This window comes from Onychomys torridus, chromosome 10, assembly GCF_903995425.1.
Source record: "Onychomys torridus chromosome 10, mOncTor1.1, whole genome shotgun sequence".
NCBI lineage: Eukaryota > Metazoa > Chordata > Mammalia > Rodentia > Cricetidae > Onychomys > Onychomys torridus.
Window position 1 is genome coordinate 84,099,597 of NC_050452.1, and position 71,516 is coordinate 84,171,112.

General features: G+C 44.5%; 2 protein-coding genes and 1 non-coding gene across 5 annotated transcripts; 1 reads left to right on the top strand and 2 right to left on the bottom strand.

Moving 5' to 3' along the window:
- The first annotated feature begins 2,637 nt into the window (after positions 1-2,637).
- Positions 2,638-21,354, top strand: Nup54 (nucleoporin 54). 2 transcript variants are annotated; one of them, XM_036201261.1, is made up of 13 exons: positions 2,638-2,824; positions 3,421-3,582; positions 6,458-6,541; positions 6,624-6,776; positions 9,436-9,662; positions 12,127-12,314; positions 13,240-13,436; positions 13,997-14,051; positions 14,443-14,536; positions 17,249-17,356; positions 19,001-19,120; positions 19,412-19,522; positions 20,757-21,354. In XM_036201261.1, exons 1-13 carry the CDS (start codon positions 2,758-2,760, stop codon positions 20,883-20,885), a joined length of 1,695 nt encoding a protein of 564 aa, XP_036057154.1. In that variant the 5' UTR covers positions 2,638-2,757; the 3' UTR covers positions 20,886-21,354. The 2 variants fall into 2 exon arrangements, with proteins under 2 accessions (XP_036057154.1, XP_036057155.1); XM_036201262.1 differs by lacking the exon at positions 3,421-3,582.
- On the bottom strand, positions 7,536-7,666 carry LOC118592636. The gene has a single exon (XR_004946102.1).
- A 1,180-nt stretch (positions 21,355-22,534) lies between the features above and the next one.
- Art3 (ADP-ribosyltransferase 3 (inactive)) lies at positions 22,535-51,809 on the bottom strand. 2 transcript variants are annotated; one of them, XM_036200193.1, is made up of 9 exons: positions 51,754-51,809; positions 45,709-46,417; positions 34,820-34,852; positions 33,103-33,135; positions 32,308-32,337; positions 27,595-27,627; positions 25,595-25,648; positions 24,498-24,530; positions 22,535-22,899 (listed from the first exon to the last, which is right to left on the bottom strand). In XM_036200193.1, exons 1-9 carry the CDS (start codon positions 51,799-51,801, stop codon positions 22,766-22,768), a joined length of 1,107 nt encoding a protein of 368 aa, XP_036056086.1. In that variant the 5' UTR covers positions 51,802-51,809; the 3' UTR covers positions 22,535-22,765. The 2 variants fall into 2 exon arrangements, with proteins under 2 accessions (XP_036056086.1, XP_036056087.1); XM_036200194.1 differs by lacking the exon at positions 24,498-24,530.
- Between the last annotated feature and the right edge of the window lie 19,707 nt (positions 51,810-71,516).

Sequence of the window (71,516 nt, forward strand, 5' to 3'; positions counted from 1 at the left end):
GAGTGCTGGGATTAAAGGCGTGCGCCACCACCGCTCGGCACTTGGTGAGTTCCTAACCTTCATATGGCAGCTCTTCTATAGAATTTTTCATGTGGTGCAGCGGTCACTGGGCATGCAGGGAGAAGACAGCAGCCCACCGCTCCCCCATCTACTCACACAGGAACCAGGGAGGGTCCTTGTGTCCTCACTTCTCAGTCCTGAAGCAGTGGAGCAGCAGATCCTATGCCGTTTATTCTCTCTCTGGAATTTGTTCCCCTAACGTCACTTGCCAGAGCTGTAAAAGTCTTTGCCATCTCTTCATTATCCTTCACCACCTCTGAAAGCTCTGCTTCCTCCAGATATGCAGATCCCTTTCAGCTTCCCTTGAAAATCAAAATCTTAGGAACAGTCACTGCAGTAGGATTAGCTGGAGAGCTGGCTCAGCAATGAAGAATAAGCACTGCTCTTGCAGAGGACCCAAGTTCAGTTCTCAGCACCCACACCATGGGGCTCACACCTTACTGTAACTCCACCTCTAGGGATCCAATACCTTCTTCTCTGTATTCTGAGGGCACCCGCACTCGCACAGGAACATACCCACACATACACACAATTAAAAACAAAATAAACCTAAGCATTTTAAAATTATTTGGGGGGACTGAGGAGATGATTTCGTAAGAAAGAGAACTTCCTATTCAAGCATAAGGACTGAGTTTGGATTGCATGTAAAAAGCTGGGTGTGGCCATACATGTGTCTAACAACAGTGCTGGTGGGCATACAGAGTGGAAGATCCCCGGGACCCACTGACGGAAAAGCCACAAACTCCACGTTCCATGAGAGACGCTGTATCCAGGGACAAAAGTGGAGAGTAAGAGAAGGAAACACCAGATGCCCTCCTATGGCCTCCACATACATGCATGAGCACACACACCTGTGCATGAAGGTACACACATGCATACACCACATTCACACGCACATCGAAAGTGTGAGATACTTCCACTGTATATCCTGGGCTGGTCCCCAACTCAGTCCTCCTGCTTGTGCCTCCTGAATGCTGAGATTATAGGCATGGATGTTTGGTTGTTTTTAATTCCCTAAATTAAAAATTAAAGTCAGATCACAACATTATTTGGTCTAAAACCTCTTCAAAGATTTTCTTATCGCTCCCAGGGAAGAATATGAAACCCTAACGATCATCCACAGGGAAACAAAATGTAATGGTAATTTTTAAAAACTGGGGCTTGGGAGACCTGTGCAAGCTTGAGGGTGGAAGCCCAGCCTTCAGCATCCAGATTTAAAACCAAGCCTAGCACTGGCACAGTGGTAGTCCCCTATAACCTGGCCCTGGGCACGCAGAGTCCCCTGGGGATTGCTGGACTGCCACTCTTGCCAAATTGATAGATTCAATGAGAGATCTCATCTCAAAAACAAGAGTAAGTTGGGAGGACACCCATGTCAATCTCTGGTGTCCACACACACATGTGCAACATATGCATACATGCACCTTCCCAACATGCTCACACACACACATACACAGAAATAAATAAATTGGGGCAAAGAGGTTCCTCACAAAAAGTAAAACTGGATGTATCACGTGACTCAGCTATATGTTTATGCACATCAATGTCTACTGCAGCACAACAGTTAACAGACCAACTGCCCAACAACGGAGGGATGTGTACACAGAGGAATTTTCAACCATAAGGAATGAAGTTAAGTCATTTGCACAAAAATGAGATGACTGGAGACAATCGTATTAAATAAATTAAGCCAGTCACACAAGGGCAAATGTTTTCTCTCATTTATGATTCCTAAGTTTAAATATATACATAAAATCATATATTTACAAAACTGCTAGGGAGACAAAGGAAACTAATGGGAAGGGAGGGGTAAGAAAAATTTAGAGTGTAGAAATATACGTTCAAAATACAGCGTATACTTGTATGAAAATACCCTGATGTAACACAGTACCGTGTACAATAAACATTCTTAAAAGAAAAAAAGGATCCAGATAAGTCGAGAAAATCCTGTTCCAAACTAGATTCCAGGACGCACCAGCGACACCAACTTTGGGGATGCTTCCATCTCAAGACTCTAAAAATCAGTCAATAACAGAATCTTCTCTGTGGGGTTGGGGATTAAATGTTCCCGAGAAACGCGACTCGGGGCACTGACTTTAGCTGTTAGAGGGCTCATTGGCTTCATTCGGGTCAGCCCTCCCTCTTGTTCAAGGACGAGAGTGGCAATGTGAAAATACAGCCGGAGATTAAACTCTGCAAAAACGAGGACTGGAGTGCGTGCCCCATAGCAACCACACGTGTGACTACTAGCCCCATTATCTTCCCATCGACTCCAAAAAGCCTCTTTCCCAGCAGCTTCATCTACCCCAACCTCACGTCCTCCCGGAAGCCCCACTCCTCTCCTCGGTGGCCAGGGTCGCACCGTCACACCCTAGTGCAAGCAGCCGTCCCCTCGCTAAGACGGCTTCTCAGAGCTGCCAGGAGACCCTCCACGCCCAGTTGCCCCTCATGTCCCCTTTGTTGTGACGCCCCACGCCACGTGAAGCCACCACACACCCCCGGAAGTGAGCGGGCCGGAGGCGTTCCCGTTCTACCCCGCCCACTCCAGCCTTGGTTGGTTCCTACCTCCTCCGCTTAGGCCAGAAAGGAGGCGGAACTAATGGTCCGGGCCGACGTTTCCCGGCCGGACGGAAGAGCGGTGAGCACTGAGCATCGCGCCGCGGGAGCCCGGGACAACCTCAGCGCTGCTCCCGCGACATGGCTTTCAATTTTGGGGCTCCTTCGGGCACTTCTGGCACCTCTGCAGCTACCGCGGCACCCGCGGGTGAGTCAGCCCCTGGACCTTCTTCCTGCGAGGAACGGAAGCCCTGGGCCCGCCCCCTGGGTCCGATCCTGGCGGGCTGGGGATCCCGGGTTGCCCTGGCACGCGGGACACCTTGGGGGGGCATTTGGAAAGGGCGGGCGAGGACGGGAGGGCCGCGGGCTGCTCACGCTCGCCCTGGGGCTCGCCCGGCGCGTGCATCCCGCGTGGCCCGGCCGCCGCGTCGCTTCCCGCCACCGGGGACTCCGCCCGGGAGAGGCCGGAGGCTACGCCCCTCTCCCTTCCCGGGACCCCGCGACCCCTTGTCCGCCTCTGTCTCGCGGCCCAGAGGGCTAAGGCTGGAGCCAGGCTACCCGCAGCTCCCTCCGTCCCCTCCCCAGGCAGGGAGGATGCTCGACCCCGGCCCCTGGTGCCCTTAGCTCCTCTCCCTGTCCCTGCCTCCTCCGTTTTCTTAACCGGTTCCGGCGCCCGTCAGGTTTATTCCCGCTGTGAAACCTCTTGCTGATTCTTGTAATTTCTTATCTTGCTTTCTTCTCCTTTTCTCTTCCCCTCCTCTCACCCTTTCAAATGTTTTGTTTCTCTGCCTCCATGTCTATCAGGATTTGGTGGGCTTGAGACTGCCAACTCCACCGCCACTGGGTTTAATTTTGGGGGTTTCGGATTAACTGCTAACCCTGCAGTGAACTTTAATATTGGGAATTTCGGTGTTTCTACCACCTCGGCGACTCCGTTCAATTTTGGTAACAGTCTGACAAGTGCAGGTAGATACTGCGGGTCGTGTGTGTAACGAGGGTCGGGGGCTGGAGTCCAAGAATGTTCCAATGTTCCTAGAGTTTGGGGGGAAATGGCACTTGTTTAATAAGGGAAGGGGTTCTTTTCCTGAGGTCAAATTAAGTGTATATCAAGTTTTGACTGTCTTAAAAGATTTTTTTTTTTTTTCTGGAAAGCCTGGAAGAGTTAGAATACTCATTTGTTGGGTTTGCATTTAATCATACAAGAGTACAGCTTCAAAATGATAAGAATTTGGAATGAAATTTAAATAGAACGTTTTTTCAAATTTTTAGCTGTAGTATAAGCTCAGAATTCCCCTGGGATTCTTGGACTCCTGCAGTCATTTTTCATTTTTTATACATATTTCATCGAGATTTCATCTTATTGTCCTTGTGTTTCAAGAGAAACAAGTCTTATACGAACAGCGGTGACCAGTCTTGGTTTTCAGTCCATATGACAATGTTTTTCTTTGATCAACTCTACACGTTAGTATGTATTTCTGTAAAAGATGTAATTGTAGACTCTCCAATTCTTTGCTGCATTTTTGGAAAATTCTCGACGAGCAGTTTAATTTACCAGATGACATTGAGTTCTAAAAAGTAGGCTAGATGTCTTTGCATTCAAAAATAGAATTATGAGGATTTTTTCTTTAATCTGCAGGTTGTTTGAAGATCATTAAATTTTTTTCAGAACACAAATACAGTGGATGTGTATGTCCCAATTTAAAATAGGCTTATGTGAGCACAACATAAAATGACCCTTGGCGAAATCTTGACCCTCAGCTGCTCGTATATGAATTTACTGGCTATAGTCTATGTTATACCACTTCTGCCCATGCCAATTATATGCATCTGGTAAACATTACTTCTTAAACTTACTTGGAAAGTCGGGTCTTTTGTCCATTCACTTGGTTATGCATTGTTTATGGTGCCTTATTAAGTCACCTATTCTGAGTTGAAAATAATGTGAAATATACTTGAAAATTCCAAAGATAAAGTGACTCATTATTAGAATTGTTTACATATCCCTGCCCTTGTGTGTTTGCTTTTCCTACTTTGCTTAAAATTGGCACTGGGCAAAACAAACCTTATTTTGAAATTTATGTTTCAGAATAAAGCAAACCACATAGTTCCACAGCAACAAATAAACCTGTTCGTATTTGCTTGATTTCATGTCCATTTGTTGAGTTTTGAGTTGTACAAATATAACTGTGTTTTGCTTGCTTTCGATATGTTAATTAACAGCCTCAGCAAAGAGCTTTAAAAATTACATTTTTTTTTTGTATCCATGCAGTAATAATAGTATTACTAATAAAGCACTTTTGGTAATTTGAAACAAGATAAGATACTGACTAGTGTTTTTATTGTGTAGCCAATTCAGATAACATAGTTATTCTTTGAAATTAGGAACTTAAAAGGAGACTAAAGACAGTACTTCTTATTTTAGGTGTTTCATCAAAATGTTTACCTGGCAGTATCGCAGTAGAATCTATAAGTTACATGTGCGCAATAGCCTATGCACTAATTTTCCAAATCTGCAGTATAGCCTAGAGTTAGAGTACTTGCCTGCCTAGCATGTTCAAGGTCCCGGATTTAATATCCAGCACCACAAAAATGATTAAACCTATTTTTTTTTTTTTTTTTGAGATGGCTTTTCATAGTTCATTCTCATTTAGAAGTTGTAATCCTGCATCAGCTTCTCTCTCGATGGGATTGCAAGCAAGCACTACCACACCCATCCTATATTGCAGTCTTGATGAGGCTTATCCAGTTACAAGGTATATACGAGGTTCGAGTGGGAATCTCAGACAACCTGCAGTATAACTCAGCATTTATGGCTCAGATGTTTTGAAAGTCTTTGACAGCATATTTATAAGTAGATAACTAGTACCAATACTTTTTTTAAAAATTGGGTTAACAACATTTCATTCTATTCATATAGTGTTAGATATGTTAAGATTATTTTTGTTCCTAGACTTACTTAAAAATAAAATGTCAGAGTTGCCACCATGTGCTGCCGAGGCCACCTTTCCTGCCAGCCCACTTTTTTCCCCTTTTCCTCCTTCTAGAAAGACATTCTTTCTTTACAGAGGTAAGCCTATCAGTTTGTTTCCTTTGAAAAGTTGGCTCCTGGGTTGGGGATTTAGCTCAGTGGTAGAGCGCTTGCCTAGCAAGCGCAAGGCCCTGGGTTCAATCCTCAGCTCAGAAAAAGAAGTTGCTTCACACAGACTGAGGAGCCATGTAGGGTAGTGTAGACGTGAGTGATTCATGAAATTAAGGTTGCAAGGTGGCAAAGCCGTCCTCTGCAGTTACTTGCCTGCTGCTACTTTTTTTTTTTTTTTCCCATTTTGTTTGTTTTTCCAGAGTCTCAAACTCACAGAGATCCGCCTGCCTCTGCCTCTGCCTCTGAGTGCTGGGACTAAAGGTGTGTGCCACCGCCTGACTTGGAGCTGCTTTGTAAACAGAATTCACTTTAAACAGCTCCCCTGTCAGTAAACACCTAGTCTCATTAATTTGATTAGTCTAAATCATAGAGACACTTGAATTTGTAATAGCTAGTCGAAAGACACATACATATATTTTAGAGGTAGGGCAAAAGTCTTAATGTATTTTTTCAATCATATTACCCAATTAGTTAAAGGACTATGTATTGTATTGTGTTATTTCTATTTAAAATACTTCATCATTTGTTTCTTGCAGTGTATTAGTAATAGTGTAGAATTTTTTTAATGATGTTGAAAAAAGGGAAAATTTAGATCAGTCTGTTCTTTGTATTTAGCAACTACTTACAAAAGCATTTGGAGATGAAATTCCTTCTATGTGCATATACAAACGAACCTTTATGTTTTATCCTTTTTTTAATTAGGTGGGTTTGGAGGCTTTGGAACAACCACCACAAGTGCAGGCTCTGCATTCAGCTTTTCTGCCCCAACTAACACAGGCAGTACAGGTAAGAAGAGGCTGTCTGCCGTCATCGGGAGCTGGTCAGAGTGCTGTTCTTAGCTTACGCAACTCTGCTTTCTCATTGAAAGGCCTTCTCGGTGGCACTCAGAACAAAGGTTTTGGCTTCGGTACTGGTTTTGGCACAGCGACGGGAACTGGTACTGGTTTAGGTACTGGTTTGGGAACCGGCCTGGGATTTGGAGGATTTAATACGCAGCCACAGCAGCAGCAGCAGCAAACTAGTAAGTGGGATTTTTATCTTGAGATGTAAAAGTGTAGCAGTAGCAGCCAATACCATTGCTTCACATGCAGATTGTCTGTTTTAAGACAGTAAATAGGTTCCGAAGAATTCCAAAAGCTGCTTTTCATACTTATGCTTGATAGGAATTGGAGAAAAGCCTGAATGGCATGATTAGAACTGTAAGGGCCCTGTGTTTGAGGTCATTCCATTAAAGTTTTGTTGTTTCTAAAAATAGTACATATAAATGGGGAAATCTGTGTAAGGTATAATTTATCATATTATACATAGGGCCACACCCTTGACATGTCAGGACAGACCCTGAGCAGACTCCTGGGCACCGCTCCATTGGAAGAACTCTTGTCCCATCTTTACAAGCGTCTTCATTCCCTGTAGTTCTGTCGCTCACGGCTCTTAGATCTCCGCAGGCTTTCTTTCCTATTATCGATTCCAGAAGAAATCCAGTCTTGTATCCTTCAGAGGTTTTCAGTCAGTTCTTTACTGGTCACTCTTACCTCGTTTAATGGAGTACTTGTCATCTGGATCTCAGTTGTTGAATGGGATCTAGGGGCTTATGTATATGGATAGATTTGTTTTTTTATTTGTCAGACTGTCGTAGGATAGCCTTTATCAAGAGGTATAATGTCTAATTTTTTTGGTAATCATTCCTTAGATCAGTTCATTTTTTATGGGTTAAGAAATAAGTTGATCGCAATTCATCTGTAAAGAGCTTCACCTCACTTACGTGGTTCTGATCTTTTTTAAATGTTGGGTGATACAGTCAGCTCTGTGACCCCCCCCCCCACAATAGGGCTTGTCTCTCCAACCCTTTTTTCCTAGGAGTATATCAGCAAAGTCTTGCTTCATCGGGCTCAGCCTTCTTGGTCCTTTGTTTTTTTTTAATTAGGTTGCCAGGCATTTTAACTTTGTTTATTTATTTACTTTGGTCCATTGTGAGTCAAACATGGGCCCTCTGGAAGAGCAACAAGCACTCTTAACTGCTGAGAACTGGCTGTTTTGGTTCATTCACTCATTTGCTGATTGGATTATTTGTTTGACTTTTATTTAATGTTATGAGGGTTTTTTTTATATATTTTTGGATGTGACTCCTTTATTGGATCAGTTATTGTCAAAGCTTTTCTCCTATTTTGTAGGTTGTCTGCACTCTTGTATTATTATTTTTGCTATACAGAAGCTTCTTAATGTCACATAATCTCACTTGTCAGTGTTTATGTGTATGTGTGTACATGCGTGTACATACACGTGGAGGTCAGAGGTCAGCACTGGATGTCTTCCTCTGTCATTCTCTACCTTAGTTTTTGAGATCAAGTCTCTTTGACTGGAGCTGGAATGTGCTGGTTTGGTTAGACCAACTGGTCAGCTAGTTCCTGGGGCCCCCGCCCCGCCTCCCCGGCACTGTGGCCAGTGTGTGCTCTTCCTTCTTATGCCCTCAGGTCTCTCTGCTTGTGCGGCAGCACTTTCTCCACAGCAGCCCCTCAGCCCTGGTCTGCATCTGCCTTCAGGAGAGAGAGAAGACTGTTTACATTTGTGGTCCTTACTGACAGTTACAGCTGGCTGAGCACTGTTTGCTAAAAGTCCGGTTGCTCCTGAGTCTCACTGACCGGTTCCAGCAAGAGCTATCAAGTGCCCCTGGGTCTTTGCTGGTCACTGAGCATTCTTGACTATTGCCTTAAGTGAAATCTGGTTACCCCTGAACATAGTGTTTGTTTGCTTGTTTTTTTCTTTTTTTCTTTTTCCTTTTTGAAAGACAAGGTCTCTGTAGCCCAGGTTGACCTGGAATTCACTATGTAGCCCAGGCTGGCCACAAACTGCTGGCCTATTTTTCAAGTGTTGGTATTATAGCTGTGAGCTACCACACATGATTGAACATAACTGTGTTCTGTTTAACCCTCTCAGATATAAAACTTGAAGAAAAAATTTCCAGGTTATTAAGGGTCTTAATTGCTAATTTAAAGGGTTTGAATTTCATTTGTGGATTGTGGCACTATTGTTTTATTTATTTATTTGTTTATTTGTTTGTTTTGTCTCCCTCCTCCTCAGATAGGGTTTCTCTGTGCAGCCCTGGCTGTCCTGCAGCTTGCTCTGTAGGTAGACCAGGCTGGCCTTGAACTCACAGAGATACGCCTGCCTCTGCCTCCCAGTGCTGGGATTAAAGGTGTGGCCACCGCTGCTGGCTTGTTTTCCTTTTGCAGCTCTGCTGGTCTGAGGTGCTGTCAGCTGAGTCTCTGAAGCGCCTGGTCTCCGCAGTCTGGCCTTTTTCCTAATTAATTATGCCATCAGTCTGAGTTAGCTGTGGCATCTGTAGAGCTGTTTACTCAGATAGCCCTGCCCTCTGCCCTGCACTCCAGAGGGTCCCTTACACTTGAGACCCTGACAGTATCTCAGGCAAGCTTCCCACAAGCTGTTGCTCATTTAGTGTGCCTTTGGGCTGTTTCCACTCTGGTCCTCTTTGACGTCTCAGGCTTTGGAGAGCTGACACTCATTTGCTTTACTTCTCAGTTCTGTCCTGTCTTGGCTGCACACCCCCTCCATATGTAAGAAACTACAGAAATCTGTTCCTAAGGTAGAATGTGGACAGCCGGGGAGGGCTTTGCTCACCATACCTGAATCTAAGTGTTCTGGGCTTGGTTTTCCTTGTCAAGCTTTGGGCGGGCTCTTCAGCCAGCCTGCGCAAGCTCCTGCCCAGTCCAACCAGCTCATCAACACTGCCAGTGCTCTTTCCGCGCCGACGTTATTGGGAGATGAGAGAGATGCCATCTTGGCAAAGTGGAACCAGCTTCAGGCCTTCTGGGGAACAGGAAAAGGATATTTCAACAACAACATTCCTCCCGTGGAGTTTACACAGGAAAATCCCTTTTGCCGATTTAAGGTACCAGTTGTGGCTTTGATCTTCAGTCAAAGAGTGAATATGAGAGAGACAGTGGTAACTTTAGGTGAAAATGACATTTAAAAGTGGTTTCATGGTTCTTTAGTAGTTCTTGCGAATGGTGTGATTACGCTTTTTATCTTAAACAAAAATTATAAAATTAAAGTGATGTTTGAAAAATGTTACGAGTTCAGAGTGGCCACACAGCCACCAAAGTAGGACTGAGGAAGGTGTGGGCCAAGAGGAGCAGTGGTAAGCTGACCCTCAGCTCGGGTGGACAGAGAGGGACCGGAAGTCAGTCCTCCCAGCCACAGTAGACCCTGTCTCAATACAAACAAACAAACAACCCAGGCCGGCAGAAGGTGCTTGCCTCTGAGCTGATGACCTGAGTTTGACACTCTCCCCAATGCACATGGCAGGAGACTGACCTCCCTGTGTGTGCCAAGGCATGCCCCCGTAAATGAAAGCAAACAAAACAACAACAAAAGAAGGCATGGGTTGCCTGTCATTTTAAGGGTACTAGACTTAGGTTGTGTTCCTTTAATGGTCAGGGAAGTGCCTCCCAGCCAGTGCACGGGTTCTCCTGGGCGTGTAGAACCCTGTTACTATTAGAGTTGGATGCCAAAGGCAAAAGAACATGGCTCTTTGCTTTGTTCCACCTCTTTGTAAACAGCCACCTCGTTGAAATCTGACTCCAGGTAGTCTGCGCTTTAGACCCTGGAGTGTCTCCTTGACTGTTTATTTTTCCTTCTTTGTTTCTGCTTTTTGTATACGTGTGGTCTCTTTTCTTTCCTCCCCCTCCCCCAAAGAAAAACTCGCAGAAGAGAGGCTTTTGCTGAAATTGTCCAGGCTGACCTTGAACTCATGTAGCCACAGTTGGCCTCAAACTCATGATCTATGGGAGGCCAGCTGGGAGACCAGCTCCCACATTTTACCCCAGGGTACTCTTGAGGAGAAGGGGATAAGAAATTTAGATAGAAGGAGAGAGGGGAGAGAAACAGGAACACAGGACAGCCTCGGGAGGGCCTGGGTCCTGATCCACTGGCCCTCTCGCTCTCTTTTTTGTAGGAAAGCCAAGGGTGGAGCAAAAGACCTCCCCCAGCTCAGCCAAGTGCAGACCTTTCCAATCACCTAGAAACCGTGCACATGGTCAAGCCATCCTCTAAGGCAGCTCTGCTGGGTAAAGCAAGTCAGATCTCACTAGGAGCCTTTGTGGGCCTCCATAATTATCCTCCTGCCTCAGCCTCTTGAGTGTTGAGATGGTAGGGCTGCACCACCACACCCAGCTGGCAGTGTATTTTCCACATAACAAATCAATATATTACAATCAAGTTTATACTTCATCCTGCCGTTTTTGGGGGGAGGGGTGATGCTTGGGAATCAAACCCAGAACTTCATGTGTGCTAGTCACATGCTCTGCCCCTGGACTTCACTCCGGCATCTCAGGACCAGATGTTAGACTTCTCAGATTTTTGGAGTATTTATCTCTATAATGACATACCTTGGGGAACTCTTCTAAACAGGAAATTAATTTATGTAGCTTTAGCTTGTCCATATAGTCTCAAGGTAATTTTATACAACATTTTTAGTGTGTTTGTGTGCTGTGACCCATCATACAGGGTCAGCTGTGGAATTTTTTGACTTGGACATCATATTGATGCCGGAAAGTTTCAGAATCTGGAACACTTTGCAGTTTCGTTTTGCACACAAGGGTTATTTTAATTTCTGTATCACCTGAGTGTATTAGTTGAAATTTTTAATATTGTTTAGCAATAAGATATGCAATAGTAAACATAGGTAGAAGTGTTGGCTTAAGTGTTTTAACTTTTCTTTGAAAGGTTGCTATATAATATACATAGTAAAATGTATAAACGTACATATGAATGAACTTAAATACTTTTATTAAAGTTGCATATAAGTGGTAACAAAGGATATAAGCTATTTTTAGCAATGTGTAATTCCTTGTATTTAATATTATGTAGTCTAACTCATTTAATATTACACTAATAACTTGTTTTATAAGTTTTATTATATGTAATCATAAAACAATAGACATTCTTTATATCATTAATATCTTGACAGTGTCATTGTACTTTAAACATAATTTATTTGTAAATTGTTTCTTTAAAATTTAGTTCAAGATTCATGAGTCAGCTCTATAGTGAAGTAAGTACATGCAGTCCATTACTTCTGCAGTTATGTTTATGACATAGGAGTTGCTCCAGTGTATCAGAAACCTCTGAAAATGAATAACTATCAAAATCTTTCAGGGAAAATTCTTTAGTTACTGTGTTGGAGAGGAAATTAAAATTTCACTGTTTATGTTTAGGGAAGTGAAGTTTATTTATACTATGTGATGACCCACAGATTGGTTACCATTTCCATCATTTTAGCAGATACTAAGCTATCTATTAAACATTTGGTATAAAATCTGCATTGATTTTTGATACTTTGGTTTATTTCACAGGCTGTAGGTTATAGTTGTATGCCCAATAATAAAGATGAAGACGGACTAGTGGTTTTAGTTTTCAACAAAAAAGAAGCCGATATTAGAAGCCAGCAACAACAGCTGGTAGAATCCTTGCATAAGGTTTTGGGAGGAACCCAGACCCTTACTGTCAATGTGGAGGGCATTAAGACACTGCCGGATGATCAGTAAGTATACAAGCGTCCGGCCTGTTCCCTTGTGGGTTTGGTTGCTGCTGAAACATAAATCTCAGTGGACTGTTCTCTCTAGGTGGTGATTATTACGTAGCTACGGAAATGTTGAAAGTTTTTCCTTCATTTTGGATTTCTTATCAGATGCTAGCTTGTAGATAACTTAGCATGTAGATTGTCATTCAGGAGCAGCAGGGTGCATTGTGGCTGTACACAGACTGAATGAAGCATTTTAATAACTGACTCCTTTTGCTTGTGTTGGGTTTCGTTGCTGTTGTTTTTGGTGGGTTTGAGATGGTCTTGCTGTGGAGTGCTGGTTATCCAGAATGCGTTCTATAGCCCAGGCTAGCCCTTGGAGTGTTTCTCCTGCCTCTTCTAGGTGCTAGAGTTAGAGAAGGGCAGCGCCATGTCCAGCCCGATCACTGCTCCCTCATGGACAGTGTGACAGCTCCCGTCCTGTCCTTCCGTCTTTTCTTCTCATCGTGGGACTTGACTTTGATATTTAAGGTTGGATGGGTTTAGCAATATCCGGTGACTGACTCAGCTTGTACTTCTGGGGTCTTGTCTGCAGTGAGCAGCCCATAAATTTTGGCAGAACCATGAGAGTAAATAGGGGTGGGGAACAGTAAGAGACATTTGATATAGAAATATACTGCTGAGCACATCTTCTCAGAAGATAAATTCTATCTTATTTAGCCACCTATTTTTGTTTTTGGTTTTTGGCATTAAAGTTAATTTACAAATGAGCCTAACATACAGGTTTGCTTTCAAGATAAAAAAAATTTAAAAAGTTAAAAAAAAAAGACTTCTTGTAAAAAAACTGTTTCAGACAGCAGTCTTTTAAAACATCATTGTGCTGTGTTTGTATTTGTGGCCGTGGGTCATGATGTCGGTGTGTTATAAATTGGTTGTTTTCCCTTAGGACAGAAGTTGTCATTTATGTCGTTGAGCGGTCTCCAAATGGTACCTCGAGAAGGGTCCCAGCAACGACGCTGTATGCCCACTGTGAGCAAGCCAACCTCAAAACACAGCTGCAGCAGCTCGGGGTGACACTTTCCATGACCAGAACAGAGCTGTCTCCTGCGCAGATCAAACAGCTCTTGCAGAACCCCCCTGCTGGTGTGTGCTGGAGTTTGTCACATGTCTGCTTATTTGGAATGTATTCTTGCATGTTGTCTTTTAGTCAGTTGTAAGTTTAAATTGTATAGCTAATACATTTATTAGAAATTTGGGGAAATGATAAAAATAATTCATAATCCATCTGCTTGTAGATAATTCACTTGAAATGTTTTGGGTTTGTTTTAACTATTTAAGTAAGCAAATTTAACTATTTAAGCAGCAAATTAAAGAATTACTGCTTAGTCTGTATTTTCCTCATGAGCAGGTTGAATATCTTTTCACACTTGAGAATCGCCTTTTTATGTCCTTTGCTCATTTCCTGTTCAGTTCATTCCGCTCTTTGTTATGTGGGCTCTTCCTGTGTTCTAGAGGTAGATAGATATGTTATACTGTTGGTTGCAGATACTTCCTTTCAATCCATATTGACAAAGTTAGTTTTGCAATGATCATTTTTTAAAGTAATTCCTCACTATGGCTTCTGAACTCAGTGTCTAGTTTTAAGAAAGTGTTTCCCATACACAGAAAATTATGTTTTAAAAGAATATTTTTGTTTGTGGTAGGTGTTGATCCTATTATTTGGGAACAAGCCAAGGTGGATAACCCTGATTCTGAAAAGTAAGTGTATTACTGTCTTACTTGATATACAAACTGACACTTAGCAGAAAGGAAGCAGACAGGGCTATCAATTGTATTCTCACATTTGAAGAGTTATTTTCATTGTGTTTAAAAACAGTTCTGCCGTGGTAAGGCAGCATGATGAGGTGAAACTAGGTAGAGATGGAGAGACCTGATTCCTAGTCAGCTATTACATGTTCATTTATAATGAAAGTTTTTAAACTGAACTGTATTTCCTCATTGGTAAAATAGGGAGGTGGAAAATAGCCTGGTAACTGTTGATCTCAGTGCTGTGGATTTAGAAATTCATTGTAAGATTACATGAGGTCTATAATGAGATACGTCTTGTTGGCTTTAGTAATAGGTTCTGAAAAGTAACCTTGCATTTTAGATTAATTCCTGTACCGATGGTGGGTTTCAAAGAACTGCTTCGAAGACTGAAGGTTCAAGACCAGATGACTAAACAGCATCAGACCAGATTAGATGTAAGCATTCCATTTGCATTCTCTGTCCTGACAGTGGGGGAAAGTTAGAGATGTCTTTACCATGTCTGCTGGTTTTTCTGATAGGGAGCTAGTATGCTGGAGATCAATAGTAGCAGCTTTATGCACCTGCTTTCTTTATGGCAGTAGCCCCTGCACGTACACTTTTTTTTCTTTAATTTTATGTGTATGACTGAATACCACATATGACTGTATACACCACATATTGTGCAGTACCCTTGGAAGTTGGAAGAGGGCGTCAGATCCCCTGGAACTGGAATTACAGACTGGTGTGAACGTGGAATTGAACCTGGGTCCTCTGGAAGACTCTGCCAGTGCTCTGAACATCTGAACAACTCCTTAGCCCCATAAATTTGATTTGACATATTTTATGAGTTTAGATTTATCCAAAGTCATCTTTTTTAATTCAAGGATTTAGCAAGCCCAATTCTGATTAACTTCTAAAATCAAACAAGATCTGGGTGTTCTGACTTGAATTTGCCTCCATGTTCTCTTATATGCAATTTCATTAGAGGAGCGAGCTCACCATTTATAGCATGGTCCCTTTAACTGTTGGCCAGTTCTATGAAGTTCTACACTGATCCAGCATTTCTGTGTGTGTAGCCACTGTGTCCCAGAAAAGCCCTACAAATATTTACACATAATTTTCCTTTTCAGTGTTTCTTTGTCCAGAAATTCCAGCATGATTACTTTTGTGGCCTAATTTCCAAACACTTTATTATGTTAGGCTGGACACACTGAATTCATGAGTAGGATCTGGAGAGATGGCTCACTGGTTAAGAGCACTGGCTGCTCTTCCAGAGGACCTGGGTTCAATTCCCAGCAGCCACATGGTGGCTCACAACTGTCTGTGTGTAACGCCAGTTCCAGGGAATCCCACACTTTCACACAAGCATACATGCAGGCAAAACACCAATGTACATAAAATAAAAATAAATAATTTTTAAAAATGAGCTTCAAGCTCATTATGTAGCCAAGGATGACCTTGAACTTGATTCCCCTGCCTCTGCCTCCCTAGTACTGAGATTATAGGTGTGTGCACATCACTGCACCTGGTGAGAATTGACTCCTAATATTAAATCATTTTATCCTTGAATATGGTACAGCCTTTAACACTGAGGCCTGTCTTTGTCTTTTAAACTAGTCTTTAGATATTCTTTTCAAAAATCTTAGACATCCTTTTTTGGCTGATTCCCAAATTTTTTAATAAATTTGTATGATGAAGACAACCACCTAATTTTGTCCTTTGACCCTTCATAATGTCCTGGTGTTTCACTAAAAGTAATGGAGGCCACACCTGGTAGTACAGGCCTGTAATCGGAGCTACTTGGGAAGCTTAGGCAGGAAGATCTCAAGTTCAAGGCCACATTGGGCTGCAGAGTTGATTCAAGGCCCACCTACCTGGGCAGTGTAGTGAGATCTTGTCTCAAAATAAAATGTGGAAAGGGGGCTGATGGCTGTAGCTTAGTGGTAGAGTGCTTGTGTCCTGTGTGCTAGGCCTTTGGTTCAGTTCACCCCAAACAAAGGTGATCTACATAGGTGGGTATGGTAAAACAGCTTACATGACCTTTTTGCCTTCTCTAACACTCAGTGGCGTAGGAATGAATTATGATAGGGACGGCTATGGAATGGAATGGATTGGAATGCTTTATTGTAATGGAGAGAATATAATATGTTTTTGGCAGGGGTGGGGGTAGGGTAGTGCCATTGTTAAAGTGCTGAGCGTTATGACCTGATTTAAGTCCTCAGAACCCATATGAAAAAGACCAGGCATGATAGTGCTGCTAGGGAGGCAGAGACAGGTAGATCTCTGAAGCTTACTGCCCAGCCAGCTCAGCTTCCTGGACAAAGTCCAGGTCTCTGAGAGACCCTCCATCTCTGAGAACACCTGAGGCTGTCCTCTGACTTCCATACAAGCATATGCATTGTACTCTGAGAACACAACTGTGTGCACACATAGGAAGCCCGCCCTGTTAAGATTAAGAGCGTAGGGCCAGACAGGAAACATCACTAGCCAGAGACAAGGGAATGTATTCACTTTTAGGATTTATATTATTCTTTTTTCTCTTTGCTCTGATCACCCTAGCCAGGTATTCTGTACCAGGATATGGAGTCTGCTGGTCTTCCCAGCTCTGCCAACCTCAGACTGGCCATCTGTGAACCCTAAGCCCAACAGTGTTCACAGATCTTAACTTTTTCCATTCAGGCCTGGTTGTTGGATCTATTCTGACATACTATTTAAAATTCCTTATTTCTAAAAAGTTATTGTTTTCACTATGTGTTGCCTCATCACTAAATATCTTAAAGCTCAAAAGAAATCTTGGAATAGATATGTAAAGAAGGAAACAAAATACAGAATTCTGAGGCTGGATAATGGCTCGGCAGTTAAAAGCTTGTACTGCCTCATAGGGCCTAGGTTGGGTTCCAAATACCCGTATCAAGCAGCTAGGAGCTGTCTGTAACTAACTCCACCTCTAGGGGATCCAGTGCCTTCTCCGGACTCTGGTGCACCTACACAGACATGACGTACACACTTATACAAAGGAAAGGAAATTTTAAAATAATAAAGATAATGTTTTGAGAGATGGCTCTTGAGGTTATCCGAGAATCAGGCTTGTCCATCCATGTAGGTGGGCCTGTTAAACAGCTGCTGTGTCCTACTTGATTTATCCTCAGAAACATTTCTCTCAACAGATCATATCTGAAGATATTAGTGAACTACAAAAGAATCAAACTACAACTATGGCCAAAATAGCACAATACAAGCGAAAACTCATGGATCTCTCCCACAGAACCTTACAGGTAATCATTTGGAAGTCCCTCAATGTTTAGAAGGGGTTATATGTGGAATATATGCCAAATAAGGAAATGTTTTTAAATAGGAAGAAGACCCAAGGGTTGGAGGGTCCTATAGGGGGTAAGAGTAAAAATAGGATAAAGTTGATCTTCCTGACAGGTGACAGAAACATTCGGGGATAAGATCGATGACTCCTGGTTCCATAGAGGAAACATTTTTGAGTGCAGGAAAAGGAGTGTGGCCATGTAGTAATAATTAAAACCAGTTCCCAGTTTAACAGAATGGAGCAGCAACGAAAGGTGAACCGTGAAAACAAGCGCTGTGTACCAGATTGGGTGGACACAAGGGAAAGCCTTTGTCACAAACACCTGATAAAATCTGAGCTCACTGCTAGGAAACTTTAGAGATAGCGAAGTAAGCTTGAAACCCGTAAGAGAGAGGTGAGGAACCAGCAGTGCATTCAGAATAACAGTGGACAGACCTGAAACAGAACAGAGCCGTCTCAGAGGGAGAGAAACATCCAGAATCAGAGGAACAGTGCCACACACATAGACCTAAATAATAAAGGAAGGTACACATTTCTCCTAGGGGAGAAAGGTGATTTTCTAACAAATAAAAATTAAAAAGGTAACGGGCAGCCAAGTGAGGAAGCTGGTACCCGCCCAGAAAGCAGAGGGGAGAATCACTCACGTCCACGTGTTAAACGCCCCCAGGGTAGCAATTTCATTGTTGAGTTCTGTCGAGCTAATAAAAAGCTAATTCTTGGGTTACTTTACATTGATGGCTTCCTTTTTCCCTTTTTGAACATTTCATTGGGATATAATTCATATACCATGCACTTAACCTCACTTAAAGGATACACCGTCTGTGAGTGAGTAGTCTGTTTTCAGTGTTTACATTCCCATCCCGCCACTCCAGTGATGAGTTCTAGAATATTAGTATCACGCTACAGAGAATTTCCATGCCTGTCAGTGAGTGGGAGTCACTCCCCCATTTAGCCTACAGCTCCTCCTGCTGGGCGGCCTTTTGCCAGCGCTTGGCTACCTGTATAACTCGGGACAGTGGCGAGATGCTCTCCTGACCAGGAGGCTAGACACTACAGTGGAACTGTATGTTCTGGATGTTGTGTGCATGTCTGTAATTCTAGCACGTTGGACAAGGCAGAAGATAAGTAGTTAAGGTTATCCACAAGTCAAGTTTAAGGCCACCCTGGGCTACATGAGCCCTGTCTCAAAACACAGAAATGATTTTTTTTTCCCAATACTCTTTGAGTTCAAAAAAGGTAAATTTACAAACAGCATTGATTTTAGCTATGTTACATTTTATACAAAGATATTTTCTTTAATAAGAAAATCTAATTAGAATGTAGGCAGATGTCTAAAAGCACTTCAGAGTAAGCGTGAAACACTTGGATTTTTTTTAAATGTTTGGGTTTTTACTGTTTGAGGCAGGGTCTCAGCTATGCAGCCTAGGCTGGCCTGAAACTCCCCTTGTTCCTCAGGCCAGCCTCAGACTTGTCCTCATGCCTTAGCCTCCCAAGTGCTAGGATGTCAAAGCACCCCGTATATTAGTTCTTAGCCAGTTTTTATCAGCAATTACTGATTTTAAAAAGCATCCTACTAGCTTGTGTGATGTCTTATCTTTTATAGGTTCTAATCAAACAGGAAATTCAAAGGAAGAGTGGCTATGCCATCCAGGCTGATGAAGAGCAGTTGCGGGTTCAGCTAGACACTATCCAGGGTGAACTCAATGCACCTACTCAGTTCAAAGTAAGTAAGCCCTTGGAAGTCTATCCAGCCAGAGGTTGTTTGAGGTGATCTGAACAGAGTTGAGTGGCCATCACACAGGAACGTGGAGCATTATGTGTCTTAAGCATTTGTCCGCATTAATTAAAACTTCCTAAAATCAATTCTCCGTCATGGTACTTTTGGCTTGCATTAGTGCCTCAAATCAAAGACCTGGGAGTTTTAACTAATGGTTTTGAAGCTATCTTTTCAAAAACAGCCCTCGTCTTTAGGAGTAGCTGTGATTGTTGGTGCTTGTTTCTGACTTATCTTTAGGGTCGCCTAAATGAACTGATGTCCCAGATCAGGATGCAGAATCATTTTGGAGCTGTGAAATCTGAAGAAAGGTATTACATAGATGCAGACCTCTTACGAGAAATCAAGCAGGTAAGTGTCAGCTCACGGCTTCATAGCTATTAGGGTGGATGCTGGTCAACAGCAGAAATACTCATCCATTAGAATGTGGAGAAATCGAAACCTTCAGGCACCTTTATGTAAAAAAAAAAAAAAAATTTGCTTCCTCAAAAAATTAAAAGTAGGCTGGCAGTGGTGGTGCACACCTTTAATCCCACCACTTGGGAGGCAGTGGCAGGTGGATCTCTATGAATTTGAGAACAGCTTAGTCTACAGAGCAAGTTCAGGACAGCCATGGATACACAAAGAAACCCTGTCTCGGGAAAAAAAACAACAAAATTTAAAAGTAGAATTACCATATCATTTGGTGGTTCTGTTGATTTTTGAAAGACAAGGTCTCATTATGTAACCCTGGTTGGTCTTGAACTCAGAGATCTGACTGCCCTGCCACTTGAGTGCTGAGATTCAAGGTGTGTGCCACCATGCCCAGCCAGCTCTATTTCTGGATATATACCCCCCAGGAAGTTGAAAGCAGCAATCTGCACAGACACTTGTACACCTGTGTACATACACATGTAGTGGGGTAATACTCCCTCCTAAAGAGGAGGAAATTCTGATACATGTGACAACATGGATAGATCTTGAAATATGTGGTCATACAGGGACAAGTATTGTACGATTCCCCTTCTGTGAAGCAGAGTGACAGATGACCAATGATGTGAATGTACACAACATCCCTGCACACTGAAAATGATCCACGTATTGTTACACCACAGTAAAGAGCCAAATATCTAAACAATAGATTATAGAAGTGCCAAAGGGTAGACAGCAGCAGAGCTCAGGTCTGTGGAAGAAGTCTCAGGCTTCCTCCAAGTTCTCTCGGCTGCATTTTATCACAGTCTAGTTGATCTGTATGTATATGAAATTGAGAAGCTGGGACTAGGGATTTGGCTCAGCTGGTAGAGAGAGTGTTTGCCTACTCTGCATGGAACCATGGGTTCAGTCCCCAGCACCACAGACACTGGTAGTGCACACCCACATCCCCAGCATTCGGGAGACAGGAGCACCAGTTCAAGGCCGTCTATAAAAATACAGAAAACACATTTTAAAGATACTGGTGATGCATACTTGTCTGGTTTACCGGGTTTCAGAGTGTATCTTGTGCCGAGGGTCACTGTCTCACTGTTAGTTAGTCACTGAGTGCTGTGGGGTGAGTAGCTTTCAGTCTGGCAAGCAGTACACTCATCTCTTCTGTAATTCATTCTAGCATTTGAAACAACAGCAGGAAGGCCTCAGCCACTTGATTAGCATCATAAAAGATGACCTGGAAGACATAAAACTGGTAGAGCATGGATTGAATGAAACCATCCACAGCAGAGGTGGTGTCTTCAGCTGACCATTTACAGACTTGTTCCGAGGTTCAGAAAATGCATCTGGTCCATCAGCCCTTCCGTATGATGACCACATGGATGGGAAAAAGAATCCTTTTCCTCACTGGGATGTTTGAGGTTCTTGAGAAATTACTGTACATTAAATCGGAAATGGACACCACAAAGCTCTTCAAAGGGAATCTTTGAAAAATTTTTATCTAAAAGCTATATTTAATTTGAAAATGTACACAGTTACCCAAAGTATATGCACTGTGGTACATTTTACAACAGCATTGAGCATAGTCACAGTGTTTACTGGTTTGTCTCCATTCTCTTTTTCCATAGCACAAAATGAAACATAGCTACTTCCTACATAACAAAGTAAACTGTGTGATTACGTGGCTGTTGGAGACTATGCCTCAGAGTGTAAATGCATTTCAGCTTTTAGATCTGTGAAATCATCGGTGGAGAGTAAAGAGAATCCCAAGTATTCCATGATTCGTGTGGTTTTCCTTTTGTTCTATGAAGACTTGGAGATATATTTTTATATTATTTTACTTATTTGGAACTTACAGAACATACCTAACCAATTATGATTTAACAAAATCACCGTGTTTGCAAGCTTTTTTTAAAACTTTTTATTTTTAAAAATGAAATCTTTAAAATAAATTAATTTGCAATTTCATGTAGTTCTGTCCTATGGTGTTTTGTTGAAGGACTTGTCAGCGCTGACATTTTGGCTAGAATATAACAAATGAAATCATCTAGGATGAAGAGATCCCTTGTACATCAGCATCTGAAAACAGGGGCTGAGTACCACAGTAATTCTTCCACATCGCACGCTTTTAAATACTTCCGCCTGCAGGACTCACCTTCCCAGATGCTGTAACTACATTAGGCTTCCGTGTGGTGCTTTGGCTTATACTGGGGGGTGTTACGGGAGAACACCGTGAATCTTGCTGTTGCGCCAGTGGGGGTGGGGGGGTAGGGAAAGTGCGGGGTCTAGAATCCTACTGACGCAGAGGCGTCACCGTAAAGACCAGACACTTCAAAACTTCTTTCCAAGTTAGAATTGTGTAGTCGCTGCCGCTGAGTGCATGGCGTGTAAATATATCTCCACTCTCCCTGGGGTTTGGGTTTTTCATCTTTCATGCTTGTTGCAATGGCCCTGGTTTGGGAGAGGGTTTTCTTTGCATGAGCTCGTTCTTTCTCACTTTGGCTCAGAAGGCAGGTCCATTCCCGTCTTTGGAGCCAAGTGCAGAGAGGAGTGTGCTGCTCTTTGTGCCCTTCCGTAGACCTAAGTGATGGCCGCCGAGCGCAGGCTCTCACTCGTCCCACCTCTCCTGGAGCACGTGTGGACGCTGCTAGTGGATCGGGGTTTCCTGAGAAGGGAGACACAAGGTAACAGCTCCCTGTGGGAAGTCTCAGGGTCCCCAAGGGGCTGCTTCCTGCCTACAGTTCTCTAATGCTTTGTCCCTGGGAACAAGAGGCTGCCTGCTGTCTTAGGAGCTCACTCACTTTCCTTGTCTGCCTATTTATTTGAAGTTTGATTCTTCAGAGAGAAACAAGTATCATTCGCATGTTGTTTCTGGCATTAAATTCATGTTAATCACATGAGTAGTGGCCTTTGAATAGATGGAAATTCTATAGGAAGACATTTAATAAACTTAAAAGTTTTATTGAATCCAATCAAAAGTATACAGCTTTGGGATTTTTGCAATCCTAAAATTAAACAGAAATGAAAAGTTAATTCTATGACACTATTTGGACCAGCTTTTTAAACTGTAAAACAGGGAAGAGATACACAGTTCTTATTTTATACAGGGAATCTGTCACATCTCTTCTCTTGACCTCCTGTGGGATCCCCTTAGCGCCTTTCAAATAAAGGTTAAGATACCATCTCAAGCTATAGAGCAGTGAGGATGTTTGCAGCGGAAGTGACGGCTAAAACAAGGGACGCTGTGACTGGTGGGAGGAGCCTTCTGCCAGAAGATGCAGAAGGATGGGTCTTGGGACGTGGAGCTGGATGTGGACCTGGAGCTGTTGGAGAGAACAGAGTCATGGACACAGCACTTTGTGGTACGTCTTGAGTATCCGCCACCTACCACAGACAGCACAACTGTGAACACGGCAGGCTGCGTTAGAAGCCACTGAAGCAAGTCAGGTAGCAGGCTGCACATACATGCAGCTTCGGAGCTTCGAGCTAAATTTCTACATGTATCAGGACATACTATTTGAGGGTTTTGGGGTTTTTTTCCTCAGATTTCAAAGGTTTTTTAAATCGATCTAGGAAACCAATACAATTATTTCTTGTTCAAGTGCACCAGAATTGTGAAGTTTACCTCAAGTGTCTTGTTTCAAATAAGACAGTGTGTGTTCACGTTCACACGGATATCGGTGTAGCTGGATATAACTGCATTCTTAAAACACAGCCTACAAACAGGGGGAAAGAGTTTCCTCCACACGGACATGGCTTTGGGGAAAACTAGCTTGTTTTACTCTGCTTTAAACCTGGGTAACTTGCTTATACTTTTTTGTTTAAGCAGATTGCATAGGGAAGGGAGAACTCTCTCGGAGTTCATGAGTGAACCAGTCAGCTTTCATCCATGAAGCCATGAGAAACAATAGTTTTCTAGAGCTTCCTGTCAGTTTGCTTGCCGGAGTTGCAGACATTGCAGTCACGTGGCTAGAGGTGGAAAGGTGGGTCACCTGTGCACCAGGACACTCTGCAGACAAGCCGTTCACAAGTGGGCAGTCCTGCCCCTGAGAAGCAATCTAGAAGCTGTCCAGGGTGGACTGAGCCACTGAGCTGGGCCTTACACGTGCTAGCTCTGCCACTGAAGGAAACTCTTTTTACTTTTGGGAGCTAGCTCTGAAGTGCTCGGGATAGCCTGCCACAATGAAGCATGGGCCTACCCTCTGCAGTTTTCAAGTTTGCTGCTGGACACATGTAAATCAAAAATTGCTTCCAGCGCTCACACAAACTGAAGCAGCTTGCCATGTAAACCAAGTATTTTCTGATGGGTTTTTCGAGACAGGGTTTCTCTGGAGCCCTGGCTGTCCTGGAACTCACTCTGTGGACCAGACTGGCCTTGAACTCACAGAGATCCACCTGCCTCTGCCTCCTGAGTGCTGGGTTAGGGTTTGGGCTGCCGCCACCACCTGCTGTTGTGATAGTTTTAATTAACACTGAACAGTTCATCGACTGTCTGCAGCTACTTCACTTTGATCTTAGAAGATGGAATAGCTTCCAGTATGCCCCTCACCCAAATTTTCATGGAGGGTATGTCTACTTCATGAATTTAGCATTTATGCATTGAGACATATCACTACAAATATTGTCGGAACATGCCAATTCTTTTACAGGTAAGGTACATCTTACTGCTAATCTTATTTCAGGATGCTATGATGGTTTTATGAAATTTTTTTTTTTTTTGAAAAAGGAAGACTTAAGAGAACTGAAAATGTTCTAAATACAGTCTCTAGACAGTTAATGGTTATTTGAAGTAAACAGACGGGTGGTGGTGAGGCCTCTTAGGCATGCACATAAGCGCATGCAGCTTTTAATAAGAAAGAGCTGACTTCACACTTGGATGTCTCACAGCTTTTATCATCTAAGAAGAGGAAGTGTTCCTTACTAGGCTTGCCGGCATTGCTGTGACTTCTGCCTTCTAGAACATAAAGAGATTCTGCATTATAGATTTCTCCAGAGTGACCTCAAAGCTGGAACGAGCCTGTTCTCCCCTCGGGTGTGGGCCTGGGGCCAAGGCAAACTGGTCCAGGGTCATATGTGAGGTAGGAGAAGGCTGTAATTTGACCTATCTGCTCTCTGAAAAATTTCCCCCATGAATGTGTGTTTTCATTAAAATAAATGTGAAGTGTGTTTACCAAAAAGAACCTTTTTCTATATATTGGACTCAGATTGCCAAGTACAAGCCACCCCATCTCCCACTTACTGAGTACCAGCGCATTATGAGATCAGCACATTAGTAACCCACTGGGCACAGCTAGCACCTCAAGAATGCTGCAGTCATCTGCGCTGTCTGAGGCAGTGTGCGTGGAATCAGAGCTGATGCATCCATGGGCTGGATGTCTGACTGACCTCTGCTCCATTGCTGTGGTCTGCCATCACCAGGCATGTGGCTAGCCTTGGAATACTGATACTCACATTTTCATAATCTTAAATCTAAATGCTGTGTCTTAGGAGTCCGGAATAGATGAGCGTCAGCCTGGCTGTCTCTTTCTGCCCTCACCAGATTCCTAATCTTGCTGTGCAACGACAGCATCTACCTTGCTGGATTAGATGAGCCAAGCCTTAAAAAGCCTGCACTACAACACAGCTTTCCAGGAGAGACACAATGCATCGTCTCCTCACAAAATCTGGCTGTTGAGGAAAGAGAAGGCGTGCTGACACAGAAGAGCTGGTCCTGCATGGCTGTAAGGTTCTCATTTCCACTTTGCATAGTGTATTCTTGCATCTACAGACACTCTTAACCCAGTTCCTGGCTCGCTCTGGAATAAAGGTACAGCTGGACACAGAATCAGGCCACCTACCCTTTTCTAGGCTTTAGCTACTTGGGCACACAGAGATGAGTTCTCAGCACTCCCCCCTTCTAACGTCAGGATGGTATGTCAGAACTGTGCAGCCCAGGTAGCTCCCCCCAGACCCCGAGCTATCTGAATGATGATGATAAAGAACTTAGAACTCCATGCGCCTCGCCCCATGAAGAATTACCAGGCTTTTCATCTGGCTGGAGAAGGTTTTCATCTGGTTGTAGCACTTTAATTTCTAAATGAGAAAAAAGACCTTCAGTTAATAAAAAAGGCAGCTTCTACGTATTGTTTTACTGCAGTCAGATGCTTTGTAACATCAGATCCTCAACCCTGAACGGTAGAATCGTCTGCACCTTACAATGAAGGATGCTGGGATAAAGTAAGTCATTACACGAAGTTACCAGAGGCAGGCGGCAGAGGGGGACTGAATGCCAGATCTGTCTGCACAGCTCACATCTGTTCTCCACACTCTGCTTAGAAACTGCTTTTCACACGGCCACAGAGTAGACTATGAAGACCCCTGAGAACACGGCGCAAACTCAGACCCCAAGACCGGAAGTGACGTAAAGGGAACCACGCCGATCTGGATCGGTAGGAAACAGTTGCTGGACCTGCTTTGTGTGTCTGCTCTATGAGTTAGCTGTGACATGCTGTTTCTACATGGCCTACTGTTTAAAACAGACAGCGGTGTCCAGAATGGTCAGAACCATGGATGTGATTTTAGCACAGGCCAAAATTTCTGGGAATGTAGCTCAGTGGTAGGATACTTGCCGAGCATGCATAAGCCCTAGGTTCAATCCTACTAAATAATCATGCCCATAGTTAACAAGATCCACAGGAAAAAGCATCTTTCAAATCACTGTATGAGCCCAGGGAAAAGGACGTTATGCATTGGTTGTTGGATACTCCTTGCCAACATTCCTGTGAAGTTGTTATGACAAGGGGCTACCATTTGGAAGATGGCAGTTCTGAGGCCCAGAGGCGCCATGACTGTTGAGCACGGTGATAAAATGTGCCCTCTCGTTTTTTCGTGCCCCCTCCTCAGCATAAAGTGCAGAGGGACCTCTGGGGACTCTTACTGGGGTCTCGGCTCCATTTCCCTGATCACAGTCGCTTGGCCCCTCAGTGCTTGCCCCCGCGGCCCTCACACTTTGAAAGCCACACTTGTTCGTGGCAGCTGTGAAAGGCAAGTGCCATCTGTCATGGTAAATACAGTGGAAAACTCCGAGGAAATGCAAGCATTGAGGAAGGGACAGTAGAAGACCCAGCCCTTGACTCGCGTGCGAGTGTGTGCAGAGACTTTTTGTCGTGCGTAATGACGACAGTCAGGTCTCTGTCCCTGCGCTGGCATTTCTTGCCCTCTGGTGTGTCTACTACTGCTCACCAAAGAAGTAGAAAAGGTCCTGCAGTTTTCTTTCCTAAATAAGAAAAGAGCTTAAGTGGCCTCTGGTTACTCCTGAGCTCTGTGTCATGAGCACCTGACACCACCCCAGGGTCCCACTGCACTATGGCTTCAGGCTTGTGACAGCGCAGCTCTGGCTCCGTGAGCCCTCACTGGGCACATCCACACCAAACTTGGGGAACTTGTGAGCAGCATCTCCCCGAGCTGTGTCTGCACCAGCAGAGTACCGTGTTTTGTCCCTTGCAGGTCCAGAACAGGCGTGAGCCTGGATGCTTAGCCTGTTCCAGAGTGTCTACAGAGCTTCAGGAAGGCCTGGGCCCCCTGCAGGCAGGTCTCAGCAAGCTGGCCCTGAGCCATGTTCCAAACAGCTTAGCTGTCCTGCCCAGAGCCGGTGCCCCAGCAACCTGGGAAGGTTGAGTGGGCACAGTCCATGGTCTTCCCCAGAGAAAGCTGTAGAGATGACTAGCACGAGGCTTAAGTGAAACCTTTGAGTATCATCCCTGGTATCGGCTGTAATACTCAGAGCAGCTCCTTTTTTCTTTTTCTTTTTCTTTTTCTTTTTTTTTTTTAAGATTTATTTACTTATGTATACAGTGTTTTGTCTGCGTGTATGCCTGCAGGCCAGAAGAGGGCACCAGATCTCATTGCAGATGGTTGTGAGCCACCATGTGGTTGCTGGGAAATGAACTCAGAACCTCTGGAAGAGCTGCCAGTGCTCTTAACCTCTGAGCCATCTCTCCAACCCAGACTGGCTCTTAGTAAAGAGAAAACAACCTTACCTGGTATTCCAGTGGATTCGAAGCTTTTCCTACCTAAAGGCAGAAATAAATGCTGTTGGTGTTTATCAGTTAGTGGCATTGCTAACATAACCCCTTTTGTCTCCCATCTCCAAACTTTAAATAGGTAAGTCATAAATGTCACAGCAACAAACAATAAGAATTCAGGTCCAGTAAGCAAGATTTCAGGAGCATCTATGATTTAGTTCTCGTCACTCCACGTTTAGCTAACATGGCCCATCGTTTTTAAACGCAACTGTACTGGGCTGAAGTCTCTGCATGTATGCCCGCCTCATTGTAGGTATTAGCTCTGACTTTGAAGTCTTAGCGTATGCAAAAGAAATAGCTTGCATATTATAAGAAATGAGAATTAATGGAAAATATTCTTGGTTTGCTGTACAGAGCATTAAAAAAAAACCCTCAAAAGTGATAAATGTCCCACCTATAGTGGCTTAATCATAACCTGGTAGCTAATCTGACAGAGTAAAAGAGAATTCATTTACCAGGTTAGCCCCTAGCTTTCTATTTCTAAAGCTAAGCCTAAGAGCTTTCTTGTATGTGTGTTGGGGGGTGGGGTGGGGATGAAGGTAGAGACAGTGGGAGCTGGTGCCTGGAATCCCAGTCTTGAGAGGTGGAGGCAGGAAAATCAGGACTTCAGGGTCATTCTCTACTACACAGTAAGTTAGAGGGCAGCCTGGGCTACATGAGATCCAGTAACAAAGTGAGGCGAAGTACTCAGCTTCCAAATTAATTTAGGTGTCTATTGGACTCTTTGTAGTGAAAAGCTCGGAGGGCTTTGAGAAACAACGGTGCAAAATGACCAGAGAAGGGCAGAGTCAGTAAACATCAATTTACAGGGCGGACTGTGGCTGGTCACTCGGGAGAGTGCTTCCAGTAATCAGACAGTTGTGGTGGTATTGTGTTCCCCAAAATACTGTGCACCCTAATAAACATTTCTGGGGTCAGAGAACAGAACAGCCACTAGATATAGAGGCCAGAAAATAGTAGCACACGCGCCTTTATTCCTAGCATTCCAGAAGTAGAGATCCGCCTGGCTCTCTGTGAGTTCAAGGCCACACTGGAAACAGCCAGGCATGGTGACACAGGCCTTTAATCCCAGGGAGTGATGGCAGGAAGCAGAAAGGTATATAAGGTGTGAGGACCAGGAACTAGAGACTGGTTAAGCTTTAGGCTTTCGAGAAGCAGTTCAGCTGAGATCCATTCTGGATGAGGACTCAGAGGCTTCCAGTCTGAGGAAACAGGATCAGCTGAGGAACTGGCAAGGTGAGGTAGCTGTAGCTTGTTCTGCTTCTCTGATCTTCCAGCACTCACCCCAATACCTAGCTTCAGGTTCGTTTTTATTAATAAGACCTGTTAAGATTCGTGCTACAGACAATTCTTCATTAAGATAAATCAATCAATCCAGGGCCAGCAAGACAGCCCAGCAGGTTAAGACACTTGCTACCCACTGCCGACCTGATTCTCAACTCTGGAACCCACACAGTGGAAAGAGAGAAAACTTCTGCAAGTTGTCCTCTGATCTCCACATGTGTGCTATAACATGTGGGTGCTCCCATCACACACACACACACACACACACACACACACACACACACACACAAATGGTAGTGTGAAAATCTGTCCAAAGTCTCTGACACAGTTTTCATTTTGTATTGTATGTATATGTGTGTGTTATATATAGTATGTATACATTATCTTCTATATGATGTTTTATATAATATTTTCTGATCATATACATAATACATGATAACTGTAGAAATGAAAAATATGGAAAATTGAGGATTAAATTAATTAAAAAGCTCACAACTCAAATATTAATTTGTAACATTTTTTGGTATATTTACTTTGAATCTTTTCACATATATATATACATTTTAATTATAGATACTTTGTGTTATTTTATATCTTTTCGTTCGTTTTTTGTTTTTTAGAAACATGGTTTCTCTGTGTAGCTCTGGCTGTCCTGGGACTAGCTTTGTAGACCAGGCTGGCCCCATCACCCGGCTATATATCTTTTTAAAAAACATATGGGACTGGGAATCAAATCCAAGTTTTGGGCTTGGGCTTTTATAATTTTTAGACAGGGTCGTTCTGTGTACCCCAGGCTACCCTCAGACTTGCCCTCCTCCTGCCTCAACTTCCCAAGTGCTAGGATTGTAAGTTGTACCACCACACTTTCTTGTTTTATACTGATTGTACAAAATAATGAGTTTTGGTTGACAAGATGGCTCGGTTGGTAGAGATTCTTGCCACCTGAGTTCAGTCCTGGGGAAGCCACTTAGCGGAAGTTGTCTTCTGACCTCCACACATGTGCTGTGCACACATACATATACACATGTGCACACACACTAAATCATGTGATAAAAAATAGGTTTCGAGTTTGATCTTTTCATACATGCATGTGATGTACTTTGATCATATTCCTCTCCCATTACCCTTACTTACCTGCCCTCCGCATGTGTGTATGTGTGTCTGTCCGTCTGTCTGTCTGCATACATGCTAGTCCAGCGCTCTCCTTACTGAGCTTGACCATCAGCTCTTACAGTTTACATCGTATTATGAGTGCTTTCTTGGATCTTTAAATGCTTTTTAAGGCCTAACTACTACGTGTAGTATTTAATAATGTTGATGTTATTTAATAGTACCCAACCCACATGGGTAGTGTATATAGGAATGTCACACTGTGCCCTGGGGAGCTGCATAATGCCTTGGGTCTTTGGCCACTGGTCAGCCAGTAGGATCTGGCCAGAGCTTACCTGAGTTTGGTCAGCTGCTGGGCAGAGCCACTGAGTCATAGCTTGTCCACAACTGGGTTTTTTCTGACTCTGTGGAGCCTCTTTTGAAACAAATGTGGGATTGGTGGGGGCCTGTGGTTCAAAGTTCAAGGCCAGCTAATCTAATCAGACCCTGTCTGGGGTTTGTTTTGTTTTTGTTGTAAGGCAGGGTCTTGCTATGTAACCTTATCTGGCCTGAAACTCACTATATAGACCAGGCTTGCTTCAAACTCATCATCTGTTTGTCTCTGCTTAGGTTAAAGGTGTGCACTGTCATGCTCAGCTCAGACTCTGTCTTAAACTAAAAAATCAAGAGGGCTGAGATAGCTCAGTGATAAGGCAGTTGTCTCGCATGCAGGAAGCCTAGTCCTGAAAAAAACCAACCTCTGCTGGCACTACTGTCCTTTAAACATGCTGCTGAGACGGAGCAGCGGTTTTCTACTTATGTTTCTATGTTGTTCTAGTTCCCAAGTTATAACCGGTTAAAGGGATAGTCATGTTTAAGGTTAGTGACACATACTCTTGGATCAACCATTAGAAAATTTGTTCCAGGGGCAGGGGGTATATCTCAGCAAGAGTGTGCTTACCTAGCTTGCAGGGGGCCCAGGGTTTGATTCCAGGCACCATGGAAAAAAAATAGAAAAGTATTCCAATAATTTCTTCAGTAACTTGAAACTTTCCTACCCCAGTACTTGAAGACAATAACAATTTTAAAAAATAGAAACTTGGAAGCTGGGGAGATGGCTTGCTGGATAAAGTGCTTGCCACACACCACAAGCTTGAGCACCATAGTTTGGGTACCCAGAACCACATCTTAGCCGGGTGGGTGTCGTGGCCAGCCCACAGCCCTTGCGTGTGGGAGGTGGAAATGGGAGCCAGCCCATAACCCTTGCGTGTGGGAGGTGGAAATGGGAGCTCTGAAACATGCTGGTTAGCCAGATTAGCAGGACTGGAGGGGGTCATGTCCACAGGGAGAGACCCTGCCTCAGTACACAGAGTGATCTAGGAAGACACCTGGTATCAACCTCTGGCCTCCACAGGCATGTGCGCGCGCGCGCTTGTGCGCGCACACGCACACGCACACACGCACACACGCACTCTCACACAGAAAAACATTTATTTATTTCTATGTGTATATGTGTGTGTGTGAGTGGGTATATGTGTTCCGCTTGTTCACAGGTACCTGTGGAGGCCAAAGGCATCAGATCTGCTGAACCGGAATTACAGACAGTAATTGTGAGCCACCTGCTGTGGATGCTAGGAACTGAACCTGGGTCCTCTAAAAGAGCAGCAAGCCATCCTCCAGTCCATGTTTTTTCTTTCTTTCTTCCTTCCTTCCTTCCTTCCTTCCTTCCTTCCTTCCTCCCTCCCTCCCTCCCTACCTACCTCTCTCCCTTCTTCCCTCTCTCCCTCCTTCCTTCCTTCCTTCCTTCCTTCCTTCCTTCCTTCCTTCCTTCCTTCCTCCCTCCCTACCTACCTACCTACCTCTCTCCCTACCTCTCTCCCTTCCTCCCTCTCTCCCTCCTTCCTTTCCTTTTCCTTCCTTCCTTCCTTCCTTCCTTCCTTCCTTTCTAATTAAAAACTTTGGAGTAAGTTATACTTTGGAATGAACTCATCAAATGGACATGAGTACACATGTTACTCGGATACACATTCAAAGAATCATCATTTTAACTTAGGAAAAATAAATGCTATTTGTTTTGTCAACAACTCCGGATCACAAAAGTTTGCAGAATAATCAGTCACACTGTCCTCTGCTTTCTGGGATGACTACAGGCATGGGTGCTGTATAGTTTTTATAAAGAATTCACTCTGATAGATCAAACTAGTAAGCTAAGATGGGGTCTGGCTCCTCCCCACTTCTCCCCACCCACTCATAGCTTGCAAATGTGACATCCCAGAGTTTACAAGAGTGTCTTACCAGAGTCTTCAAGCTTCTGACTTTCCAAATCTACGTCACAAACAAGCAAAATGCATCAGTTTTACCAAGAGAGCAGAAGAACTGTAAAGGACCAGGAGGCACATCACTGAGTACAAGTACCACCTAGAGTCTCCATGCATGTGAGCAATGGGTGGGACCCTTCTCTGGCGCCTCCACACAACTGGTCTCCTGGGGGTGTCAAGGAGACAGGACACGAATGTCTGACTTCAATAGCGGGCTGAGGTCCTAGGCAATGGTCAGAACTTTGTGAATGCAAAGGGCCAGTAGGGGGCGCTGTAGGCAAGTCCTCAGGGTGTGGGCCAGCGGCTTTGCCTCTGTGGGGACGTGTTGTAAAATCTCAGAGCACACTTTCAAGATGGCTTGAACTTGTGTTTCCCTATATGGTAATCCTAATTAGCTCAAGACGCTCTATGGACACATCAAACATCTGGCTTCTTGGGAGCAGCACAAATGCTGAGAATTTTAATTTCCACTTGAATGTGGGTGTCTCCTGCCTATGCTAATTCCAACAGTGGAAAACAGGGCTATACATGCCCCCTAGACTGGCCTTGAGTGACTCCTTGGGTACCCCTGCCCTTACTCCCAGAACACTGGATGCTCAGAGGGCCACAGAGTGACCAACTGCAGGGAAGGAGGGCATTTCCCAGAATACACTGGTTCCCTTCCTCTTGGATTTGCCAAGTACTACCTTCACTCAGGTAGGAAGTGCATTTGCCCCACAGGAAAGAGCTATTAAACATGCTTGCTGGACTGTTTGTAAAAGTGTATACTCACCGGGGTTGTAGACATACGCGGGTTCCATATATTCTGAAATGCAAACATTTCCATCCATGTTACTGTGCCCAGATGCCATGCCAAGGTCAGCCTATTTTTAAATACTTACTAATAATGAGGATTTGAGCTGACCTACTTTCAAAAAATACACAAAGCATGGTTATAAAAACCATAAAATTTCAATTCAAAAATACGGAGACACAGATTTTTTTTTTTTTAACCCAAAAAACAATGCATAGAAAAGCTAGTCAGGAAGAGAGCCAGAAATGGAGGTTTCTTGTTTTCAAACATTCCAATGCGGAGGTCTTCCAGACAATTCCCTGACAGCATGCACTAGTTGAGGCATTTTGGGCACTTTGACAGCATGCGACCCACATGACAATGCTGAGCTCCACACACTTAGAGTTTCCCGGGTGTTCCTTCTCAACCCTCCCCCCAGCTCTAGTAGACAGTACTTATTGTTACTTCTCCCCCTTTCCCCCAAGGAGGCGGAAGCGGGCCCATCACGGTTCCATCAGCCCTCTTTCTCCTTTATGCCACATGCACTCCATTCCTCCAGTCCCCTCCCAATCTTATTTCCTGAGATCCCAAAATACAGGAACTAGACTCTAGCTCTTTGCATGGGAGCCGTGTGGGAAATGGCTGAAGCCATAAGTCCTGTGAGGTGGGACGAAGTGAGCGTGGCATGTCCCGGGCTGCCCAGGACGAGACAATCAGGACAGGGTGGAGACAGCTCTCCACAGGACACAGCAATGACAGTGTGACAGTGATCGGCTATGCCACGCGTCTTTAACTGCCCTGTTCCGGACTGACTCGCTTTGCGAAGTGCCCTGTGTAAGGTGGTTCTGTATTTCCCCTTTACCCAGCACTGTAAATTCTCAAGAAAACTACGTGTAAATGAGCCAAACACAACTGCTGGAGTCACCTAGTTACTGTGGGGAAAGGAGACAGAAAGACACTTGTCCTGGAAGGTCCTAGGCCGTAATTTTTCCTGAGTTTCCCGTTACCTGGTGTGCGTGGTGGTCTTCAGATAACCTCAAAATGCAGGACAAGAGCTTGATGGTATTATTCTTCAATTAAAAGTGGGATAATGTTTAATTTTCAGAGAAATGATGTGTTGGTAAAAGGGTTACAGGCACTAGCCTAGGAGACGAAAAGTCTGTGTTTATGTCAAGGACACCCCAGCAGAAACGGGGAAAGCACACTGTGAGACGTAATGGCTGTCAGGCCTATGTATGACTCACTTATCAATTGGCCTTCCTATCCCCTGTGCCTCCCCTTCCCATGAAGTCTCTGTGTACCTGAGACGCTCCCCCAAACAACCATGCTCCCCATCTTCTCAGGGTGCTGACCTTTTTGTATAACCTGGTTTTCTTCCTACTAACTCTTAATTCCTGAGTGGATAGCAAATGGACTCAGAGCTGCTAACAAAAGCAAACGTTAGCCTTAAGAGATGACACCTGGGGGTTGGGAATTTAGCACAGTAGTAGAGTGCTTGCCTAGCAAGTGCAAGGCCCTGGGTCCAGTCCTCAGCTCCAAAAAAAAAAAAAAAAAAAGAGAGAGATGATGGCTGGCAGTATGACAGTACAAAGGTGTAGGGCAGGAGGGTTGGGGGAAGGGGGATGGAAGGGAGTACTGGCCTTTGACCCATACTCATGAGAAAAAAAAATACTAATAAAATTCCCATGACAGAGATGATCATTTAAACGTGTCTTACCTGGGTTTGCAATGCAATTTTCAGTTTTTAGACCTGAAACACAAAGATACACTTTTAGACATAACCTACCCTAGTAAGTTTTAAATGGTCTATGGCTACTGGCAATCTAGTCTGTAAAGTTCTAGTTTATCAGACCCATGCTTTAGTGGGACGCAAAATTCCAGGAACATAGTTTTTGTATTCACAGAACAGCCATGAACCAATGGTATGAATTCTGACAAAATGCATATCTTCTGAGGTGTTCCATTTTACTCAGAAATCACATATCATGACCGTGGTGGCCCTTACAGGGCTGACACTTTACTTTCTAGTCTGTATCTATGGCTAGTTACAAAAGTTAGAGAGAAATGTACTCGTCTAACTCAGTTCTCTCTGCAGATAACAAGCATTACTCAGTCTTCTACCTGACAATTCCTACCCTTTGGAGAAAAGGGATCGCAATCGTATTCTCAAGATCTTTTAACATATGAGCAAAGATTCTCCGCATATTCATATCAAAAGATAGTTGATATCTTCCCAAACAACTTCTGTATGTGAAAAAAAAATCTACAGTCCCAGGAGAACAGGAGCATGGCATTTAACAGTCAGTGCTTCTAATGGCTCCAGACACTTGGGCTGGTAATGCCACAGGAAATTCTCACCAATGTTCCCATGCCCCCAACACCTTGAGACAAGACAGAACAGGGCTCTGCCGGTCTACCCTAAGAGCTGTAGGTCGGTGAGAAAATAGGGAGATTTCAGTGTAGGACACGGAGGGCTGCCCAGGTGCCCATGGAGGTCTGAATGCCTTGGTCTCTCTGTTTCTGATTCACTGACTTAATGTTGAAGTATAGTTCCCTAAGGATAAGCCCTGAGAGACCTGATCCACAATGACAGACGCGCTCCTCTGTCTACAGTCTACTCTCATGTCCCACCTCATGGTTTAGAATTTGAACCAGACACCCAGGTAACTTAGTCTATTTCCACTTGTCCAGGAAATAACAGGTCTGTTAGAATCTGGCTGATGGCCACAATGGTGCTGTCAACTCCGCTGAACCCAGAACAACCTGGGAGGTGGGCCTCTGGGCTTGTCTGTAGTGGGTTATCTTAACTCTGACAGTTGAGATGGGAAGACCCACCCACTGTGGGTGGCACCATTCCCTGGCTAGCATCTCAGACTGTGTCAGTGGGGAAAGGAACCAAACAGCAGCAAACCTTCATCTCTCTGCTTTCTGACTGAGGATGCCACATGACCAGCTGCTTCAAGCTCCTCTGGCCTCACTTCCCCTGAGACGGGCTGCAGCCTGGAACTGTGAGCTGAAATATCCTTCCTACTTACTCTGCTTCTGTCACCACGGGTAAGAGTCTCAGCAACATTGTAATGCAAAGCTCACTCCCTTGTCTAAAACAAACTAAGATAAAGCTGAAAACAGTTCCGGAGACTACTGCACCATCCAGACTTAAGCAGGAGGTGGTGGGCTGCACCTCCCCTGGGGGTTAGCTGAGAATTAGGAAAATGGAGATGGTACGATTCTAGACTTCCTAGCCACTGCAGGGGGAGCAGGGTGGGGGACCAGGAAAAGGCTGAAGATATGGATAGGAAAAGGGAGGAGATTCTCATGGCTGCCTACATGGACTCGCCTTACATCTTCTGTTTACTGAGTCAAAGGATTCAACACCACTGACTAGATCATAAGCTACACAGAAACTACACTGACCTACCATGAACAAGACCATTAAGTCAGCTGGTTGGCCAGACACATGGCTCACAGGGTAAAGATATTTGACACAGAGGCCTGAGGTCAATCTCCAGAACCCATGTAAAGACAGAAAAAGAAAGGCCACTCTGGAGGTTGTCTTCTGGCCTTCTTGGCACAGCTGTGACATGCATGTCCCCCCAATCATGCACAGACATACAGTAATAATTTGAAAAGATGCCTCGTTGCTGTAGGATGTCTTTCTGTATGTGGTGAATATGTGTTGATCTTGTTGGTTGATAAATAAAGCTGATCTGGCCTATAACCAGACAGAATACAGCTAGGTGGGAAAGCCAATCTGAAGAGAGGGAAAAAAGTTGAGGTAGATGCTCCTGTCCAAGGAGCAACATGCCAGCAGACCAGTAACGCCATGACCATGGGGCAATACATAGATTAATAGAAATGGGTTAATTTAAGTTGTAATAGCTAGCTAGTAATAAGCCTGAGCCATTGGCCGAACATTTATAGTTAATATAAGCCTCTGAGTGGTTATTCAGGAATTGGCAGGCAGGAGATAGTTGCCCGTTTATACCTAGTGATCATGTTCATGATAAAAACACATCTTTGTATGACCTATGCATTCCCTTTTCAAATAATTACTCAAATGTTAGGCACATCTAATTTGCCTGATACTACTGAAAATAAATAAAACTACCAGGTCCTCCTTTCAGCCTAGGGGTCCCTGTGAATAAAGTTAAGACATGAAGGGGCACTGCAAACTGAGGATCTCTGAGATAGCAGACATGGCACCATCCTCACCTCCCACTTCGTCCAATAACTAGCTCAATGGGAGCCCTGCTACAAAGCTTGGCATCTGAAAAGAATAACACAGTCCGATGATAAAACAGCCAGTCTTCAGAGTGAGTGAAAACAACCCTGCAGCCATGCGTGGCAATGGTATTAATTGTTCTTTGACTTAGCGTGTGCCTGGCTGAACCACAAATGGTGGTCCTGGGGAGAATACACCATCGCAATGACATACAGTCTCGTCTGGCAGCAGGGATGCCCTGGCTGGACCATCATCAGTCTCCTGAGACACTCAGAACTGCATTCCTGAAGAGAAATCCACATTTAGCGTTTCTCTGTGGACACATGCAGCACACACACTTGTGCGCTCGGTGGGTATGCGTGACCGCATCTGAAGAAATCACCTGGAGACTGACGAGGCATGTGAAGACAGGGAGTGGTACTGTCTGCTACGGCTGGTGGATCTAGAAGCAAATCTCAGGGAGGGAGTCATGGAAAATTCCTCCTCATGTCGCCCACCCGGCTGAATCTGGGGACACACACATGCAACCCCAGCATGAAGGAGAATGCCTCCCCCCTCCTTACATAATGAGACCCCATCTCAAACAAAACAAACACAACAACAACAAACACTATAAGAAAACCCTAACAGTACCAGCCTCCCAAGGAATCTCTCTCTTTGAAGCTGAAGGCTGTCCTCAGCTGTTTGTAACCTGAATTCATCCAAGCTAATTTCTGCCTTGGCTGAGTCCCCAGGCTCTTAGAAGTCAGGAGTTGGAGGGTAACTGTAGGGAGAACATGCTGCTGTGGGCACACTTGCTTTGGGCCACTGGCGTGCGTGCCCTGGCCATTCAGATAATGCCTGCTTTTAATTTAGTGAATGAAAACGCATTTCACATAGCCTTAACAAGTCACAGTAACCAGGCCAGAAACACCTGATCATAAAAGTGACATTTGAAAGTTCTATGGTAAATACTCTTGCAGTTTGAATGTAATTAGCTACCATAAACTCATAGGGAATGGCACTATTAGGAGGTGTGACCTTGTTGAAGTAGGTGTAGCCTTGTTTGAGGAAGTGTGTCACTGTGGAGGCGGGCTCTGAGGCCTCCTATGCTCAAGATACTGCCCAGTATCTCAGTTCACTTCCTGTTGCGTGTGGATCTAAGATGTTAGAATTCTCAGCTCCTGTTCCAGCACCACGTCTGCCTGCAGATGCCATGTCCCATCATGATGATAATGGGCTAAACCTCTGAACTGTAAGCCACCAATGAGATGTTTTCCTTTATAAAAGAGTTGCCATGGTCATGGTGACTCTTCACAGCAATAGAAACCCTGACTAAGACAGTTCTTTTCTCCCAGATAGCTAGAACTCATTGCTGTGGGTAAAGGACACAGTGGATCATCCCCAAAGGAGGTGACAATATAATGGGCTGGATTATGGCAATCAGCTTTAACATAGCTCCTGAAGCTCTCCCTGTTCACACTCTGGTGTGACTCCCTTGGCGTGTATGCTGAATGGTGGATGCTTGCTTCTAGAAAACAAGAGATATCACTGCAACCATGAGGTCACTGACTTACTGCTCTCTACAGACTGATTGCTGGGTTGTGAGCCTGAGAGGCCCATGTGGCTAGGAACCAAGGGAGGCCTGCAGCCAGCTGTTGACTAGAACCGTATATACCTTTGTTGGCTAACTCAGGAAAGACCATGTCCTACCCATAGCCACGTGAATGAACTGAGAGACAGATCTCTTCCAGTCAATCCTGACTGAAGAGCTAAGAGAAGCTTACTCAAAGGACCCAGGTAAGCTGCACCTGGACAGCCGACCCACAGCAACTGCAAGGTAAACTGTGGTTCTCACCCTGTGGGTCGTGAGCCCTTTGGGGATCGCCTAAGATCATCAGAAAACACAGGTATTTACATTATGATTCATAACAGTAGCAAAATTACAGTTATGAAGTAGCAACGAAAACAATGTTATGGTTGGATCCAGCCAGTCCTCGGCTGTTCACTGAAACACCAAATTACCTATTGCTATCAAGTTATGTTTTATATACAAGATCGAAGTCTATATGCAGTTAACTATAAGTAATGGAAATTATCCAGAACATTCTGGGAGCCTGATTTAATCAGCAGAATGGCTAAGAGGGGAGCTGGGGCTTCCTGAAAGGAATTCTGCCTGTGAAGGGCATCTCAAGGTCATGTTCTGAACCACACCCGCCCCCCCAAGGTGTGGACTCCAGACCTGCCTGGCCAGACCCCTAACAGGACAACTGACTCATTGCAGTAATCATTCAAATATACATTTCCCAGGGTTGGGGATTTAGCTCAGTAGTAGAGCACTTGCCTCGCAGGCACAAGGCCCTGGGTTCAATCCTCAGCTCAAAAAACAAACAAACAAACAAAAACAAAAACAAATATACATTTCCCTCCGGCTCTCAGCCCACATGCTTCACCTTGATGGAGACAGCAGTGAATGGAAACCTGGTGGGTGAGGATCTGGCGCACAGGGTCCGTTTCTTCCAAATGGTTCTGGGTGTCAACTCACAATGGTGAGTTGTGGGTCACTCCCACCTGTCATCACTACATGAACGGCTGCTCAATCCCAGATCATTTCAAACGGAAACTTCCAGACTCCCAGGAAATGCTAACAGCAATCAGTTAGAAACAATGAAACACGTGCATTTAATAACCACTCTGGTCTGGGTGGAACTGTGTGTGTATTCTCAGCGCAGAAGGAACATGAACCTTAGGCATGCCAGGTGAACCCTCTGCCTATATCCCCAGCCTCAGGGTGGATGAGTAAGAGGTAAGTCTGGACAGTCCAATAAACTCCTCTTCCTCTTGTGATAGCACAGAAGGGATCTGGCTCAGCACGCCTCAGTGAGTTCAAAAATTGGCTTATGGCTGCTGCCGGGGTCCAGGAGCTCCTTTTGCCTAACAAGGCCCATTTCAACTAGGAAACACTTGTTATGTCCTGATCCCCCGACTCTATAAGTATGCAAAGCATTATACAGACCACCCCCTCCCCCAACAGAAACATGGCTGAAACCCAGGTCATCTACACCCCAGTACTGGTTAAGGCGATTAGGTTCGCGGATGGCGCGTGCTGTTTCTGGGCTTGGAGATTCTCTGTAGACCTGTTGAGTTTCTCCTAGGAATTCATAACTGACCCACAGCCCTCCAAATCCAGTTACAGCTGTCCGATGATGCTATTTTGGATGCTAAGGAGTTTAGTCTGACTACACAGCTGACATCCCATCGTTATCAAAAATTCCAGAAAAACATCTAAGCTGGTTGACCTGCTGTAGGCTCTCTTCAGGAAGGAAGAGGAGTTTATTCCTTCCTTGGATTGACAGCAACACTAACCAGGAATTGGTCTCTCTGTTTCCTAACAATTGGAACGGGTTTTTGGTTTGTTTGTTTGTTTGTTTGGCTAGCCAGTTTTTATAAGATCCACACTCTATTTTTATGTTACAAATCACAGGTAAGTTCTCAACAGTAACAAGGGACTGTGCTAGCACGCTAAGAGTTTAGTCCATTTAAATACCTTCTAGAAACATTGCCCTTTCCATTCCACAACTACTGCAGCTGTTTGTTTGCACGCCCCCCCCCCCCCCCGCCCTCCCAGTGTTGGAGGATGTTTGATACTCAAGGGCCTCTGGCTTGCTAGCAAATGTACTACCTACCACTCAGCCACACCTAAAGCCGGCCGTACAAGTTTTTGACCATGCATTCCCATTGGTTATCTCTAGGTGGCAGCAGAGAACTCCAGTTTGTGCTCTAACCCTGCGCTCAGCCTTGCTTTCAATCAACAGTGGCTGACTTGGTCAGAGCTCTGCAAACATGGTCCCTGTGAGCCCGCACAAACGCCTCCTTTAGCTGGGGCGAACATCAACCTGTGAAATGGCCTGCCCTCAGCCTCATGCTCCTCCTATACAGACAGGCTCCTAATACACCATGAGAGGTTCCAGCCCCTGGCTCTCTCAGAATCAGACCACTAGCTCACCTTTCCTTGTATATTTTGTTGTATCACAACTCAGCTCACAAACGTGGAATCTGTGGGTTTCACTGCCCTCCTCAGCCCATCAGCTAGGTCCTAGTGCCAAGTATGGTCAGTATCCAGACCTTTTACATAACCAGGGCCTCCTTAAATGGCATTTGCCTGAATGCATCAGGGGCACCAAAATAGGTATGATTTCTACAGTCCAGCTGAGGCTGGGTTTCTCACTGTGATGTTCTCGAGAAGTTAAACACACTCAGTGGGGGGAGGAAGGGAGACCGTGGTTTATAGTTTGCTTATCTCCACGTTCCCTCTTTCTCCACAGTTTAACCGTCTATGGTCTCAGTCACCAGTGGTCAAGGGATGTCTGCAAATATTCCTCAAGAGAGATGGCATTTGCAGAACTCCTAGTACACACTTGTAATTATTCTATTATTAAACTCTTATTGTACCTAATTTATAAATTAACTTTTCTCTCAAGTATGCATGTATAGAAAGATACCTAGTACATGCAGGGTTTGATATTATCCACGGTTTCAGACAACCACTGGGAGCCTTGGAACACCTCACCCGCACGCATAAAGGAGAAACTCAACTGTGGCCAGTTTTAAGCCGCTGTGATGTAGGAAAAAGAGGAAAAAGATGCAACTCTGGTCTAAGCTGGCTCGGCCTGTCCTGGTTTGGGTCATGGCCAATAGATAGGGGGTGACAGGGATGAATGCTTTTTTAACATAATCTGTTCATTTGTGTTGACATCACCTCAAGAATGCTCGGAATCAGATGGGACTCCAGTGCAGGTCAGGAGTGTGGCAGACGGGTGCCTAGAGTGATTAAGGAGTCATTCACTCTCAACATCAAAGAAATGCAGGAGGTCACATCGTAAGGCCCTGCAGACACTTCCTGAAAGCCTGCAAGCTTGGCACAGCAAGGACTGGCTGGCTTCAGTCAGCAAGAATGTCAGCATCCTGACTGTCCGACCCACCCATTTACCTCTGAGTCAAGGCACCCTGAGTCAAGGTCAGAAGTTTCCCCTATGTCTGAGGCCAACTGTAGCAGTCACTGCTGGACCCAGCAGTGGGTTTGGATTCAGTTAGTAATCATGCAGACCCAAAGGCCAGCTCCTCACTAACTGTGTTTTGCAGGAGAATGCAAGACCGTGCACACAACAGGAGCAGTCAAGGTCTTCTAGGGGAAGTCCTCTAAGTGGCCTTTAGCCCCATCCTCCCTAATTAGGAGAAGACAACAGTAACTAACAGGAGGGACACAGTAACTCCTGAACAGACCACTGTCCCGCCATCAGTAACAGAGTCCCGTGCTGCTTCCAGCCTCCACGCAGAGAGAACTTGGACATGTCGCACTATTTTGAGGAAGTTTGAAACCATGGCGTTCTGCCCCAGGAACTTAGGTCCCTTCCTAATGCTCCTGCGCTGCGCATGTACTTCACCATCTAGGGCTTTGTTTACCACAGGCAGTGTCGGGTACAGCGCCGGCCACTGCCCTTAGCACATTACAAAGAAATGCTACCGTCACTTTCATAGGAGGAGGGAGAAGGGGTTTTTATTAACCCTGCATTCACATACAGCGAGGCACAAAACCTTAGCATTTCAGAACGCTGCAAATAAAGACTAGGTCCTAGGACTTGCAAGATGAAGCGATCAGCTCGCAGGCTGGGATACATGTAGCTGAGGGCTGAAGGACTCGCTTAGCATGTTCTGGTCTCTAGGTTTCACCCCCAGCAGCAGAAAAACAAAATGAGACCCAAACAGTAACAGCAAAAACCCACACCAGGGTTCACCCAAAGTCTGAGTAGTCAGAGTGCCTCTACACAGCCAGGACGAGGACCCCACAGCCTCAGCCGGAAGGGATGGCAAAGCCTTCCCCAGGACCTAGTGTGAGCGTTAACAGTGTATGCAGAAAATGGCCGCAGCAGCTTCCTCCCCTCAGATGTTTACTCCCTGCAGAGACCACTCCAACTGAGATTAGCTACGCCTGCCCTCTTGATGCTGCTGTACGCCACAAACCCCGGCTCCTTGTTTATCAGTATTTAATAACCCTGCCTCCAGGTTCAGCTGCATGCAGTACCCCACCCCTCTGTTTAATCTATATAATAAACAAGTGGAGTTTCTGGGGCGCTGGGGTTCTCCATTGAGAGCCAGACCACTCCACTCTAGCTATTTCTCTGTGTCTGTCTGTCTGTCTGTCTATCTGCCTGTCTTGTCTCATTCCCTCACCACCTCCCAGTCAGGTTCAAGTTCCAAGAGCCATTCAAGGACGTGGCAGGCTAGAAAAACTATAACTTGAGCTTAGAGGCAGAGCTTTCACACATGCGGTCTTAGAAAATTTGCCTCAAGATACCACTTCTCGGAAAACTGTGGCCAGCACTTGGTCTCACCCCAAACAAAGGAGTAACTCGGGGAAGATGTGCAAATCCAGGACAGGGCTGTGAGGAGAATCTCAGCCTCGAGCTGGTGGTGTGGAGACACTGCATGACCTTCAGTGAGCCTAGGAGCACAGCCCAGAGCAGAATCCGGGAGGGTGTACCCAGGGATGGGAAGACGAACGTACGGAGAGATTGCTATTTCTGACAAAGGATCTGGGATGAATTATTAATATGACATTTAAAAATGAAGTTATAAAATCACCCCAGCAAAGGAGTACTACTACATGGGGTAAAAAACCAACAACAGGGGTTGGGGATTTAGCTCAGTGGTAGAGCGCTTGCCTGGCAAGCACAAGGCCCTGGGTTCAATCCTCAGCTAAAAAACAAACAAACAAACAAACAAAAAACCCAACAACAGAAACACCAACTAACTGGACCATGAGCACACGTGAGGGAAGGTGAGTCACCAGACTATCAGGGAAGGAGACAGTAGTCATTGGACACTGTGGTTACTGGCCTGACAACTCTGTCATCATCATCATCTTCTTCTTCTTCTTCTTCTTCTTCTTCTTCTTCTTCTTCTTCTTCTTCTTCTTCTCCTTCTCCTCCTCCTCCTCCTCCTCCTCCTCCTCCTCCTCCTCCTCCTCCCCCCCCACTCCTCCTTCTTTTTTTTTTTTTTGAGACACAATCTCTTTAAGTATACCAGGCTAGACCCAAACTCAAGATCCTCATGCTTTTCCTGCATGCTGGGATCACAAATGTGCAGCAGCATCCCAGGCCACTTTGATTCCCTTTCTTCCTACGTGACAGAGCCTGAAAAACTAATTTCCTTTTTTCTAGGCCTTTCCTGCAGCTGTAAGAGACCAAGAAACAGTTCTACTAAGTGGTTAGGCTAGCTTTCACTTTCCTGAGAAGCAGGTAGATCCGGCAGTCGGTCCCCCTTCTGTTTCTGTCTGGGATGCAAACTGATGCCTGGATGCAGACCACAAGGCAAATCTGAATTCCCTAACCAGTGGGACAGAAAGACAGCCTGAGTTACTAATGCCATAGAGGAGCCGTGGTACCCAACAGCCTAGTTGTAGCAATGAGAACTATTAGGTTTTCAGCTAAAGCTGACAGAAAGATGAATCTTGAGAATCCTTGGGATCCGACCCAGGGTCTTGTGCATGCAAGGCTGACACTCTGTCACTAACCTACTGTTGTTGTCTGAGACGGGGTCTCACTAAGTAGCCCAGGCTGGTCTTGAATTCACTCTGTACTCCAGGTAGGCCTTGAACTCGGACCCTTCTGCCTTAGCCTCCTGAGTGGCTGGGGTTACAAGCCTTCAGCACTGGCCCAGCAGCCACAAAGAAATCTTAAATGATACACGGTGCAAGAAAACTGAATACTGGAAATATTTAGGCCACGTCTAAAAATATTTAAATCCTGAAACAATAAATGCATGCTATTCACTTACAAACATGATGGTGTATACCCAGGGGAAAATAGCTAAAATGATTTAGAATGGATGCCAGTGAGGCTTGGGAATGGGATGGGACTGTTTTTACTGAATGGCTTGTGATGGGATTTCTCAACACCAGCTCTCCTGACATTTTAGACCAGATGATTCTCTGTTTTGTCAGGGTCCTAAGAACTGTTCAGCCAATCCTGGCCAATAGCACCCTCACCTCTTCCTGAGCTGTGACAACCGAAAGGATTTCTGACCACTGCCAAACCCTGCAGGGCAAATGGCTTCTGTTTCACGGTACTGGTTTTGTTCTTAGCTTTAGTAACTAAGTACTGTGTTTGACAACACCTGAGTTGTGGACAAAGAAACGGTGTGAGACTGAGAACTGCTGATGTCATCTCTCTCCTGCACCCCACTCCTCTCCTCCCAGACACCTCTTAGGGCCTGCACCCCATTCTTCATTTCCCAGACACCCCCTCGGGGCCTGCACCCCATTCTTCTTCTCCCAGACACCTCTCAGCGCCTGCACCCCACTCCTCTCCTCCCAGACAAACCCAGATCATGACTGAGACACTCACCCCCGAGGAATGCACACTCATAGTAGCTGCAGGTCTTGTTTATGCTCTCAAGAAGAAGGTCATTGCCAGTTCCTTCCCGGGACACTTGAAAAACCTCAGTCAGAGGTATTAAAACAACTCTCTCACTTGCTTTGTCCAAAAACCTTTCCACAGCCACCCCAAAGCAGGTGTGGATGGTTAGCACTGGCTGGTTGTTAGCTGTGGGGGGTCTGGCTGGGTATGCCAGTGTGAAGTTGCCCAGCCTCGCTTGGTTTGGCCCTCCGAATGTGAAGGAAATGTCTTGACCTGTGAGGTACACCACGTCTTTGTAACTCTCTTCACAAGGTCTTCTCAGCAGCTGCAGGGCTCTCACCAGGTAAAAATGAAAAGCTTTGAACTGGAAGTTGTAGATGTAATCTTTTCGGGACTGGCCGGCCATCTTCACAGCTCTGTTGAACTCGTGGTAAAAGGGAGTCTGCTCTCGAGCCTCGGTTACAAACGCCATCAGGGTTATTCCATAGGGGTCCTTGAAGTTCACTGGGGGAGAGATCTTAGCCTTCCGAGCTTCCCACATGATCTCCGCATTGTCCCACACAGTCTCCAGGAGGTCAGAGTTCGCCCTTTCATCCCTGAACAGCTGTGGGATGTACTTCAGCTCCATCCTGCTGCTGCACTTCAGGTACTCATCGTCAAACGCGTTCTCCGCCATGTCTAGCACGTCCGCCTTCACCTTCAAAGCAAGAGGAAAGGGGTGCTCTTGCCGTCAACTTTGTATTTGATCTCATTTCCTCTTACAGCACGATGCCCACTCTCTCATCACCCCCCTCCAACCCTTTAACTGCGAGTTACACCCCGTGGCTATGGGCAGCTTTTCTCGGCGATGACATGTTCATAAGAAAGCAAATGTCAGCGGCAAGATTTGGGTAGGGATTCTGCCTGCAACTCGTTTGTCTGAGCTCTGTGGCGCACACGAGACTAAAGGCCTCCGTGGCAGTCCAGGCTAAAGACCCCTCACCTTCATTCCTGAGAACTCTCAGGACTGTTTTGGGTCACTGGAAGTATCATGCATAAAATACCGCACGTGGTGGGAAATACATGGTGACAAATACTACCTTTCCCTCTGGACGCACCCCCTCATTCCTCTGACATGGAGAGGACTGGTTGGCACCTCCAGCCAAGCAAAAGCAGGTCCTCAAGGCCCAGAAATCAGAACACCCCTCTCCAGAACAAAACAAAACAAACCAGAAAAACAGAAAACCCCCCAAGACACAGGAAATCAGAAGACAGTGTAACTAGAGTTACAGGTGAGCTCTGTGGGTGCTGGCAACTGGTCCCAGAGTCTCTGCAAGTACAGCAGGTCCTCACAGCCACCGAGTCGTCTCTCCAGCCCCAAGCCTTCCTTCCACCTTCTTTAAAGACAAGGAAACTGGGATATTGAGACGTGGTATTGGTATTTACCCCAGACACTCACTCTGGTTCCAGAGTTCTACCTTCTTAAGCAAAGTGTTCTGTGGCTTCTAAAACATTAGCACGTTCCAGTGATGAGGCCCACTGACATTTATTATGTAACGCCTTTAAAAGAGTTTAATTTTACTAAACAAAAGAAAACATTTTACCTCTGAGATAAGTAAGTGGGCCAGCAGCAGAAACTGTGGCCTAACCACAGTACTTACAGCTGGGAGTCACCGAGACCCCAGCACTCCTGGGTCCGTCGGTCAGTTTCTTGACATGGGGATCAAGTCCTTTCGGTTTCACAGTTAAGGGATGCACTTTGCTCTGTGGCACAGAATGTACCAGAATTCAGCCTGAGCACCAAAGCATGATTTATCTCGAAGACCGCGACAGAAGCCATCAGGCCTGAAACCAGCTCCCACATTCCACACACCATATCTGAGTTGATCCAATGAGCTCCTGACTTTTCCCTTGCCCTCAAAGCAGTCTTCACATGTCTAATTTTAGACAGCAAGGCTTCCTGGCCAGACACCACAGCTGATTGTGTGTTCCGTACAGTGCGTGCCTGGCGGTGGCAAAGCTCCTAAATGCCATCGCCATTCGGGACACTAAGGAGCAGAAGACTGGGTGAATGGGCTGATAATGCTTTCTTCCTCTGACGTCTCCACCTAAACCAAAGCTCAGAGCGATGACATTCAACTACCAACAATTCATGTCACATATGTGGAAATGACCTTCGTGTTTCAGAAGAGAAACCAAGGAAATGGAAAAACATTAACCGAAGTATGTTAAAATGATGTGCTGCAAACCAGTACTTGAAAGGCACATAAAGACCACACAAGGTACCACTTCATACCCACTAAAAGAAAATAATGATAACACAAGGGTAAAACAGGAAAATCCAGGCAAAGAGGAGGCAGCTGATCGGAGCCCTGATCCATGCCGGAGTGAGTGCCGTGGGGCCCAGCCAACGTGGAACATCCTGCAGCAGGACCTCAAGGGGTGAGACCCAGTGACCCCACTCTAGACACACACCCAAGTGAAGCATGTGTTCACAATAATGCACAATTCCGCCATGCACTGTAGCACAGTTCCGGCTAATTCACATTCACTTACATAGGTAAAACCAGGTATTCAAGTAAATACTGCATAAGGCTAGCAACAGCGCTTGGGTGAATCCCCACGGAAGAATCATTCTATAAAAGAATTGAAAACATTCATACAGAAACCCATACACAGCTGTTCTTGGCAATACTATCCATGGCAATAGTTACCATAAAGTGGCAAGATCCAAATGCCTGAATGATAAACTTTGGCCAGCCATGATAGCATTAATGTTCATAGATGACAAGAAGGAGACACTAATATATGACACACCACGGATGGGCTTTAAAAACAGTATCTTAAGTTAGAGAAACCAAGCACAAATGACCAGAGTCTGCAAGATCCCACTCCGCTGAAATGTCCATAACTCTCACTGGTTGCCAGAGAACGGGGGAGGCGGGAAGTGGCATTGACTTCCAGTAAGCAAAGTGCTTCTTTAGAGAGGGATGAAATGCGACTCCACAGCTACTGTGGGACAACATCGTAGAGACACTAAGAACCAATGATGGGTGTGGTTGAAATGTTTTTAAGGGTATCTCAATGATACATCTGTCTTGTTTCGGGTTTCTATTGCTATGAAGAGACACCATGACTATGGCAAATAAAGGAAAATATATAATTGAGGTGGCAGCTTACAGTTTCAGAGTTCTATTATCATCATGGCAGGAGGGGGGCATGGCAGCATGCAGGCATATCTGGTGCTGGAGAAGGAGCTGCTACATGTTGATATGCAGGCAACAAGAAGTAGACTGTCTCACTGGTCATGGCTTGAGCATCTATGAAACCTTAAAGCCCACCTCCACACTTCCTCTAACAAGCCTACACCTACTCCAACAAGGCCACACCTCCCATTAGTGCCATGCCCTTTGGGGGCTATTTTCTTTCAAACCACCACATTCCATTCCCTGATCCCCAAAGGCTTGTAGCCAATTCAAAATGCAAAAGTGCATTCAGTCCAACTTCAAAAGTCCCCATAGTCTATAACACTTTCAAACTTATTTAAAAGTCTAAAGTTCAAAGTCTCTTCTGAGATTCATGCAATCTCTTAACTGTAGTCCACTATAAAATAAAAATCAGGGGCTGGAGAGATGGCTCAGAGGTTAAGAGCACTGCTTGCTCTTCCAAAAGTTCTGAGTTCAATTCCCAGCACCCACATGGTGGCTCACAACCATCTGTAATGAGATCTGGCACCCTCTTTTGGCCTGCAGACATACATGCAGGCAGAACACTGTATACATAATAATAAATAAATACATCTTTAAAAAATCAAAATAAAAAAACAGATTACATACTTCCAACATACAATGGCACAGGATATTCATTTCCATTCCAAAATGTAGGGAAGGGAGCACAGTGAGGAAATATCGGACCAAAGCAAGACTGAAAACCAGCTGGGCAAACTTCAAACTCTGCATCTCCATGTCTGATGTCAAAACACTCTTCAGATCTCCAACTCCTTTTAGCTCTGTTGACTGCAGCACACTTATTCCTATTGGGCTGTTTCCACTCACTATTAGCAGCTCTCCTTGGCAGATATCCCACAGCTCTGGCATCTCCAACATCTTGAGTTCTCCAAGGCAATCTTGGTTTTAACTTTATAGCTTCATGCAATGGCCTCACTAGGCCTCCATTCAAGAACACCCCTGACACATGTCTGGCCTCATTGGCTTTCCTTTGCCAGGGAGGAAGGTTCCATAATGCCTTTCTGCTATCTCTAAAGCTAGAACCACATGGCTGAAGCTGCCAAGTTCTGCCACTCACTGGGGCTGGAACATGGCCACTGCTTTTGTTCAATTACATCTTCATCAGCTTTCTGTCCTTCACTGCCTAAGCTTAGATGTCCCAAAACTGGATCTGTAGACCAGGCTGGCCTCAAACTCAGAGATCTGTCAGCCTCTGCTTTCCCAGTGCTGGGATTAAAGGTGTGCCCCATCACACACAGCTCTAAGCTTTTCTTTAATTCCTTTTCATAAATCGGAAACTCAACTGGGTGAGATCACCATTCCCTTTATTCCATTTCTTAGTCTGTTTATCTCCTTGAATACAGAACTTAGCTCCATTCTATTTTCTGGTACTCCCTTTCTCCTCAAATATTTTTCCTTGTTCAGCTTGCTCATTTTCATTATATATCTTCATTAGAGTTAACACTAGTAACCACACAACAGAGTCTTTGTTTTGAGATTTCCTCTGCCAACAGAATTAATCCAAAACTCTTCACTTTACCTTCAGGCAGACTCTTCAGACAAAGGCAAAAAGCAGCCACATTCTTCACCAAAATACCACAAGAATGATTTCTAGGCAACATACTAAAAATTCTTCCTCTCTGAAACCTCTTGAGCCAGCCCCCCCCACACACACACACACAGAGTTCAAATCACACTCAGCGCCACTGCCTTCCGTGTTCCTACTAGGATGGCCCACTAAGCAGTGCTTAAAGCATCCCACTGCTTTTCCAGTCCATAGTGCTAAGGTCCATATCCCTTCAAACAAAAGTAACCGTAGGCCTATTGCAGCAATACCCCAGTCTCTGGTACCACCTTCTCTTTGTTAGGGTTTCTATTGCTGTGAGAGACATCATGACCATGGCAACTCTTATAATGGAAAACATTTCATTGAGGTAGTGGCTGTTTCAGAGGTTTAGTCCATTATCATCATGGCGGGGAGTATGGCAGCAGGCAGACACAGACATGGTGCTGGAAAAGGAGCTGCTACATGCTGATATACAGGTAACAGGAAGTAGAATGTCTCCGTGGGCGTGGCTTGAGCATATGAGACTTCACAGCCCGCCTCCACAGTGACACACTTCCTCCAACAAAGCCACACCTCCTAATAGTGCCACTCCCTTTGGTGGCCATCTTCTTTCAAACACCATAATGTCTCAAGTTAAAAAGCAAACAACAGAATGTGCAGGAAACAAAACATACAATAATGCTCTAGAAAGTGGGTCAAAGCTCTAAAACTGGATACAGTTTTTAAAATACTGTTTCATACAATACATACAGAAAGTATATTAGTTTTTAAATATTGAATGGCAAACAAAATCATAAAATTTCTATCAGTCAAAAGACAACAAGGAAACAGTCATTATGTAGTTTACTAATAAACATGGAGTCAAACACTGCAGCATTACTTGGAGAACACACAGTATTCCCCGAATATTTATTGACTTGGAAATGCTGTGCAGTATTGCTTGAAGACAAGGTTAAAAGTACTCTACATACAGTATTAATCTACTTTTTAAATAAATTATACCCACAGAGAGAGGAGCCACATAGGCTACCTACACTGTCCTCTAAGATTCTCTCTCAGCGGCTGAATTTCTCTGTTCTCTTCATTTGATTATAATTATATATAACTTTCTACACTTAACATATGCGTCACCTGCAAAATGAAGGAAAAGCTACTTACAAGCTAATGCCTAGTCTGGCCTCTCTCAGTCCCCGGAGACACCCCAGGCAGTGTTACAGGCTCCCGTCCCAGTGAGCACATGCTTCCCATTCCCAACATTACCTGGAAGATGTCCACTAGAGTCACGGCTGCCAGCAGCGTGGTGACCATTTCGAAATGTCCCATCTTCAGTTTTCTCTTCTAAATTAGAATGAAAAGTTTTATTTCAGTAGGGTTAACAAAGAGGTTTAGGAAGAAAGAGCAAGATAACGTGCTATGTATAGTTCCATTCTGGGCAGGCACTGTGGTGGTAGGAGAGATTATCGAATACATTCCTATGGCTGCAAGAACCATCCGATTTTATCTAGAGGTCTAACAAAACCTTAGGAAACTTCAGTGCTTCCGAGATCAAGTCCGTCCACCTCCACACAACTCTAGACTCGTCTCTCCCAACAGAGCCGCCCCCAGGCACAAGTTTCCCATCTCTAAATCTCCCCTGAGGCCACACAGGAAACACATACTAAAATCACCACGCTCTCAAACTGCTCCTCTAGCTCCCAGTTTCTAAGAGCTGTCTAGAAAATTTCCCATGGACTGATTCCATTCTTCCAGCTGCTTTGCAAGTTAGAGCATGCCCAGTAGGGTGGGAGGGACGAGATGAGGTCAGCAACAGGACAGAGCAGGCTACCTGAGATGACCTCCTTCCTCCAACTCTTGACAACCATCAGAAGCCAGAGGTTGAGCAAGTGCGTAACGTTCAGGAGTTAGGGATCGACTAGGAGCCCCGGGAAGACAGCGATTCTAACTAGATCCCGTCAGTCTACTAGCTGAGTGCCCAGGACCCATTCCAGTGCGGTGTGTGTGGCAGGGTAAGGGGTAGACAGGAGGGAAAGAATCCTCATGGCTGAAGCTATCCAGAGCCATTGGCCAACTCAGTTAAGTGCTGCAAGCTGTTGGCCTCCCGTCTCTCACATACATGTGCTTCAACAAAGCTGACATTCCCGGAACTCAGATGAACCCCTACTTCCCTCTCTTTTGCCAATCATCTTAGTCCGGATTCTGAAAGAGGAAATGAATGGCATGGGGAAGGAAGGGTAGCCTTTCTTTTTGTAACTCATTTTAGCCCCGGGTTCCTGTCTTTCTTCAAAAGCAGTTCTTTTGTCTAGCACTATTAATATATCTGTAGTTATTTTAAAGTGCTACTCTGCATCAAACTTCCCTCTCAAAAAAAGTATAAGGAATAGAACATAGGCAGCATGTGCCGAGTCAGCTGTAGGCCAGGATTTTCCTGGTCTTCATTTCAGCAGCCTGGGTGCAAAGAAATCAAAATGTTTACCTGGTGTTTGTGCCTTTGCAGGAGGTTTAACTGATGCCCCGGCTCCTGCTGATTCCCACTCTCAGCTCTGGGGCTAGTCCCTCCAGGATGGGATGTTGTTCACAGTGAGAGCTGCCTGGGAATGCTTTGCTTTTTATAACACCCCTAGCGGTAGCTTGGCAGTGGCACATTACCCCGCTGGTGTCCTGCTATTTATATCTGGTCCCCAGCTCTGCCCTGGAACCACTGCTGTTAACGCTTTAAACCTGCAAGAGGCCCCGAGAACCCACAGCAACGCCCCTGCCACGGAGCATGAAGCGATGGGCTCCCTTCAGAGTCACTTCCCAACACTGACTTTTGACACTCATGTGTCAGAGCGAAGGCCTGGCTGGCCTCTATTAGATGATACCCTTAATGAAGAGGGCTTGTTTGTTAAACACTGCCAACAGTGATGGCTGGCACCACTCACTCAACTGACTGTATTTCAGGGACCGTGCCAGGTGCTGAGGTATACAAACAAGCAAAGTACTGAAAAACGTTCACAATCTAGTCAAATAAACCAGCATGTGGATGCACCAAACACAACTAGGAAAGAACTGCTCAGAATAAAACAAGCCAAGTGAAAGTCCAGCAGGAATGCTGAGAAGGAAGAGTGCTGTGGAACAATCCTCTTCTACACTGGAAAGATTTGTCACTCCAATTGGTTTAATAAAATGCTGATTGGCCAGTAGCCAGGCAGGAAGTATAGCCAGGGTGACTAAACTAAGGATGATGGGAAGGAGGAGGGTGGAGTCAGGAGTGGCTGGCCAGATGCAGAGGGAGCAGGAGATGCCACACTAATAAAGGTACCGCCACATGGCAGAACGTAAATAAGGAATATGGGTTAACTTAAAAAATGTAAGAGCTAGTTAGTAATAAGCCTGAGCTATTGGCCAAGCATTTAAAATTCATATAAGCCTCTGTGTGTTTATTTGGGACTGGGCTGCTGGGACAGGAAATGTCTGATTACAGAAGGGAGCTGGGAATGCTGGGAACGCCTGCATCTACAACTCTTGAGTAAGGTGCTGGAAAGATTTCTGTCACCTTGACACAAGCTATAGTCATATGAGAGGAGGGAGCCTCAAGTGAGAAAATGCCTGTATAAAATCCCGCTCTAGGGCATTTTCTTAATGTGTGATTGATGGGGGAGTGTTGCCATCCCTGGGCTGGTGTTCTTGGGTTCTATAAGAAAGCGGATTGAGCAAGCCATAAGGAGCGAGCCAGTAAAAGACACCCCTCCATGGCCTCTGCATCAGCTTCTGCCTCCAGGTTCCTGCCTTGTTGAGTTCTTGCCCCAAATTCCCTTAGTGATGGTCTGTTCCTGCAAGTATGAGATGAAATAAACCCTTTCCTCCCTAGGTTTCTTTTGGTCATGGTGTTCTACCACAGCAACAGAAACCCTGAGACAGCACTCACGGCAAAGTCAACCATGCTGAAGAACATGTACAACCTTCAGGGACTACAGACAAAACCAACCCTAGTTAGGGTTGCTGTGCCTGTGAGGAAACACCATGGTCAAAAGCAGCTGGGGAGGACAGGGTTTATTTGGCTTACTCTTCCACATCACTCACTGTTCATTACTGGAAGAAGCCGGGACAGGAACCCAGAATGGGGCAGGAGCTGATACAGAGGCCATGGAGGAGTGCCGCTTACTGGCTTGTTCCTCCTGGCTTGCTCAGCCTGCTTTCTTATAGAACCCAGGTCCACCAGCCCAGGGGTGGCCCCACCTATACTGGTATCACTAATTGAGGAAATGCTTGTGTCAAGTTGGCCTAAAACCATCCAGTACAGATATCATGAGACATTAGTGTATATTTACATCAAGATACACAGATACAAAGCCTGTAATGACTACTCAGAAAATCTCCAAATGGAATAAACTGTGAAATACATTTATATACTGAAATTTTACTTAGTATTCAAAATGAATAAACTCTAATATATATAACTATGAGGGTAAATCTCACAAACAAAATTTTACATGAGACACAAGCATGTACACATTATATGACTTATATAGAGTTCAAAAGTCAGGGGAAACTAGTCTGGAAAGATGGCTCAGTGGTTAAGGGTTCTTACTGCTCTTGCAGAGGACCCAGGTTCAATTCCCAGCACCCATACAGTGGCTCAAAACTGCCTGTACAATGCAGTTCCAGGGGATCTAATGTCTTCTTCTGACCTCTGTGGGTTCCTGTAAGCATGTGGTACACATACATATACTTGGTTACACACACATATACATAAAAAATTCTTTAAAAAATCAGTGCAATTCACATTGGCTGTCAAAATTGCAGACAGAGACAACATTTCTTCCTTCCTTCCTTCCTTCTGTTTTGTTTTTTTTTTTTTGAGACAGGGTTTCTCTGTGTAGTCCCAGCTGTTACGGAATTCACTCTGTAGACCAGGCTGACCTCAAACTCAGAGATCCACCTGCGTCTGTGCTGGGATTAAAGGATGCACCACCATTGCCCAGCTAGACAATACTCCTTAATTAAAAAAAAAAAATCAAAGAAGACATATGACTTCTAATGGCATAGATGTTTTCTGGTGTGATAGCTATGTTTTGGGTTTAGTTCTGGGAACAAATCATACTGCATTATTATTCAGTTTGTGAAAATTACCAGGTTATATGCTTACATGTATTTTTCTGTAACATACATGCTACTTTGATGAAACACTAAGAATTATCATGACACATTCTAGTGCTTGTTTCGAAAACATGTCTTGGGCTGGAGAGATGGCTCAGTGGTTAAGAGCACTGGCTGTTCTTCCAGAGGACACAGGTTCAATTCCCAGCAACCACATGGTGGCTCATAACTGTCTGTTACTCCAGTTCCAGGGGATCTGACACCCTCACATAGACACACAGACAGGTGAGACACCAATACACATAAAATAAAAATAAATCTGCTTGGTCCCCAGTTGGTGGAACTGTTTGGGATGGACTAGGAGGTGTGGCCTTATTAGAGGAGGTGTGTCATTGGGGATGGGCTTTGAGGTTTCAAAAGCCCATACCAGGCCCAGTCTTTCTGTCTGTTTCATGCTAGTGGATCAGCTATAAGCTCTTAGTTACTGCTCCATGTCATGCCTGCCTGCTGCCATTATCTCTAACCCTCTGGAACCATGAACCCCAGATTAAATGTTTTAAATATTTATTAAATGTATTAAAAGTTGCCCAGGTCATGATGTTTTGTTACTGTAGTAAAAATGTAACTAAGATAGATGCTCACAACCATTTGTAACTCAAGTCATAGGGGATTTGACGCCTTCTTTTGGCCTCCAAGGGTACTGCATACATGCATTACACAGTCATACATGCAAGCAAACCATCCATACACATAAAATAAAAAATGAAAGACAACCAAAAATTGGTCTTCAGATTACTTATCAGCACTATTATTTATAGTTTTATTACTTAGCTTTGTCCAGAGTACAGGAAAATTGAGGAGTATATCATGGCACTAAATTTGCACCTTGCTTTTTACTTGATGTTAGCTTTTTCCCTCATGCACTGATTCAGACTTTGTATGCTTGCTACCTTCATTTCCTATTCCTGATTTGTGACCTGTGACCACATACAAACTGCTATGCTCATCTGTGGCACCAGGGTACGTTTGAGCTCTTTCGTTCATGGTGTGATTGGTACTCTGGCTAGAACATGGACTTATTTTCAGAAACTTGAGGGCAGTCCCTAGGAGTAATTTAGCAAAGGTAGTGCTCACGCAGCGGGGAGCAAAGGGGCCTCTGCCTGCTTCCGACTGTGACCTGCAGGGGGACCTCTTGAGACAACTCTAATTCCTTCACAGTTGATTTCTTTTTTCACTGAGGAATTTAGTTAGCTACGTGTTCTGTAAATTTAATGTTCAAATAGCTTTTGCTGCTACTAAGATGGGATGATTCATACCATAATACTCTACACAGGCTAAGGTATCAGTTCAAAAGAAGATGCCAACAACACACTGTAGCTAGAGTTCTCCAGTCCTGCCTGGCCCACAGTCAGGACAAATCTCTCTCACCCGCCAGTCCCACAGCCACTCAGACCCAACCGAGTAAACACACAGAGACTTATATTGCTTACAAACTGTACGGCCGCGGCAGACTTCTTGCTATCTAGTTCTTATATTTTAAATTAACCCATTTCTATTAGTCTATAAGTTGCCACGTGGCCTGTGGCTTACCGGCACCTTACATCTCACTTGTCATGGCTGCAGCAGGCAGTGTCTCTCTGCCTCAGCCTTACATTTCCCCAAATTCTCCTCTCTCCTTGTCCCGCCTATCCTTCCTGCCTGGCTACTGGCCAATCAGTGTTTTATTTGTTAATCAATGAGAGCAACACATTTGGCATATAGAACATCCCACAGCAGCACACTTTTGTGACAGGGTTGGAGTTGATGTCAAAGGAGATCAGAATGGGGGTCGCTTTAGCACAAGAGCACTAGTCCTGACTTTGTTTACTTAACCCAGCTGTGATAAGTAATAAGCTTTGTATTCGATGTCTAGGATAAAACCTTCACAGAATGTGCAAATAAAGTATTTATATTAACTATAACATTTATTTTTAAAGATGTTTTTGTTGTTGTTTGTTTGTTTGAAGAATTGGACTTGACTTTTGGAAAGTAAGCCTCAAAAAATAGAATCTACCTCTCTCTCTCTCTCTCTCTCTCTCTCTCTCTCTCCCTCCCTCCCTCCCTTTCTCCCCCCCTCTCTCTGTCTCTCTCTCTGTGTATGTGTGTGTGTGTGTGTGTGTGTGTGTGTGTGTGTGTGTGTGTGTAGACCACAGGTTGGTGTCAAGGATTCTCCTCGACTGCTCTCTCCACCTTATTTTTTGAGACAGAATCTCTCAATAAACCCGGGGCTGGCCAGCAGGTTCCAGGGGACTTCCTGTCTCTGCCTTCCCATGGCTCGAGTTATAGGCACAAGCTACTGTGCCCGACTTCTTCTATAGGTGCCAGGAATCCAAACTCAGGGCCTCATGCTGTGCAGAGTAGTTACCCACTGCGCCGCCATCTCCTCAGCTTCTAGCTTGCAAACGCTTCTGAAGCAAACTGTTGATGGCAAATGAGGTATCTGTGGGGCTCGGTTACACACTGTACACTTTATTTCATATTATAAAATGCATGTCACACTTAACCAATTGAAGTCTCTCCACCAGTCATTAACGAAGTGATCATTCATAACTGGTGTATTATTAGGAAACATATGGACTCTTATCCATAACCTCCCAGAGCTTTTACCATTTGGTATAACTTCAGACCTTGTCCAGAAACCAAAGGGCGCCCCTCAGCCTGCAAACACTAAGGACATTACAATAATGAGCCCCCAGCTCCCAAATGAGGCATGCAGTAAAGATGGTTACGTGAGAGGGATGCTGGAGAGACACGTGTACAAATACTACGAGCCACCATGCCCACAGAGGGGACTTTATTGTAAACTAAAGTACACACTCAGACGGAAGGCAGGCTCAAAAGACGGTTGCTGAGGCCAATAAAATCTCTCTCTCTCTCTCTCCCTCTCTCCCCTTGACACACACACACACACACACACACACACACACACACACACACACACACACCAGTTGGGCTTTTCTTGGTGGTCTTTATTCAAAATCTGGGGGGTAGTAAAATATTACATAGGCTCTCACAAAATGTTCAGACTACTTTTGTAGCTATATGAGCTACACAAAATAACTGGCTTCACTATGACACATTCATAAGTGTATATAATGTACCTCATTCATATTCACCCTCATTCCCCTCTCTTAATAGCAGTTGTTTATAAGAAGTGTTATTTAGAATTCTAGATTTCAGCTCCACATCCATCTTCTAGTGAATGGATAAACAGAGTATTATTCTACTGTTAAAAATAGGAAGTACTGATATATTCACACTGTGTGCTGCAGTAACCAAGCAGAGAGACGGGAAGACGCTGTTTCTAAAGGTGTGAGACTCTGACTATGCGGCTTCCTTTCCAGAGCAAGGAGGCCGCACTGAAGGAGACCCCGGGAACTCTGCACCCACCTCCTCCCTCCACCTCCTCCTTCCTCCCTCCACCTCCTCCCTCCACCTCCTCCTTCCTCCCTCCACCTCCTCCTTCCTCCCTTCCACTTCCTCCTTTCACCTCCCCCTCCTTCCTCCACCTCCTCCTTCCTCCCTCCACCTCCTCCCTCTACCTCCTCCTCCACCTCCCCCTCTCCCTCCACCTCTCCTCCCTCTCCCTCCACCTCTCCCCCCTCTCCCTCCCCCTCCCCCCTCTCCCTCCACCTCTCCCCCCTCTCCCTCCACCTCTCCCCCCTCTCCCTCCACCTCTCCCCCCTCTCCCTCTGCTGTGGATATCGCTCTGTGTAAATAAAGTTCTGATTGGCCAGTGGCCAGGCAGGAAGTATAGGCGGGACAAGAGAGAAGAGAATTCTGGGAAGTAGAAGGCTGGGGGAGAGACACCGCCAGCCGCCGCCATGAGAAGCAACATGTAAAGACACTGGTAAGCCACAAGCCATGTGGCAAAGTATAGACTAACAAAAAAATGGGTTAATTTAAGATAGAAGAAGCAGATAACAAGAAGTCTGCCACAGCCATACAGTTAGTAAACAATGTAAGTCTCTGTGTGCTTTCTTGGTTGGGTCTGAGCGACTGTGGGACTGGCAGGTAAGAGAGATTTGTCCTGACTGGGCCAGGCAGGAAAACTCTAACTACAAATGGCGCCCAACATGTTGGCAAGAGTTTCCACCTAAAACCTGACAAAAAAGATTCTAAAACAGAGCTAAACACAGCTTCCTAGTTGTCTCTCTCAAGTTAGTGGCAGCCTGCCAGTTTGAGCTACTATGGCGGGTTCCTGGCGTGTGCATCTGACCTGCAATGTGGCAGGAATGAGGAGTCTACAAGCGGCACTTTGCTCTGCTGCGTGGTAGATTTAGCCTTTGCTAGTTTAAAAAAAAAAAAAAAAAGGGTTTCTGGGCTATGCACTGCTTTGATAGAACTGCTTCTGATAGTTGATGGTACACATGGCTCCAGACCCAGAGCTGGTGGTAAACTGTACCACCGCCATGTTGGGAAGCTGAGGTGGGCGGAGCCAGCAGCCACAGCGGCGTTTCAGTCTTACAAAGATGGATATTACACAGAGAATCTGGTTTATATTGTCTTTGGGATTTTTAACTACAAAAAACTATTTGATCATAAAAGCTGTTGAGTTAAATAAATATGTAAATTGTAAAGGTAACTTGACTTCAAAATTTGGATATAAGGATATGTTGCTTTGGAAAAGAGTCTCTGCTTTTGTTTCCACAGAAAGCCAGAGGCTGTGGATTTGTTCCAGATTAATATACATCAGGTTTGATCAGCCAAGACCACCTGAAAGGTCTCCAATAACACCATGGCTCAGATGATCCAACATCCAGAATGGTTTCAAGGCAACTGGCTCAGAGGCTCACCCTAATGGACTACTCCATAATCCTAAAATTTTCTTTGTATCCCCATAAGATACAGCGCCCCCCCTCCAGCAGGAAGTAGTAAGAGAAACTACGCCCACATTCCCAAAATTATCAAGCTGGCTTTGGAGATGGAATTGGCTCACTCCTTCTCTAAACCCAGACATACTGCTAAAAGAAAAGGTTAAGAGATTCTTGTGTCCCAAATCAGAAGAGCCCTCTGGTGTGGGACAGAGAAAAAACAATATTTTTCTTTAAAGCAGGTTGATTATAAATGAGATCTCTTTCTAAAGAAGAAAGGGGGATATGATATAGATATAATAGGATGAAAGGGTAGATTAGGGAACTTACTTCTAAAGAGCAACAACTTGTTTAAAATGTTTTACATTGGTTTAGATTTTAGTCTTTTGATACAAACTTAAAGTTAATTTTGTTATACTATGTATATATTTCTACTCGTGTTTAAGGTATTATGTTTGTATAGCTCATTTTAAATTGAAATGGATAATTAAAAATAGATTAATAATTAGTCATCTATGATAATCATACTCGTAGCCATGTTAGTTAAGTCTTCTAGATATACATAGACATATTTCAGATAGATAGGTAATCTTCAAATACTTCAAAGACCTACAGAATATGGCATTTAAAATACTTTTAAAATTTAGACTTTCTAGACAGTGAGACATGTCTGCTCCTGGCAGCACCGATTTACTTCAGAGAGGAGGATGGGCAGTGAAGACACTTCATATGGAGTTTATCTTCACCTTGGCAAAAATAGCCATTTGGGCAAGAAACTGTTCTTGCCTGGACTGCTTGATCGACTGGACATGCAGGACCCATAGAAAGGTGACCACTAAACTTTGCTTGACAAAATGGTCCTCCAGGTTCCTGCTTCGCAGAGGAAACTGCCAGACATTCTACAGGACACTGAGAGAAGTGACAGAGAGACTCTAGCCCTGTGGGCTGAAGACAAATGCCCCAACTTTACAAAGGAACATTAGGTGACTGTCCAGGCTGCCAGCTGTTTCTGTCTACTCTTGGAAAACTCCTGAAAAATGCTTGCATCCTTCTCCCGGTTCTCAGGTAATATTATATCCTTCTGAGGTCTTTGATGTGGTTGAAGACTAGATAGTTATAATTTTCTCAGTTATGATAAAAGATAAGTTAGATATAAAACCTTAGACTCACAAATATAAGATAGATAGGATATCTTCTTTAATATTGTAACTGTAATTCTTGCTTGATAATTGTTTTGTTTTATGTAATTGTACTATGTAAAAGTTAAAACCTTCCTTAAAAAAAAAAAGAAAAGGGGAAGTGCTGTGGATAGCGCTCTGTGTAAATAAAGTTCTGATTGGCCAGTGGCCAGGCAGGAAGTATAGGCGGGACAAGAGAGTAGAGAATTCTGGGAAGTAGAAGGCTGGGGAGAGACACCACCAGCTGCCGCCATGAAAAGCAACATGTAAAGACACTGGTAAGCCACAAGCCATGTGGCAAAGTATAGATTAACAGAAATGGGTTAATTTAAGATAGAAGAAGCAGATAACAAGAAGCCTGCCACAGCCATACTGTTTGTAAGCAATATAAGTTTTTGTGTGCTTTCTTGGTTGGGTCTGAGCAACTGTGGGACTGGCGGGTAAGAGAGATTTGTCCTGACTGGGCCAGGCAGGAAAACTCTAACTACATCCCTCCACCTCCCCCCTCTCCCTCCACCGCCCCCTCTCTCCACCTCCCCCCTCCCTCACCTTCTCCCTCCCCCTCCCCCTCTCTCTCCACCTCCCCCTCTCTCTCTACCTCCCCCTCTCCCTCACCTTCTCCCTCTTCCCTCCACCTTCTCCCTCTACCTTCTCCCTCCACCTCCTCCCTCCTCCTTCCACCTCCTCCCTGCACTGTGGCCTGCCAATCACTCTTCTACTCCCTGTCATCACAGCCTTGCCTTTTTCTGTGTCAAATATTATCACAGGGTCAGTGTATGATCTGTGGTGATCAATTTCAATAATGCTTTGAAATGCACACACGTCATGTGTCAGTAGCTCTAAAAATGACGGCAACAATGGTCTCAAATGCACTGTGTAGCCCAGGCTGGCCTCAAATTCATAATCCTCCTGCCTCGGTCCCCTCAGTGCTGGGTTTACAGGCAAATGCCCAGCTATGCCCAGCTAAGAACTATGTATTTTAATTAGGTGAATTTTATGGTATGTGAATACTATCTCAAATAAAAAGATGTTTAAAATAAAATTTGTACTTGCTGGGTGGTGGTGGTGCACGCCTTTAATCCCAGCACTCTGGAGGCAGAGGCAGGCGGATTTTTTGTGAGTTCGAGGTCAGCCTGGTCTACAGAGTGAGTTCCAGGAAAGACGCAAAGCTACATAGAGAAACCCTGCCTCAAAAAACTAAAACAAAAACAAAAAAACACAAACAAAAAAACCCAAAAAAACCTGTACTTATTTTATTTAGTATTAGTGTGTGAGCACACACACATGGGCATGGCATGGCATGGCATGTGCCTATGTCAGTTCAAGGACAACTCTGGGGAATTGTTGACGTAGGGTCTCTGTTGTTTCTGCCGATGTCTGCATCCTCTCGGCTGACTGGCCCAGGAACTTCCATATGGCTTTCCTGTCTCTGGCTTTCATCTTGCTGTAGAAGTTTGAGGATTACAGATGCACCCATCACAACTGCCTTCTTCTGTGGATTCTGGGGACTGAACTGGGAGTGTCAGACTTTCCCACTAAGTACTTTACTTACTGACCCATCTCCCTGGCATGTTATCTTGGTTTTACCTTTAAGGGCTGGATGGCTGGTAAGGAGAGAAGCATTATAGTCTCTCCGCCATGTTTAAATCATAACTCCAGTGGTGGCCACACAATCATATGCATTTGTCAAAAGTCGTAGAGCTTACAATCAACTGATGGATTTTACTGATACAGAGCAAATCCAAATTCAGATCATTTCAACAGACAAGAACAACAAAAAAGCCAAGGTCTTGCTCGGGTACGCCTTGAAATTCCTTTGGTATCCACCCAGATACACAAAACACTGCTCCAGCCAGGCACCTGCAATACTGCAGCAGCCCAGAGAAGAGCCTGGGGGACCCTGGGGTTATGATGAGGTGACCGAAGAACACACCAATCTAAGCGTTGGCAAAGCAGAAGACCACCATGAAGGAAGGACGCTCCTCCTGGACGAACATGCCAGAGCATGTGATGCTGTGAAGACCGTGGCCACCAGAGGGCAGCACCAGAACGCGATCTCTCCACTTCAGCGGCTGGCCGCTTAGGCTCTACTCTTCTGCAGAAAAGAACTCCGAAGTTAAGTCACAGTCAAAGGTTGTTTCACCAAACTCCATTTTCATTGTAAAAATGCATGTCTTTAGCATGAGTGGACAGAGAGGCTTCTGAACCGAGCTCATTTCAACAGGGAGAAACAGTTTCCATTTTGCATACGGCCCCGCACCACCCTGTGCCACTCCCATACAGGGAAAACTGTATTTTGTTTCCCGGTGGTTGGAATGTTAGCCTAGTCTCTGCACTGGTGACGTTTAAGGGATGGCTCAACGTCTTAATGTTTCTGCAGATTCATTCATGGACACCCTCCTGTAAGTCCTCATCACAGCCTCCCCCACCGGGAACGCGAAGACAAACCGTCTCACGATCCCCGCAACCTTGTTATCAGGTGGGTTTCCCACACGCTCTACACAGTTCCTTCCCGTGCTGGCCGTCTTCTCATAGAAGATTGGAAGCTGGCTCTGCCAGTCAGCTTTCCTAGGCTTACTGTCATAGAGACCCCCGGGAACCCAGCAGCCACCCTGGCCGTCTTCAGTCTCCTTCTGATCCCTCAGCCTCAACCCAGCGCGGTGGCAGACCATCTCTTATGGCCTCCCCCTCCTTGCTGCCTGACTTTGCAGCAGATCACACAGATCTCCTTCTGCCACCCTTTGTCTCAACTGCTAACTCCTACAAGAATTTTCTGGGAACCAGCCAGCCTCACCAGCCAGCCTCACCAGCCAGGAAAACAGTAAGGCAATATTCTCTTCTCCTCTTCTTCTTCTCTTCTCTTCTCTTCTCTTCTCTTCTCCTCTCCTCTCCTCTCCTCTCCTCTCCTCTCCTCTCCTCTCCTCTCCCCTCCCCTCCCCTCCCCTCCCCTCCCCTCCCCTCCCCTCTTCTCTTCTCTTCTTCTCCTCTCCTCTCCTCTCCTCTCCTCTCCTCCCCTCCCCTTCCCTCCCTTCCCCTCCCCTCCTCTCCTCTCTTCTCTGCTCCCTCCACTCCTCCAAACCCCAATCCCCCAGTCTCATCCCCAGCCGTGTAGCAGACTACCAGCTGTGGCCTCTCCTTCTTTTCTGCCCCCAAACCCAGGGGAAGTAGCAGATCCTATGGCACCCCCTGCTTTCTACCTTCCTATTGACACCCTCAGCTCACCCCCTTCTAGCTCATAGCCATTCCAAAGTGTCAGCTCTCAATATCAAGAAACACTTTCTAGCTGGAACCGCCAGTGGCCACACCTGGCAGGGACTCAGAAGCACTTCCTACCAGGCAGTCCACAGCCACCACACTCTCCTAAGACCTTGGAGAGGGCAACAGAAACCAGGGGACAGAGCACACACCCAACGGAGACAAGAGCAGATACTGGCACCAGAATTGCAGTCTTCCAGTGTAAAACACACTCAGGACAATATGTCTCCACTAGAGCCCAGCAACTCACAGGAGGTCCTGGGAAGTGCTGTCTAGGTGCAGAACCGGACACGGACTTCAAAAAGAATTTAGGAATATGTTATAGGTCCTTAGAGAAGAAGCGGATGAATCCCTTAAATAACTCCATGAAAATACAAACAAGCAGTGCCACAGAATGAGGAAAGCAGTGCAAGACCTGCAAGTGGAGACAGAGTCAATAAAGAAAACCCAAACTGAGGGAAAACGGGAAATGAAAACTTTAGGAATTTGAACGCAAGCCTCGCCAACAAAAACAAGGGGTGGAAGGGAAAATCTCAGACTTTGAAGACAAGGTAGGAGACATGGATATCTCAGTCAAAGAAAATGCTAAGTTGTTAAAAAGTAACTCCTGGCACTAAGCATCTAGGAAATTTGGAAACTATGAAAAGACAAATCTAAGGATAACAGAAAGAGATGAAGGAGAAGAAACCCAGGTCAGAGGCACAAGAAAATATTTTCAACAAAATCATAGAAGAAAATTTCCCCAACATTAAGAAGGAGATGACTATCGAGATACAAGAAGCTTACAGAACACCAAATAGACTGGACCAGAAAACAAACTCCTCTTGGCACATAATAATCAAAACATTAAATGTACAGAACAAAGAAAGAATGTTTAAAGCTTCAAGGAAAAAGGTAAGTAACATATGCAGGCAGACCTCTTAGAGTGACGCCTGGCCTCTCACTAGAGACTCTAAAAGCCAGGAGGGCCCGGACAGATGTGCTATAGACTCTGAAGACCACAGATGCCAACTCAAAGTACTATATCCAGGAAAACTTTCAATCACAATAGATGGAGAAAGAAAAATATTCCAAGATAAAACCAAATTTAAGCAGTGTTTATCTGCAAATCCAGCCCTACAAAAGACACAAGAATGAAAACTTCAACCTGAAGAGGCTAACCACACACAAGAAAGCATAAGAAATAAATAATCTCAGACCAGCAAGCCAAAAGAAAGAGGGAAAAATCCACACCACCACAACAAAATAACAGAAGTCAGCAAACACTGATAACTCACCATCACTGTCTCAATTCCCCAATGAAAAGACTCAGATTCACAGACTGGATTCAGAACAGGACCCTTCCTTCTGCTGCATCCAAGAAACAAAACCTTAACATCAAGGACAGACACTACCTCAGAGTAAAAGGATGGGAAAAGATAATCCTAGCAAACAAACCCAAGAAACAAATCGGTGTAGCCATTTTAATATCTAACAAAACAGACTTCAAACCAAAACTAATTGGAAGTGATAAGAAAGGACTCTACATAATCCCCAAATAAAAAATCCACCAAGAGGACAGTGAATTCTGAACATGGGTGCACCCAACACAAGGGCATCCATGTCGATTAAAAAACAAACAAACAAACAAAAAACACTACTACCACAGCTAAAAATCACATGTTGTCCCTCACACACTGATAGTGGGAGACTTCACTACGTATCAGTGTGAGACTTCACTACCGCAATCTTGCCAACAGACAGGTCATCCAGACAAAAACTAAGCAGAGAAATGCTGGAGTTAATCGGTATGATAAACCAAATGGACCTAACATACTTACAGAACAGGTACCCCCACGAAAGGATACACTGTTTCCTCAGCATCTCATGGAACTTTCTCCAGAACTGACCACATACTTGGACACAAAACAAGTCCCAACAAACACAAGAAAATATATCTTGTCAGACTACAGAGTAAAGCTAGATATCAACAAAAGAAACTGCAGAAATCCTACAAACTCATGGAGACTAAATGACTCTCTGCTGGATGGAAAACGGGTCAGGGCAGAAATTAAGAAATAAATTAAAACTTTCTAGAATTGAATGAAAATGAAAACACAATATACCCAAACTTATGGGACATGATAGAAACGGTTCTAAGAGGCAAGTTATATCACTAAATGCCCACATAAAAATAATTGGAGAGGCAAGCCTAGTCTACAGAGCAAGTTCCAGGACAGCCAAGGCTATTACATAGAGAAACCCTGTCTCAAAAATAAATAAATAAATAAAAAATAAAAAAATTGGAGAGATCTAATACTAGTAACTTAACAGCAACCCAAAAGCTCTAGAACAAAAAGAAGCAAGTTCACCCAGAAGGAGTAGATGGTAAGAAATAATCAAACTCAGGGATGAAATCAATAAAATAGAAAGAAACAAACAGTACAAAGAATCAATGAAATGCAGAGTTGGCTCTTCGAGAGAAACAATAAGATTGAAAAACCCTTAGCTAAATTAAATAAAAGGCAGTGAGGGAAAATCAAAATTAACAAATTTAGAGATGAAAAGGGAGACATAACAACAGACACCAAGGAAATTCAGAGAATTATAAGGACATACTTAGAAAAACCTGAACCCCACCAAATTGGAAAATCTAAAGAAATGGATAATTTTCTCAATATGTACTACCTAATAAAGTTAAATCAAGATTAGATAAGCAATTTAAAGAGACCTATAACCCACAGTGAAATAGAAGCAGTAATTAAAGTCTCCAACCACCCTCCCTGCCCCCCCCCCCAAAAAAAAAACTCAGGACCGGATGCTTTTAGTGTAGAATTCTATCAGACTTTCACAGAGTTAACCCCAATTCTCCTCAAATTGTTCCACAAAACAGAAGAAACATTGCCCAATTATTTTTATCAGGCCACAATTACCCTGATACCTAAACCACATAAAGACCCAACAAAGAAAGAGAATTACAGACCAATCTTCCCATATGAACATAGACACAAAAATTCTCAATAAAATGCTTGCAGACAGAATCTAAAAAACTCATAAAAAATATCACCCATCATGATCAAGTAGGCTTCATCCCAGAGATGCAGGGATGGTTCATACATAGAAAGTCAATATATGTAATCCACCATATAATCAAACTGCAAGACAAAAAGCACATGATCATCTGATTAGATGAAGAAAAGGCTTTTGGACAAAACCCAACACCCCTTCACAATAAAAGTCCTGGAAAGCAGTGATACAAGGGACATACTTAAACATAATAACAAAGGCAGTTTACAGCAAGCCCACAGCCAACATCAATTTAAATGGAGAGAAACTCAAAGCGGTTCCACTAAAATCAGGAACAAGGCAAGGCTCGCCATTCTCTGTATATCTATTCAATATAGTACCTGAAGTCCTAGCTAGAGCAGGAAGACACCTGAAGGAGATCAAGGGGAGACAAATTGGAAGGGAAGAAGTAAAAATATCTTTTTCTGCAGATGATATGATAGTATACACACGTGACCCCCAAAATCCACCAGGAAACTCCCACAGCTGATAAACACTTGCAGCAAAGTAACAGGATACAAAAATCAGCAGCCTTTCTCTATATAAACAACACAAGACTGAGAAAGAAATCAGGGAAACACCTTTCATAACAGCCTCAAAAAATATATCTCCGGACAAGTCAAACCAAGCAAGTGAAAGATTTGTGTGATTAAAAAAAGTTAAGACACCGAAGAAAGAAATTAGATCTCAGAAGATGGAAAGAGCTCCCATGCTTATGGATTGGTAGGATTAATATAGTAAAAGTGGCCATCGTACCAAAAGCAATCTACAGATTCAATGCAAGCTCTATCAAAACCCCAACACAATCTGACAAATAACTTGAGAGGACAATTTTCAGCTTTATATGAAAACACACACACACACACACACACACAGAGAGAGAGAGAGAGAGAGAGAGAGAGAGAGAGAGAGAGAGAGAGAGAAAGAGAGAATAGCTTCATAACCCAAATAATAAAAGAGCTGCTGGAGGTATCATCATCCCCAGTCTCAAACTGTAATACATAGTAATAAAAACAGCATGTTTTTAAACTTATTTTTACTTTTTGGGGACAAACACAGAGACATTGATCAGTGGAATAGAATTGAAGATACAGAAATAAGTCTGCATACCTCTGGACACCTGATTTCTTCTTCTTCTTCTTTTTTTTTTTTTGGTTTTTTTGAGACAGGGTTTCTCTGTGTAGCTTTGCACCTTTCCTGGAACTCACTCTGTAGCCCAGGTTGGCCTCGAACTCACAGAGATCTGTTTGCCTCTGCCTCCCGAGTGCTGGGATTAAAGTCAAGTGCCACCACCACCACCTGGCCCTGACTTTTTTTTTTTTTTTTTTTTTTTAATGAAGCCAGAAATACACACTGGAAAACAAGACAGCATCTTCAACAAATGGCGCTGGTCAGACTGGATGGCTGCATGTCGAAGAATCCAAGAATCCAAATAGATCCATACTTCCCACCCCACACAACAAACCCAGCTGCAATTGGATCGAAGACCTCAACATCAAACCAGATACTTGGACCTGATGGAGGAGAAAGGGGAGGGACAGCCTTGAACTCATTGGCCCAGGAGACAACTTTCTGAACAGAACACTGTCAGCACAGGCACTAAGATCAACAGTTAATCAGTGGGACCTCATGAAACTGAAAAGCTTCTGTAAGGCAAAGGACACCGTCATTCAGACAAAGCAGCAGCAGCCTACAGAATAAGAAAAGATATTTTTCCCAAGTACACATTTAATAGAGGGTTAATATCCAAAATATATAAAGAACTAAACACACACACACACACACACACACACACACACACCCTAGAAATCTAGAAAACAAATAAGCCAATTAAAAATGGGGTACAGATGGAAACAGAATTCTCAAACGAAAAGGAGATTCAAATGTCTGATAGGCCCTTAAAGCAATGTTCAATATCCTTAGCCATCAGGGAAATGGAAATCAAAACCACTTTGAGATTTCAACTTACACCAATCAGAATGGCCAAGGTCAGTAACAACATACAGCTCATGCTGGTGAGGCTGTGGGAGGGAACACACATCCATCGCGGGTGGGAGTGCACACTTGTACAGCCACTATGGAAATCAGTGTGGTGGCTCCTCAGAAAGACAGGAATTGATCTACTTCAAGATGGAGCTATACCACTCTTGGGTGTCTGTCTGTCCAAAGGAAGCTCCATACCACTCAGGGACACTGCTCACCCACGGTCACTGCTCCTCTGTTCTTAGTAGCCGGAAACAAGCTAGATGTCCGCTAACGGATGAATGGATGAAGAAAATATGCTACATTTATACAATAAAATATTACTCAGCCATTAAAAAAATGAAATTCACAGGTAAATGGATGCAGGCAATAAAAAAAAAATCTTGAGTGATATAACTCAGACCCAGAAAGACAAAGATGGTATGTATTCATTTATATGTGGATGTTAGCTGTTAAGTAGTTGATTGATAAGCAAGCTGCAATCTGTATAACCACAGAGGTTAGGGAGACAGTAGGGGACTTCGAGGGGGATGGGTCACCCTGGGAAGGGAAATAGACTAGAGAGGGCTGGACTGGAATAGAAGGATCAAACAGGGGTGGAGGGATGAGGGGCAAGGGACAGCAAAAGCCAGGGCCACCTGAGGGGTCTTTGGAACCCAATACAGTAGACGCTTCCAGTAGTATATACTTTCCCCCACCTTACAGGTGCTTTGAGTATATACTAGGGCTTCTGGTTTGGGGTTTTATGAGATTCCAGAGTGTGCGAGCCTATGTGTCTCTGCATCTAAACATTTCTTGTGCTTTCTCTTTGGCTCTTTTTCTTGCTTGGTTGTTTTGACATATTCTGATTGTTTTTTTTTAGTTATCTTATCTTATTATTATTCCTTAGAAGTCTGTTTTTCTAAGGAGAATCAGAAAGGGAGTGGATCCGGATGGGGTGGGAGGTGGGGAGGAACTGGTAGGAGGAGGGGAAAGGGGAAACCATAATCAGAATATGTTGTACTTTTTAAAAATCCATTTTCAATCAAAGAAAAAGAAAGAAGTCTAGCTGTACCATCACCAAGTCTCCATTTCCAGAACACTGGAAAGAACCTTTGTCCTCACTCAGATTCTGCCGCTTGGCAATTTTCTGTGTGTGAGACCAAGTGTTTTTCTAAGAGGCCTTGAGACTTCTCTGGCTCTCTCCACAAAAAAAATAAAAACAACAACAACAACAAAAAAAAAAAAACAGGCAAAAGAAAACAATTTAAAACTAGAACATAAACTTCTCGGTGCTGAGAGATCCTGAGACTTAGCGGGGCCTTCTCACTGCTCCAGCACTGTTTTCTAGAGTCCCATCCAGAAAGAGCAGCACCTCTCTCTTGTCTAGAGCCAAGCCTTGTGATGATGCTACTTTACTACATCTACGGTATGGATGCTGCGTTAATGTGCTGAAATGTGAATATGCTTAAAATTTCATATACAAGCTGGGAGGTGGTGGCACACATCTGTAATCCCAGCACTCGGGAGGCAGAGGCAGATGGATCTCTGTGAGTTCAAGGCCAGCCTGGTCTACAAAGCGAGTTCCAGGAAAGGTGCAAAGCTACAGAGAGAAACCCTGTCTTGAAAAAACAAAAACAAAAAACAAAAA

Bases quoted from the DNA above. Each gene is read 5' to 3' on its own strand.
- Nup54 (XM_036201261.1), top strand. From the start codon at position 2,758: ATGGCTTTCAATTTTGGGGCTCCTTCGGGCACTTCTGGCACCTCTGCA. The intron at 2,825-3,420 runs GTGAGTCAGCCC...CATGTCTATCAG, and splicing joins AGCTACCGCGGCACCCGCGG to GATTTGGTGGGCTTGAGACT. The intron at 13,437-13,996 runs GTGTGTGCTGGA...TGTTTGTGGTAG, and splicing joins CTTGCAGAACCCCCCTGCTG to GTGTTGATCCTATTATTTGG.
- Art3 (XM_036200193.1), bottom strand. From the start codon at position 51,801: ATGGTCACCACGCTGCTGGCAGCCGTGACTCTAGTGGACATCTTCCAG. The intron at 34,853-45,708 runs GTGAGTGTCTCA...TTTGTGTTTCAG, and splicing joins TGAGTGTGCATTCCTCGGGG to GTCTAAAAACTGAAAATTGC. The intron at 27,628-32,307 runs GTAAGACACTCT...TTCTGCCTTTAG, and splicing joins TCAGAAGCTTGAAGACTCTG to GTAGGAAAAGCTTCGAATCC.